At 42.6% G+C, this 72,089-nt stretch overlaps 1 protein-coding gene across 2 annotated transcripts; it reads right to left on the bottom strand.

Annotated features, from left to right (window-relative positions):
• Window positions 1–43,784: 43,784 nt before the first annotated feature.
• TBR1 (T-box brain transcription factor 1) lies at window positions 43,785–50,685 on the bottom strand. Of its 2 annotated transcripts, XM_030210175.1 has the most exons (7): window positions 49,994–50,685; window positions 49,309–49,463; window positions 48,918–49,039; window positions 47,843–48,001; window positions 46,699–46,760; window positions 44,127–44,631; window positions 43,785–44,048 (listed from the first exon to the last, which is right to left on the bottom strand). In XM_030210175.1, exons 1-7 carry the CDS (start codon window positions 50,683–50,685, stop codon window positions 43,785–43,787), a joined length of 1,959 nt encoding a protein of 652 aa, XP_030066035.1. The 2 variants fall into 2 exon arrangements, with proteins under 2 accessions (XP_030066035.1, XP_030066033.1); XM_030210173.1 differs by having other exon boundaries at window positions 43,785–44,631.
• Window positions 50,686–72,089: the final 21,404 nt, after the last annotated feature.

Genomic DNA, 72,089 nt, shown 5'->3' on the forward strand with positions numbered 1-72,089 from the left:
GCGGGGGTTGGGGCCCCCCGCCAGCAAAAGTAAGCAGCGGGGGAAGGTTGACGGCGGGGAGGGGGGCCAGGGCGAAATCTGCGGGGGCCCAGGCCCCTGTGGCCCCACGCAGATACGCCCCTGGTACAAATGTAACAACAAAAAAAAAAACTGCTGTGCCAAGGTTATATAGCAGCAACAAGTCCTGTCCCTGGAGCAGTTTTAGTGGGTAATGCAGTGCACTTCAGGCAGGCGGACCCAGGCCCATCCCCACCTACCTGTACCACTTGTGGTGGTAAATGGGAGCCCTCTAACCCCCCCCCCCAAAACCCACTGTACCCACATATAGGTGCGCCCTTCACCATTAAGTGCTTTGGTAATGGTGTTGAGTTGTGGGGAGTGGGTTTTGGGGGGGATTTGGGGGTCTCAGCACCCAAGATAAAGGAGCTATGCTCCTGGGAGGTAATTTAATGTTTTTTCCTATTTTTTAAAAGTGCCCCCTAGGGTGCCCGGTTGGTGTCCTGGCATGTGAGGGGGACCAGTGCACTACGAATCCTGGCCCCTCCCATGACCCAAAGCCTTGGATTTGGTCGTTTTTGAGCTGGGACGCTTCGGTTTCGATTATCGCTGAAAAACAAAAACGCCCAGCTCAAACAAACGACCACATCTCAAAATCACCCACATCCAATGCATTTGCCTGGCACAAACCATATTTTCGAAACTAAAGATAAACGTCCATCTTTTTCGAAAATACGATTCGGCCCACCCCTTCATGGACCCGTTCTCGGAGATGGACATTCTTACACATGGGCGTTTGCGTTCGATTATGCCCCTCTATGTGTTTTTGCCTCCAACGCAATCTTTTTTTCGAAGTCCCTCTTAGCCTTCCTTATCAGCGCTTTGCATATGACTTGACATTCCTTATGCTGTTTCTTATTATTTTTAGTCGGTTCCTTCTTCCATTTTCTGAAAGATTTTCTTTTAGCTCTAATAGCTTCCTTCACCTCACTTTTTAACCATGCCGGCTGTCGTTTGGTCTTCCGTCCTCCTTTTTTAACACGTGGAATATATTTGGCCTGGGCTTCCAGGATGGTGTTTTGAAAAGCATCCACGCCTGATGTAAATTTTTGACCCTCGCAGTCGCTCCTCTAAGTTTTTTTTTTTCACCGTTCTTCTCATTTTATCATAGTCTCCTTTTTTAAAGTTAAACACTAACGTATTTGATTTCCTATGCATACTTACTTCAAAGCTAATATCAAATCCAATCATATTATGATCACTGTTATCAAGTGGCCCCAGCACCATTACCTCCCGCACCAGATCATGCGCTCCACTAAGGACTAGGTCTAGAAATTTTCCTTCTCTCGTCGGCTCCTGTACCAGCTGCTCCATAAAGCTGTCCTTGATTTCATCAAGGAATTTTACCTCCCTAGCATGCCCCGATGTTACATTTATGCAGTCAATATCGGGGTAATTGAAATCACCCATTATTATTGTGTTGCCCAGTTTGTTTGCGTCCCTAATTTCTTTTAATATTTATGCATCCGTCTGTTCTTCCTGGCCAATCAGATGGTAGTACACTCCTATCACTATCCTTTTCCCCCTTTACACATGGGATTTCAATCCACAGTAATTCCAAGAAGTGTTTTGTTTTCTGCAGAATTTTCAATCTATTTGATTCAAGGCTCTCCTTAATATGCAATGCTACCCCTCCACCAATTCGATCCACCCTATCACTATGATATAATTTGTACCCCGGTATGACAGTGTCCCACAGGTTATCCTCCTTCCACCAGGTCTCAGAGATACCTATTATATCTAATTTTTCATTTAGTGCAAGATATTCTAACTCTCCCATCTTATTTCTTAGGCTCCTGGAATTCGCATATAGACATTTCAAAGCATGTTTGTTGTTCCTATTTACATCATGCTTAGTACTTGACAGTATTAATTTGCAATCTTTTGTCTGATTTTTATTTTTATTTAAGGACACCTGATCTACTACGGTCTCTTTTGCAACCTCACTAGCAGGATACCCTATCTTCCCTGTTGAAAAATACCTTATCCCGAACCATGCGCTTTTGAGGGACTGTCTGCCTTCCCCCCCCCCCCCCCCCTTTCTAGTTTAAAAGCTGCTCTATCTCCTATTTAAATGCTGACGCCAGCAGCTTGGTCCCACCCTGGTTAAGTTGGAGCCCATCCTTTCGGAATAGGCTCCCCCTTCCCCAGAATGTTGCTCAGTTCCTAACAAATCTAAAACCCTCCTCCCTGCACCATCGGCTCATCCACGCATTGAGACTCCGGAGCTCTGCGCGTGGATCGGGTAGCATTTCAGAACATGCTACCCTAGAGGATCTGGATTTCAGCTTTCTACCTAAGAGCCTAAATTTGGCTTCCAGAACCTCTCTCCCACATTTTCCTGTCATTGGTATCTACATGTACCAAGACAGCCAGCTCCTCCCCAGCACTATCTAAAATCCTATCTAGGTCACGCATGAGGTCCGCTGCCTTCGCACCAGGCAGGCAAGTCACCAGGCAATCCTCATGTCCACCAGCCACCCAGCTATCTATATGCCTAATGATCGAATCACCAACTACAACAGCTGTCCTAACCTTTCCCTCCCCAGCAGCACTTGGAAACATATCCTCGGTGCGAGAGGATAGTGCATCCCCTGTTGGGCAGGTCCTGGCTACAGGAGTACTTCCTACTTCACCAGGGTGATGCTCTCCTTCTAGGAGACCTCCCTCCTCCAAGGTAGCACAGGGGCTACCAGACTGCAGGTAGGACTTCTCTACAACATCTCTGTAGGTCTCCTCTATGTATCTTTCTGTCTCCCTCAGCTCCACCAAGTCTGCTACTCTAGCCTCAAGAGAATGGACATGTTCTCTGAGAGCTAGGAGCTCTTTGCATCGGGCACACACATATGAAATCTCACCAACTGGGAGATAATCATGCATGTGACACTCAATGCAAAAGACTGGATACCACCCTTCTCGCTGCTGGACTGCTGACTCCATCTTAGTGTTTTTGAATTTTTCAATAATTTAAAACTTGTTACAGTATTAAGGATATTAGCCTAATATAAAAGTGTTATTTAGTTTATATAGTATGATTTATTTAGTGTTTCCTTCTTAGATGGTAATGAAATGTATTTAAAACTCTGTAAGAGCACTCCTTGCTTGTTACCCTAATTACAAGAAAGTTCAGTGGGACCTTCCCTGTTTATATAGTTTTGAATCTAAGGGGTCTTTTTTAAACAGGCTCTTTGAAGCTGACTCAGCAACCAATGCAAGTATTCTTACTTCCCCACACCTTAATTAACACTTAATTGAGGTCACTGGATGAGCTACCTCTCCAGCGGCCAAGGGACAGAAAAAAACTGCCTTTTAGAACTAGAGTTTTTGGCTGTTTAGTTTCTACCTCTAGAAAAGGTTTCAGTTTAAAACTATGGGAAAATGCCTATTTCTAGAGAACATTTCAGTTTAAAACTATGGGGAAAAGGTTTGTACAAAGTTTTTAAACTAAGTGGAAAAGACTATGGAGATTAGTTGATAAAATTGCTTTTTATATTTTTATTTTACCTAACACTAACCTACAATTCCTCCTTTAAACCCCAATCTTTACGTTCCCAAAGCACAAAGCAAAATAGCGTTCACTTACCAGAGAAATGTCCTCTTCTCTCGGAAGAGGACTCCCCCCGACTGCTGTGGGGGGAGTGAACTATATCTTTAGAGAAGAGAGAATTTACACGAAAACATTATAATGAATGTCACTTGATGTCCTTTTAAACAAAGTTTATTTCCCCTGGCCCGAAATCAGAGAAAGACCTTATGGATGAGAACCCTGTGACAAAAATGCTTTGGCGCTTAACTGAGCAAACAAGATTTCAGTCACACAGTGTACAAACAGGAATTCAGATACAAAGCAGATGCAACATACATAGGTGCTTCTTTACTCTGGAGACATCCTCTTGCATGCCAAAAAGAAAACAGTTCATTGTTGTCTGTCTCCTGTTCCAAATTTAATTTTAATATATTTCTTTTTCAATGTTTATGCCCCTGTCTCCTTACCCTCTCACTGCCTCCTCTCCCTTAAACTTCCTTCTAAAACTTTCTTAAGCTGGCAGATATGCATGCAGTCTGTTGTCTGCCTTTAAGCCTTCTAAAAATCTACTTATAAGTTTGACTGGCACCCCTGGATGATTCTGAGGGTGTCAGAACTTGGCTCAGCCACCCACCAACCTCCTATGTAAAGTGTGCCAGGCTAGTAATGGCATTTGGGAAGGGATCCCCAGAAGCTTAGCCGAGATTGGGAGGCAGAGCCGGTGGTGGGAGGCGGGGCTGGTGGTTGGGGGTGGGGCTAGTACTGGGCAGACTTATACGGTCTGTGCCCTGACAATGACAGATATAAATCAAGGTAAGGTATACACAAAAAGTAGCACACATGAAATTATCTTCTTGGGATGGACCGTGCAGGTCTTTTTCTGCCATCATCTACTAGGTTACTATGTTTTTCCTGATTGGGAATGGGAGTGAAACCTGTGCACTGATCAGGAATGGGTTTCAGAAGGTGTGGGAAAGCAGTTTTGGTGGTGTTAGAAGGGGGAATGGAATAGTAGTGTATGAGTTGCCTTCCCCTGATACAAGGTAACATTTTGGGTTCTGAATGAGTGGAAGAATATGGTTGATTAAATATTGGGAAGGGCTCATGTGCTGTACCACGATGGATCTGGGGTAAAAGAGTTTGGGTTGGCATTACAAAGGACCATGCCGGTGGGATTGTGAACATTCTGTTTGTGTTAGGATTAGTTCGTCACTAAATGATCTTGAAATTGTTATGAGTTGAGGGTGTCTGGCTGTATGGGAAATGGGAAAAAATGTTAAATACAAGTTATTTGGATGTTATGTAGTTCAATAAACCTGTAATTGCTTGTGTCACAAGTTTGGTTGTCAGTTCCTTTTGTGTTTTTACAGTGTAAGGTATGAAAGGGAGTGGGGGTGCAAATGGCAATGTTAGGAAAACTCAAAATCCATAAACAAGAGCTAAAGAGCAAAAAATATAGAAACTACACAAAACAATTGCTCTCACTGCTACGTTATAGACAAAGGACGTCAAACATAGTCAATTAAATCAATTTAAACAAAGGAAACCTCAAGAGTCTAGGGTGCCTACAGAGATACATTACCCTTTAACAGACTCATTGTCATAGGTTTCGAGATAACCTCCAAAAACCAACCACAGTGTAAAAAAAATTCTCTACTGGAGAAAAAACACTGTAGCAAAAAAAAACGGAGGACCTTTTATACTCAATAATGAAGTCCTAAGTCAATAAAAATTCTCTTACAAAAACTGAAATCATTCAATGACAATAAAGAGTGTGTGCACCACCAAAGCATGTAAAAAAATACAGTCACTTAGCTTCTTCCACAGGATAGGAGATTAACTTCATTCATCCAACCAAGAAAAGCACTGACTTCAAATCTGAAACTCGGGCTGTAGCCACACGTCGTTTCCCCAACAGAGGGATCCCTTGTTTCGATACTGCCTCAGGAGGAGTTAACAAAACATATCTACCAGTCTTTAAAACAGATTTATTTGACTATAAGTTGGAAGTCCTTTGTCTATAATGTAGCAATGTTAGGAAAAGGAATATGTTCAGAAAATCTTTCTACCATTCTCATTGCTCAGATACCTTCATATGGGGCATTAAGATCGAGTTAATTCCATAGTAACCAAAACTTTTAGAACTTTATGGAAGCTGAAAAGAATCAGATCTTTCTTCCCGTTTTCTACTTTTTGTTCCCTTGTACAAACGTTAGCCATTTCACAATTGGATTACTGCAACTCAATCTATTTAGGGAATAAAGAATACCTCATCAAAAAACTTCAAACTACTCTAATTACTGCTGCTAGACTTGTATGCAAAGCTTCAAAATTTGATAGGTCATCCCCACTATTATCTAAATTACATTGGCTACCAATCAAAGCGAGAATCACCTTTAAAACATGTATATTCATCTAAAAAATTATCTATGGCATGAGCCCAGTTTACATGATAACGATGATAGATTTACCTACCTTCAATACATCTACTAGATCAAGAAACTATCTCATACTACATTTTCCTTGCTATAAAAGCAACAGATATATTTCTCATATACAGGTTCAAAATGGTGGAACACCATCCCTAGTGAGATTAAAAGGATTACCAACTATCTAATATTTCGGAAATTTCTCAAGGCATTCCTTTTTAACAAAGTTTTGCATTGTTAGGCAATGAACTGAGCAGCAAATGTTATGATATCTTTGTTTGCTCTTTTCAAAATCTCACTGTTTATGTTTTCTTCATACTTGTAAAAAAATATATTGTATGCTTTTCTAGTCTTAATTATTGTAAGCCACATAGAACTGAATAATTAACATTTGGATTATATGGGATATAAGCACCAATAAATAAATAAATATGCTTTATTTTTTGCCCTGGTGCCATTTTTTTCTCTACCTAGATCAGTTGCAATCATGCCACGTTGCATACTAACTGATAGAGTTACTACCATGCATTGTCACGTTAATGCATGTTAATAGTAAATGGGTCCCTTTGAATAAATAAGTAACAGTAAATAGCATGAGTTTTGCAGACACACCTATTTGTAAATCTGGCCCTAATAAGACTGTACAAAATGGCTGTCATCCATCCATACAGTTCCATAGCCTTTTTATCCCTCTGGATAAATGGAGAAGGTGAGTGTTGGTTCTCCATTTGGTCTGAGAGAGCATGCCTAAAGCAAAGGACAAAAAAAGTGGACAGGAATGGGTAAGCTGCTGGAAAGGAAAAGGCAAACTGAAGATAGGACTTACAAATCTGATGTTCAACAAGAAAGATGACAATGTTCCACAATGGAGGAGCTCCTCACTGAATATGACGACTTTGAGCAGAGAAGAAGCACAGGTCAGTTCAGTAGTAGAAAAAAAAAGTGATAAACTTTGGCAGGTAGGGGGAAATGGGACTTGATATACCACCTTTCTGAGGTTTTTGCAACCACATTCAAAGTGGTTTACATATATTCAGGTACTTATTTTGTACTAGGGGTAATGGAGGGTTAAGTGACTTGCCCAGCGTCACAAGGAGCTGCAGTGGGAATCAAACTCAGTTCCCCAGGCTCAAAGTCCACTGCACTAACCACTAGGCTACTTCTCCACTAGGGAGGGACATGCACAGAAAATATTTTTGGTTCGTTTTCAGATTTTGTTTTTGGCAGCTTTGACAGATATGTTTTGTAGTTCATTTCAGAAACTAGCACTCATTTTCAGTAAGATTGCACCCACTTTCAAAAGAGTAAACCCATTTTCAGTAAGAATGCACCCAACTTGACATTTTGTCCTTTAGATTGTAAGCTCCTTTGAGCAGGGACTGTCCTTCTTTGTTAAACTGTACAGCGCTGTGTAACCCTAGTAGCGCTCTAGAAATGTTAAGTAGTAGTAGTAGTAATTTTAGGGGAGTGTCTAAGATGACGGCGTAAGGCTGCCAGCTGGAAGAACTCCATTTATCTCTGCTGGTGAACTTTCTGTCTACTTACAATGCTGCACACTAAGTGCAAAGGTACTGTTTGCCTGGTTCCCCCACCGGTCAGAACTTCCTCACCTATCCAGCAGACAATGGAGCGCTTTGCCGTTAGAACCCTGACACAGAAAGCTGGAAAGGTTTGTACTGCTGTGATGCCGGAGGAAGGAGCATCCCGCATTCTGGGATGGATTACCATTCTTTCACCTCCAGCGATTTGTTCACCTCTGTCTCCAACAGCAGCTGCAACAGCAGCAAATAAGTGGGTTCCCTCTCCAGAAGAAGGTTGGTTTTCCCATGGAGAGGGTGCAGCTTTTAGCAAAGCTGCCTCTGTGGTAGAGATCCAGGGAGCATTTGGGAATGACACCCACTCGGAGATAACTCTGGAGAGTATTTGGAAAGTACTGCAGAGCCTGGAAGCAATGGTTTCAAAATCCAGGGGTGAAGTCTCTACGTTTGTGAGCAAGATGGATTTGCTTGTGGCAAATATAGGAGTCAACAATATCTGTTCTGTTCAAATTAAGCAAGTACAGGATGAGGTTAAATCACTTCAGGCACTTATCTGTTAACCTGGTGAAGGATAAACTTGTAACTCAGAGAAAGACTGAGTAAATGGAAAATCAATTTAGAAGGCTCAATCTTTGAATTTTCCTAAAACCCCTGAAGTGACTCCTGGCGACACGATTAAAAACTATCTTCTAGATGTTTTGAAATTTTCATTTATTATATTTCCCCAAAAAAGAGCCAGGTATCGAAACAGTGGAGCAGGAGGAAAACCGGATTTAAATAATCTTACAACTTTATTAGAACAATCAATGACAGAGTGTTCTACTCTACCTGTTTCTATTATATTTGAACAGGACTTAAATGCGGTGTTGAGAGTGTATTTTCGTTGTTCTCAAGCACTGTTTCATGGTCAAAGAATATGTTACCAAGCTTTTTTTGACCATGAGGCAAGAGACTAAAAATCTTGCTGCAACTTATTTATTGAGTTACCCATATAAATGTATTGATAGATATGCTGGAACCAAATATGTTTTCCTTACTCCAGAACAACTCAGAGCTTTCTTGGACTTAAAAAAAAGTTAGTATAGAGGTCTAACTTCGTAGGAATTGGTTGGGAGATTTTCACATGAAGCCTATACATTTTTGTTCTTTTTTTTCTTCTATATGATATCCTTATCTTTTTGTTCTGCTCCCCCCTAGTATTGTGGTCTAAGGAAGAGGTTTATGTTGGTTTTTATTATTATTTATGCTACGTGCATTTATTCCTTATCTAATTATTCCTAATTCTGTTTTGCTGTAACAAGTTATTGCTTGTGATTATGATTACTAAATCTATAAATGTTTTTAAAAAGAGTGCATCCACTTTCAGAAAGAATTAACCCACTTTCAAAAACAATGCACCATGCACCCACTTTCAGAAATAATGCACCTACTTTCAAAAGAATGCACCTCTGATGCAGCCTTTGAGTTTTGGGGCAGTGTTTTGAGCAACCACTAACAATCAGGCATTTAGCATGTGACAATATACATGCATACACATACACACACATATATATATATATATGTATATATTTCATATTTTTCATTTGTTTTTCTGAGATCCATTCCTATGAATTAACTATAAAAGTATACTCTTTGGAACTTTTAATACCATAACATTGGTTCCATTTTTTATGCTATAAGCATCACATTATTTCTTTTGCTTACATATATGCATTTCTTCATTGTTCCATATAGGGTATGATACATACCTGTAGCAGTTGTTCTCCGAGGACAGCAGGCTGATTGTTCTCACGACTGGGTTGACGTCCGCGGCAGCCCCCACCAACCGGAAGAAGCTTCGCGGGACGGTCGGCACGCAGGGCACGCCCACCGCGCATGCGCGGCCGTCTTCCCGCCCGTGCGCGACCGCTCCCGCCAGTTGAATGACTAGCAAAAGATGAAACACACAACTCCAAAGGGGAGGAGGGAGGGTAGGTGAGAACAATCAGCCTGCTGTCCTCGGAGAACAACTGCTACAGGTATGTATCATACCCTTTCTCCGAGGACAAGCAGGCTGCTTGTTCTCACGACTGGGGTATCCCTAGCTCTCAGGCTCACTCAAAACAAAAACCCAGGTCAATTGAACCTCGCAACGGCGAGGGAACAACAGAAATTGACCTACGAAGAACAACTAACTGAGAGTGCAGCCTGACCAGAATAAATTCGGGTCCTGGAGGGTGGAGTTGGATTTACACCCCAAACAGATTCTGCAGCACCGACTGCCCGAACCGACTGTCGCGTCGGGTATCCTGCTGGAGGCAGTAATGAGATGTGAATGTGTGGACAGATGACCACGTCGCAGCCTTGCAGATCTCTTCAATAGTGGCTGACTTCAAGTGGGCCACCGACGCTGCCATGGCTCTGACACTATGAGCCGTGACATGACCCTCAAGAGTCAGCCCAGCCTGGGCGTAAGTGAAGGAAATGCAGTCTGCTAGCCAATTGGAGATGGTGCGTTTCCCGACAGCGACCCCTAGCCTGTTAGGGTCGAAAGAAATAAACAATTGGGCGGACTGTCTGTTGGGCTGTGTCCGCTCCAAGTAGAAGGCCAATGCTCTCTTGCAGTCCAATGTGTGCAACTGACGTTCAGCAGGGCGGGTATGCGGCCTGGGGAAGAATGTTGGCAAGACAATTGACTGGTTAAGATGGAACTCCGACACCACCTTCGGCAGGAACTTTGGGTGGGTGCGGAGCACTACTCTGTTGTGATGAAATTTGGTATATGGAGCATGAGCTACCAGGGCTTGAAGCTCACTGACCCTACGAGCTGAAGTAACTGCCACCAAGAAAATGACCTTCCAGGTCAAGTACTTCAGATGGCAGGTATTCAGTGGCTCAAAAGGAGGTTTCATCAGCTGGGTGAGGACGACGTTGAGATCCCATGACACAGTAGGAGGCTTGATAGGGGGCTTTGACAAAAGCAAACCTCTCATGAATCGAACGACTAAAGGCTCTCCAGAGATGGCTTTACCTTCCACACGGTAATGGTAAGCACTAATCGCACTAAGGTGATTCCTTACTGAGTTGGTCTTGAGGCCAGACTCTGATAAGTGCAGAAGGTATTCAAGCAGGTTCTGTGCAGGGCAAGAACGAGGTTCTAGGGCCTTGCTCTCACACCAAACGACAAACCTCCTCCACTTGAAAAAGTAACTCTTTTTAGTGGAATCCTTCCTAGAGGCAAGCAAGACCCGGGAGACGCCCTCAGACAGACCCAACGCAGCGAAGTCTACGCCCTCAACATCCAGGCCGTGAGAGCCAGGGATTGAAGGTTGGGGTGCAGCAACGCTCCGTCGTTCTGCGAAATGAGAGTCGGAAAACACTCCAATCTCCACGGTTCTTCGGAGGACAACTCCAGAAGAAGAGGGAACCAGATCTGACGGGGCCAAAAGGGCGCTATCAGAATCATGGTGCCGCGGTCTTGCTTGAGCTTCAGTAAGGTCTTCCCCACCAAAGGTATGGGAGGATAAGCTTACAGGAGGCCGGTCCCCCAATGAAGGAGAAAGGCATCTGACGCTAGCCTGCCGTGTGTCTGAAGCCTGGAACAGAACAGAGGCAGCTTGTGGTTGGTCTGAGAGGCGAAAAGATCCACCGAGGGGGTGCCCCACTCTCGGAAGATCTTGCGTACCACTCTGGAATGGAGCGACCACTCGTGCGGTTGCATGACTCTGCTCAGTCTGTCGGCCAGACTGTTGTTTACCGCCTGCCAGGTACGTGGCTTGGAGAAGCATGCCGAACCGACACGCCCAACGCCACATACCGACGGCTTCCTGACACAGGGGGCGAGATCCGGTGCCCCCCTGCTTGTTGACGTAATACATTGCAACCTGATTGTCTGTCCGAATTTGGATAATTTGGCAGGACAGCCGATCTCTGAAAGCCTTCAGTGCGTTCCAGATCGCTCGGAGCTCCAGGAGGTTGATCTGCAGATCCTTTTCCTGGAGGGACCACAGACCCTGGGTGTGAAGCCCATCGACATGAGCTCCCCACCCCAGGCGAGATGCATCCGTCGTCAGCACTTTCGTGGGCTGCGGAATTTGGAATGGACGTCCCAGGGTCAAATTGGTCCGTATGGTCCACCAGAGCAGTGAAGTGCGGCAACTGGTGGAGAGGCGGATGACATCCTCTAGATTCCCGGTGGCTTGGAACCACTGGGAAGCTAGGGTCCATTGAGCAGATCTCATGTGAAGACGAGCCATGGGAGTCACATGAACTGTGGAGGCCATATGACCCAGAAGTCTCAACATCTGCCGAGCTGTGATCTGCTGAGACGCTCTGGTCTGCGAAGCCAGGGCCAAGAGATTGGTGGCCCTCGCTTCGGGAAGGTAGGCCTGAACCGTCTGGGAATTCAGCAGCGCTCCTATGAATTCCAGAGACTGAGTTGGCTGGAGATGGGACTTTGGGTAATTTATCACAAACCCCAGCAGCTCCAGAAGTTGAATAGTGCACTGCATGGACCGGAGGGCTCCTGCCTCCGAGGTGTTCTTGACCAGCCAATCGTCGAGATATGGGAACACGTGCACTCCCAGCTTGCGTAGGTAGGCCGCTACCACCACGAGGCACTTTGTAAACACTCGTGGGGCAGAGGCGAGCCCAAAGGGCAGCACACAATACTGAAAGTGCCGTGCGCCCAGGCGGAATCTGAGATACTGTCTGTGAGCTGGCAGTATCGGGATGTGAGTGTATGCGTCCTTTAAATCCAGGGAACATAGCCAATCGTTTTTCTGAATCATTGGCAGAAGGGTGCCCAAGGAAAGCATCCTGAACTTTTCTTTGACCAGGAATTTGTTCAGGCCTCTCAGGTCTAGGATGGGACGCATCCCCCCTGTTTCTTTTCCACAAGGAAGTACCTGGAATAGAATCCCTGCCCTTCCTGCCCGGGTGGTACGGGCTCGACCGCATTGGCGCTGAGAAGGGCGGAGAGTTCCTCTGCAAGTACCTGCTTGTGATGGGAGCTGAAAGACTGAGCTCCCGGAGGACAATTTGGAGGCAGGGAGGTCAAATTCAGGGCGTATCCGCACCGCACTATTTGGAGAACCCACTGGTCGGAGGTTATGAGAGGCCACCTTTGGTGAAAGAATTTTAACCTCCCTCCGACCGGCAGGTCGTCCGGTACGGACACTTGTAGGGCGGCTATGTTCCCGTGGATCCAGTCAAAAGCCCGTCCCCGGCTTTTGCTGTGGAGGCGCAGGGGGCTGCTTAGGCGCACGCTGTTGATGGGAACGAGCGCGCTGGGGCTGTCCCTGTGCCTGACGAGGCCTTCGGGCCGGCTGGTTGTACCTACGCTTTGCAAAAGAATAGGGTGCAGCCTGCCGAGCCCGGGAAAAACGCCCGCCCGCGGGGGCGGGTGCTGAAGGCGCCCGGTGGGAGAGCTTGTCGAGAGCGGTTTCCCGCTGATGCAGTTGGTCAACCATCTGCTCGACCTTCTCGCCAAAAATATTATCCCCCCGGCAAGGGACGTCAGCCAGTCTCTGCTGGGTGCGGTTGTCCAGGTCAGAGGCACGCAGCCATGAGAGCCTGCGCATCACTATACCTTGGGCCGCAGCACGAGATGCCACGTCACAGGTGTCAAAAATCCCCCTGGACAGGAACTTTCTGCACGCCTTCAGCTGCCTGACCACCTCCTGATATGGCCTGGACTGCTCCGGCGGGAGCTTATCGACCAGGTCCGCCAGCTGTTGCACATTGGTCCGCATGTGGATGCTCATATAGAGCAGGTAAGATTGGATGCGGGTCACGAGCATGGAGGATTGGTAGGCCTTCCTCCCAAATGAGTCCAGAGTGCGAGACTCCCGCCCCGGGGGCGCCGAGGCGGTATCCCTCGAACTCCGTGCCCTCTTGAGAGCAGAATCCACGACCGCTGAGTCATGGGGCAACAGGGGGCCGCATGAGCTCTGGGTCAGAGTGGATCCTGTACTGGGACTCTGCTTTCTTGGGAATGGTGGGGTTAGTTAGTGGTCGCACCCAGTTCCGAAGCAGCGTCTCCTTCAGGACATTGTGCAGCGGTACCGTGGAGGACTCTCTAGGTGGTGATGGATAGTCGAGGACCTCGAGCATCTCGGCCCTCGGCTCTTCCACAGAGACCACGGGAAAGGGAATGCTTATAGACATATCCCGCACAAAGGAGGCAAAGGAGAGACTCTCAGGAGGTGAGAGCTTCCTCTCCGGTGACGGCGTGGGGTCCGAGGGAAGGCCCGTAGACTCCTCTGAGGAGAAATATCTCGGGTCCTCCTCTTCCCCCCACGAGTCCTCATCCTCGGTATCGGACATTAGCTCATGTAGCTGAATCCGGTACCGGGCCCGGCTCGACGTCGAGGCACCGAGGTCTCGGTGTCGTCGAGCGGTGGACTCCCGCGCCGGCGGGGACGGAGCTCCCTCCATCGACGTCGACGGGGACTCCACCTGCGTGGCGGTCGAGACCGGCACCGCAAGCGGCGGCGGTGTCGACAGCCCCGGCGCCGGGCTAGAGCTCGCCGGCGCCACAGTCATCGGCGCCGGGGGCGCAAGCACCCCCGACGCCGGCACAGCCTGGCGCATCAGCCCTTCCAGGATCCCCGGAAGGATGGCTCTGAGGCACTCGTCCAGGCCCACTGCCGGGAAAGGCGGTGGGGCCGGTAAGGGTGTCGGTGCCAGAAGCTGCTGGGGGCCAGGAGACGGCACCGAGGTGCCGGAACCCCGACGCGTCGGTACCTCCACCACCGACGGAGATCTCTCCTCTCTGCGATGACGCTTCGGCGTCGACTCCTCTTCAGGGTGCACCGAGGGCTCCCGGTGACGGCGCTTCTTATCTTTTTTCCGGTGCACGTCACCGGCGCCGGAGGGCATGGAGGAGGAGGAGGTCGATCCCCCTCGGTCTCGAGGTACCGGGTCCGACAGGGTTCGGTCCCGTGGCTCACGAGCTGAGGGAGTGACCGGGGCCGACTGCCCACGCGGCCTCTCAACCCCACTCTCACCGGCGGACCGGCGGGCCGACGAGACCTGTTCTCCTGGGGTCGCTGCCATCGGTGCCGATGTCTCGGGCATCGATACCGGTACCGAAGACCCGGCCTTCGATACCGATGCCGTCGAGGTCGACGTCGAGGGGCCGGCGCAAGTTCCAAAAAGACGGTCCCGCAGAACTTGCCTCGCAACCTGAGTCCGTTTCCGGAGACCGAGACACAGCGCGCACGACTTGAGATTGTGCTCCGGCCCGAGGCACTGGAGGCACCAAGCGTGGGTGTCGGTCTGCGAGATCGGCCGGCCGCAGCGACCACACTTTTTAAATCCACTCGGGACCTTCGAGGACATCGACGGAAAAATCGCGTCGGCGAAGTCAAAGTCGGCAATGGTGGCTAAAATCACACCACGCAAAAATTAGCCGACCGAGCGGCCACTGGGCCGCAATGAGGCGTCCCCGCTGGAAGCGAGGGAAAAAGGGGAGCGCGTGCTCCACACGCGCGAAAATCTTTTTTTTTTTTTTTTTTTGTTAACAATACAAAGAAAGAAAAGAAAGAGGAACCGAACGGGAATCCAAAGCAACGATCCGCGTAAACGCGGTCGAAAAATCCGGCGGCTGAACGGAGAGAGAGGCAATTGCACAACTCTCTCCAGTCGCGGAAAAAAAGTAACTGGCGGGAGCGGTCGCGCACGGGCGGGAAGACGGCCGCGCATGCGCGGTGGGCGTGCCCTGCGTGCCGACCGTCCCGCGAAGCTTCTTCCGGTTGGTGGGGGCTGCCGCGGACGTCAACCCAGTCGTGAGAACAAGCAGCCTGCTTGTCCTCGGAGAACATGAGGTACATGTATACTGCCTACAGTGGATAATGTTTGTACTATTCTCTTGTTCCTTTTTTACAAATGTGTTAACCATGTCACTGTGTTCATTTATAGTTTTCCCATTTAAAATGTGTTTAGATGTGTTTAGAGTTCATATATGATATTGATGTGTCATCAATTCTTATCTCTTGGCACATTTTAGGATTTTAAGCTTTCATCTGCAACACCACATCTTGTTTGGTTTTATCCATGTTTTTAATTTTGCTGATTTGCATTTGCTTTTGTGAAAACATTTCATGCATTTTTGTATTTATAACTTTATTTGATATTTTTTTCTCAGTTATAATCAATGCTTTTATAGATGTCTTTTATACTAATATGTCTATAATATTCTTTTACGATTGTTGTTGTTCACAACTTATAGTTAGATTTATTTATGTTTTATATTTGGTTTTGTAGACTCCTGAAGAAGGCGCTACAGCACCGAAACACGGCTGTGTTGAGTCAACCTGTTATACTTTTTTTAAATATACGTCTCCCCTATTGATTGGAAAGAGCCTATCTTCCCCCACTCTTCTCTTTTTCTCCTTATATTGTTTCGTGCGGATTAAATGCACCTCCACACTTCATGTGGCTTCCTTTTTTAGACCAACTCAAGAGACTCCTGATGCAGGCCTTGTTGGCTGAAACACAGCTGTGTCAATCTCGTTTGCTTCACAGTAAACAATTTGACCATCTGCAACATCGTCTGTTCATTTTTTGAGTCATCTTCATTGTTGTGTCACTGATTTTTGTTCTGCAAAGTTTTACTTCTTCTGTGTACATTGGCATGCTTTAGTAGGAAAGAATTTGTCTCAACACATGAAACTTACAGAAGTGGTCTGTGTCTCAAATTTGTTTGTGAATTCACAACAGGCTTTAGACCAGGCCAAAGTAATGTTTGAGTTTTAGACTGCTCACTTCCATTCTGAGCGTGGAGGAATAGCATAATGATTAATGCAGGATGATTGGGTTTGATTCCTTATGACCCTGGGCAAGTCACTAGACCCTCCATTACCCCAGGTACAAAAAAATTAGACTGTGAGCCTACTAGAGACAAAGAAAGTATCTGCATATAATATAGGTTGTACCACAGAAAGGTGGTATCAAATGCTTGACCCTTACCAATACCATAAGAGCACACTAATCAGATCACACAATGACCCCTGGATTCTATAAATGGAGCTGAAAGATAGGCACTGAAATTTAGGTGCAGTGTCAAGATCCGTGAGCAACTACATAAGAACATAAGAGTAGCCTTACTGGGTCAGACCAATGGACCATCTAGCCCAGTATCCTGTTTTCCAAATAGTGGCCAAGCCAGGTCACAAGTACCTGGCAGAAACCCAAATCGTGGCAACATTCCAACTACAAAACCCATGTCTGTCTCAATAGCAGACTATGGACTTTTCATCCAGGAATTTGTCCAAACTTTTTTTTAAAACCTAGATATGCTAACCACTATTACCACATGCTCCAGCAAAGAGCTCCAGAGCTTAACTATTCATTGAGTGAAAAAATATTTCCTCCTATTTGTTTTAAATGTATTTCCATGTAACTTCCTTGAGTGTCCCCTAGTCTTTGTACTTTTGGAACAAGTAAAAAATTGATTTACTTCTTCTCATTCTACACCACTCAGGATTTTGTAGACCTCCATCTCTTTTCCAAGCTGAAGAGCTCTAACCTCTTTAGCGTTTCCTCATACAAGAGGAGTTCCATCCCCTTTATCATTTTGGTCGCTCTTATTTGAACCTTTTCTAATTCCGCTATATCTTTTTTTGAGATATGACAACCAGAACTGAACACAATACTCAAGGTGCGGACACATCATGGAGCAATACAAAGGCATTAAAGTATTTTCAGTCTTATTCACCATCCTTTTCCTAATAATTCCTAGCATCCTGTTAGCTTTTTGGCCACCACCACACACTGAACAGATAATTTCAGCATATTATCTACAACAACCCCCAAGGTGCTGCCCCCCCCCCCCCCCCCAAGCTGGAATCCTAGCATCAGGTAACTATGATTCGGATTATTCTTTACAATGTGCATCACTTTGCATTTGTCCACATTAAATTTCATCTGCCATTTGGATGCTCAGTCTTCCAATTCCCTAAGGTCTTCCTGCAAATTTTCACAGTCTGTACATGTTTTAACAACCTTGAATGGTTTTGTAATGATAGTAGATGACAGCAGAAAAAGAACTGCACGGTTCATCCAGTCTGCCCAACAAGATAAACTCATAAGTGCTACTTTTGTGTATACCTTACCTTGATTTGTATCTGCCATTTTCAGGGCACAGACCGTAGAAGTCTTGCCCAGCACTAGCCCTGCCTCCCAAACCCCAGCCCCGCCTCCCAATCTCATCGTTCCAATTTCCATATCGTTTATAAATATGTTAAATAGCACCAGTCCCAGAATAGATCCCTGTGGCACTCCACCTTCCTTCATTGAGAGAAATGACCATTTAACCCTACCCTCTGTTTTCTGTCCAATAACCAATTCCTAATCCACACCAGAAGCTTGCCTCCTATTCCACAACTCTTTAATTTTCACAGGAGTCTCTCATGAGGAACTTTATCAAAAGCTTTCTGAAGATCTAGATACACTACATCAACCGACTCACTTTTATTCAAAGAAATGAAACAAATTGGTGAGGCAAGACTTCCCTCGGCTGAACCCATGCTGACTCTGTCCCATTGTTTGTCTATGTGTTCTATAATTTTATTCTTTATAATAGTCGCCACTATTTTGCCCAGCACCGATGTCAGGCTTACCGGTTTATAATGTCCCGGATCACCCCAAGAACCTTTTTTAAAAATGGGCGTCAGATTGGCCATCCTCCAATTTTCTGGTACTATGGATGATTTTAATGACAGGATACATATTAGTAAAAGCAAATCAGCAATTTCATGTTTAAGTTCTTTCGGTACCCTTAGATGTATGCCATCAGGTCCAGGTGATTTATTACTCTTTAATTTGTCAATTTGGTTCAGTACATCTTCCAGGTTCACAGAGATTTCTTTCAGTTCCTCCACATCATCACCCTTGAAAACCATTTCCGGCAGATCTCTTACTCTTCTTCCGTAAAGACAGAAGCAAAGAATTCATTCAGTTTCTCCACTATGGCGTTGTCCTCCCTGAGCACCCCTTATGCTCCCTCATGACCTAAGATTCGCACGGATTCTCTCACAGGCTTTCTGCTTCTGATGTACCTGAAAACGTTGTTACTGTGAGTTTTAGCCTCTGCAGCAAATTTCTCTTTATATTCTCTTTTAGCCTTCTTCATTAATGCTTTGCATCTGACTTGCCAGTGCTTATGTTGCTTCTTATTTTCTTCATTGGGGTCCATTTTTCCATTCTTTGAAGGACAATTTCTTGGCTGTAATGGCCTCTTTTACTTCACCTTTTAACAATGCTGGCTGACGTTTTCTCATCTTTCCACCTTTGCAAATACGTGGAATGCATCTGGACTGGGCTTCCAAGATGGTATTTTTGAATAACGTCCACACCTGATTTAATGTCCTAACCTTTGCAGCCGATCCTTTTAGTTTCTTTTTAACCATTTTCCTCATTTTATTATAGTCGCTCTTTAAAAAATTAAATGCAGTTACAGTAGATTTCCTTTGCGGATTCATCCCAAATAGTAGCTCAAACTTGATCATGTTTTGATCACTGTTTCCCAGAAGACCCAACACTGCCACCTCTTGCACTATGCCCTGCATGCCACCAACGACCAAATCCAAAATGGTTCCCCCTCTTGTCGGTTCCTGGACCAGTTGCTCCAAGAAGCAGTCATTTAATATATATAGAAATGTTATCTCTCTGGCACATTTATCCAGTCAATATCAGGGTAATTAAAATCACCCATTATTATAGCATTGCCCAATTTGCAGCTTTCCTAATCTCTGTAAACATTTCTTCATCTGTCTGTTCGTTCTGTTCCAGCGGACAGTAGTACAGCCCTACAAGAATATTCCTTCCCTTCACACATGGAATTTCTATTCATAATGATTCCACGCTGCTATCTGTGTCATGTGAAATGTTTATTTGCCTCAATTCCCTCTTTAACATATAGCGCACCCCCCCCCCCCTCCAATTTGATCCTCTCTATCATTGGTAAATAATCTGTCAAGTATGAATTAATTAGCCTTAACCATCAATAATTGAACTTAGTTGGCACTAATTGGAATTTGTGCATGCATCTTCTTGCACACTAATCTATGCTGTCAAATTTAGTTAAACTAAAACTCAAGCAGGCTGCTGTGTTTTGTATTGTTTGTAGTCTTCTAATAAAGCCCCTATTGCAACCCAAATATAGAAAGTTACAATAATCCAACTGAGAAAGTACCTGTACAAGAAGCTCAAACTGATCTGTTTCAAATAATTATAGATGCACGGCATCTTCCACATTAAAAGAAAACATTTCTTAACCAAAGTCTTGACTTGTGCCTCCTTGAAATTTACTTGATTGGTACAAATACTCCCCCATCCCCCCGCCCTTTTACAAAGCCATGCTAGTGGCTGCCGGTGCGGAAATGCCGACACAGCCCTTTCATACTGAATGGGCTGTGTCGGCATTACTGTGCGGCTTTGTAAAAGGGCGGGGGGGGGGACTGTTAGGAATATTCTCAACTTTGATGTCAAAACATAAGAATTTTATTTTTTCAGCACGGAGTTTTAATTTATGGCAAAACATCCAGTTAACTAATAAAATAATGCATTGTAGAATTCTGAGAGGGTCCATTTCAGATAAAGAATTAAATGGATTACGACGGAAATACCATAAATGTAATGTAAAAAGTTGTTTTCTAATAAAAGAAAAACCCAAAGAATGTTGAAACACATTAAAAAGTAATGAGGAAAGGGGGGATCCATGCGAGACCTCACATGAATTCTGCCATATCAGAGATAGGGTATCTTTCATCTTAACCCTATAAGCGTGAGTTAAAAAGCGTGGAACCAGTTCAGTACAGTGGGGGAAATAAGTATTTGATCCCTTGCTGATTTTGTAAGTTTGCCCACTGACAAAGACATGAGCAGCCCATAATTGAAGGGTAGGTTATTGGTAACAGTGAGAGATAGCACATCACAAATTAAATCCGGAAAATCACATTGTGGAAAGTATATGAATTTATTTGCATTCTGCAGAGGGAAATAAGTATTTAATCCCTCTGGCAAACAAGACCTAATACTTGGTGGCAAAACCCTTGTTGGCAAGCACAGCGGTCAGACGTCTTCTGTAGTTGATGATGAGGTTTGCACACATGTCAGGAGGAATTTTGGTCCACTCCTCTTTGCAGATCATCTCTAAATCATTAAGAGTTCTGGGCTGTCGCTTGGCAACTCGCAGCTTCAGCTCCCTCCATAAGTTTTCAATGGGATTAAGGTCTGGTGACTGGCTAGGCCACTCCATGACCCTAATGTGCTTCTTCCTGAGCCACTCCTTTGTTGCCTTGGCTGTATGTTTTGGGTCATTGTCGTGCTGGAAGACCCAGCCACGACCCATTTTTAAGGCCCTGGCGGAGGGAAGGAGGTTGTCACTCAGAATTGTACGGTACATGGCCCCATCCATTCTCCCATTGATGCGGTGAAGTAGTCCTGTGCCCTTAGCAGAGAAACACCCCCAAAACATAACATTTCCACCTCCATGCTTGACAGTGGGGACAGTGTTCTTTGGGTCATAGGCAGCATTTCTCTCCCTCCAAACACGGCGAGTTGAGTTCATGCCAAAGAGCTCAATTTTTGTCTCATCTGACCACAGCACCTTCTCCCAATCACTCTCGGCATCATCCAGGTGTTCACTGGCAAACTTCAGACGGGCCGTCACATGTGCCTTCCAGAGCAGGGGGACCTTGCGGGCACTGCAGGATTGCAATCCGTTATGTCGTAATGTGTTACCAATGGTTTTCGTGGTGACAGTGGTCCCAGCTGCCTTGAGATCATTGACAAGTTCCCCCCTTGTAGTTGTAGGCTGATTTCTAACCTTCCTCATGATCAAGGATACCCCACGAGGTGAGATTTTGCGTGGAGCCCCAGATCTTTGTCGATTGACAGTCATTTTGTACTTCTTCCATTTTCTTACTATGGCACCAACAGTTGTCTCCTTCTCGCCCAGCGTCTTACTGATGGTTTTGTAGCCCATTCCAGCCTTGTGCAGGTGTATGATCTTGTCCCTGACATCCTTAGACAGCTCCTTGCTCTTGGCCATTTTGTAGAGGTTAGAGTCTGACTGATTCACTGAGTCTGTGGACAGGTGTCTTTCATACAGGTGACCATTGCCGACAGCTGTCTGTCATGCAGGTAATGAGTTGATTTGGAGCATCTACCTGGTCTGTAGGGGCCAGATCTCTTACTGGTTGGTGGGGGATCAAATACTTATTTCCCTCTGCAGAATGCAAATAAATTCATATACTTTCCACAATGTGATTTTCCGGATTTAATTTGTGATGTGCTATCTCTCACTGTTACCAATAACCTACCCTTCAATTATGGGCTGCTCATGTCTTTGTCAGTGGGCAAACTTACAAAATCAGCAAGGGATCAAATACTTATTTCCCCCACTGTACATTCACTGTGACATCTATTTCCTCAAGGGTCTGTAATAGGATGACACGGTCCACTAGGTCAAATGCCACAGAAAGATCAAACTGAAGCAGCACTGTACTCTTCCTTTCACTTAAGAAGCATCTAGCATGATCTAATAAGAAACTAATAATTGTTTTGGTAGGGATGAAACCCTGTTTGGGGAAAATGGAAAGCTTATTTAAGTATTGTTCTAGTTGGAAAGTCACCAAGCCCTCAGTCAATTTAGTAGAGAGTGGAATCAAGTTAGATATGAGAGAGATAGGTTGTTTTGGATCTTTCAATATAGTTGTAATAATTATTTCTCCTACATTGCAAGAAAATTTATCCAGGGATAGTTGTTTGTGAGACCCCAAGCGAGGGTTGGGAGTGGGCCAGAGAAATAGTACAGCCAAACAAAAGATATGAACACAAAATAAGTATTTATTTAAAGAACTCCTTCAGGCCTGTTCCTTCACAGTGCCCGAGACCTAGTATGGATAAACCTCTGCGGTTTAGGAAACATAATCATTAAGCAAGACTCTAGCGACAGGCCTAACACAACTTGTGACTGCTGTGGTTGCCACGCCCCAAATGCAGTCTATATTTCTTGTTTTCCCTCAGAGGTCCAGGTCTGGCTCCACCCAGATCTCAGAAATGCATGTGAGTCTTAACAAAAGCACAAGGTTGGCTTATCTCTGCCAGGTCACAGCAGCTAGATGTATTCAGTCAGGACATAGACTGGGGCTTCTGTTCTTCCATCCCTGGACCTCCTTAACCTCAGCCTGGCCCTGTCTTTTATGCTCCCTGGTATGGACTCTGTTCCTCCCAGCTCACCTCCTCCCGGGGTGGGTCCCGCACTCTTAAGGTGGTCCAGGCTGTTGGAGGGACTGTTCTTATGGTGGCCCAGGCTATCGGAGGGACTTTTCTTAAGAGTCAGGAGCAGTGTTCTGTAGACCTCCTCACATTATTCCTGAAACCAGTCATATCAGATAACACCAAAAAAAAAAAGAGAGAGCTGCTTGCATCAAATAAGAAGAACAAATATCCAACATGCAATAAGATGTACTATACTTTTTAAATAGATCAATAAAATTGTTACAAACTTGGGGCTCTTTTTCTGCTGGTGCCTGTCCCGAGGCTGTTCTGCTCATTAGCGCCTTCCTCCCATGGTTGACCCGGCCTAGCAGCTCTTGCAGCAAACAGAGGAAGCAGTGTGCTCCATGGCATCTCTCTTCACAAGCCACCTTGTTCCCCCATTTGCATTTCCTGCGGCGGGCCTGCGACACGAGACGTCACACAGTGCACTGCTTCCTCTATTCACTGCAAGAGCTGGCAGGCCAAGCCGACCTTGGGGAAAGGTGCTAATGATCAGAAAAGCCTCGGGGATGCCATGGAACACACTGCTTGTTGCTGCTCTGAACAAGTTTAAGGAAAGTTGGCAAGCCTGGCTGTCTGCAGGTGAAAAGGTGCAAATAGGGGAAGGGAGGGGAGGGGAACAGATGATGGAATGTAAAATAAGGGAATGAGAAAGAGAATATAAAAGACAAGAGATGAGGGAGGAAGAGAGTAGAAGAATAAGAAAGAAGGTTGGGTGTGTATATGAGGGAGGAGATAAGTAGAGAGAGCTGATGGGAGCAAGCTGCATGAAGTGAAGTATCTGTGTAATGGAGGAGGGGAGGAGGATGGATGTGTGAAGTTAATATCACAAAGGAGGGTAAAGAGAAACAAAGGTTAAAAACACAAATACACATACAGGTTGGGGTAGAGAGCAGCATAGACAGGTGGACTAAAGTGTACAGAGCTGCGTACGTCTAGTAGCGCTATAGAAATTATAAGTAGTAGTAGTAGAGGACGGGATTGGTGCAATTGAGAGAGCAAAAAAAAGATCAGGGATTTGGTGAGTGGGTGAAGTAGCAGAGATAAGGGATAGAGCGAGACAGGGGACAATGGGAGCACTGTTGAAGAGGTGAGAGTGAGAGATGGAAAACTGGTAGGTAAGTGAAAAATGAAAAGGAGACAGGAGGCTGAAAAAAGAAGAAAAATGAGTGGTAAAATAGATTCGAGTGAATAGAGAGGCAGCGAAGAGAAAATGGAGAAAAGATGAAAAGGAAACATCAACAGCAGAGATATATAGGGGAGGAATGGAAGATGACAGAAGAAATGGAAAGGAGACCCTGGAAAAGAATCTAAAAGACTGACAAGAAAAATAGAAAACAGAGACTTTGACTAATCCAGTTAGAGAAATAAGATGGCAAGACAACAAAGGTAGAAAAGAAAGCATTATTTTCCATTTTTAGGGACTAAACTCTTATGGTGCAAAGTACAGGAAGAAATGCATTTGAGTTTTTCTTTTTCTTGCACTGCACTTCACAGCCTAGCTTTTTGAAGAGTTTCTGTTTCATTTTTTTCTCTGCATGCTTCTGTTTCTAATTTTTTGATCCCTTATTCTATATCAGAAAATGGCACAGGGCTGGGGACCTGTGGTAACCATGGAACCAGAGACCCATGGTAACTGCAGGGATGGGGACAGAGCCTGCTGGGATGCAGCAAGGATGGGGCAGGGACAGAGCCTGAGAGGGAAAGGGAACTTGATATACCACCATTCTGAGGTTTTTGCAACTACATTCAAAGCAGTTTACATATATTCAGGTACTTTTTTTGTACCAGGGACAATGGAAGGTTAAGTGACTTGCCCAGAGTCACAAGGAGCTGCAGTGGGAATCGAACTCAGCTCCCCAGGATCAAAGTCCACTGCACTAACCACTAGGCTACTCCTCCACTCAGGGATGGGGACAGATTCCACGGGGATGGAGCAGGTATAGAGATGAAGACAAACTTTGTCCCTGTGTCATTTTCTACTTTGAAGCCTGTTAATTAACTGGACTGTTATTTATGTTTGAGTGATGCAGACAATGATATATTGATTTTTTGGAAAAACAAGTAAACATGCTGGCCACAACTAACAAAATTTGCGTGGAGGATCCTTTACATCCTGCTACCAGCATATCTTCTAAGAAGACATCTTCTATTGCAGAAGGACTGTGGAAGACAGGACAGCTAGACTGAATCCTGAGATTGTTGATGACATTCATTCACAGCTTAAAAAATCATGACAGTGTTTAATAGGGCATATTTCTCCCCCACTAGGGCACATAGAACAGGTTGTATTTTGTACCCCTGGACATTTTAACAGGGTGGATTAGGATTCCTTGGGGTAGTAGAAGTCAGCTATTGTTGGGGTTGGAAGGGTATCCATGGAGACGCACCAGCTTACATGTCTAACCTAATAGACTTACCACCTAGGAATGCCAGAAGATCATCCCGCACATTCCTCGATCTGCACTTCCCCAGTTGTAAAGGAATGAAATACAAACTAATGCACGCGTCAAACTTCACCTACTTGAGCACACAGTTATGGAACGCACTGCCGCGCAACTTGAAATCGACCTACGAAAGAACGAACTTCCGCATACTACTGAAGACCCATCTCTTTGAAAGAGCCTACCAAAAAGACCAACCCAAGTGAACCTACACTACACAACTCGCCTATTTAATCTCAGAACTGTTTCTTAAAATCTGCTTGTATACTACTACTTTGTTTTTATCATCATACTAACAAGATCATGCAATACTAAATGTTTATGATACTAACACTTTTCCACTACTCATGATGTATTGTAAGCCACTTTGAGCCTGCAAAGAGGTGGGATAAGGTGGGATACAAATGCAATAAATAAATAAATAAATAGAGGGTGGTGATGGATGGGGGTGAGGTTATTATAATTGCTCATTGTTTTTATTGTTTTCTATTTGTGATTTATAAACAACAGTTGCACAGCATATTGTTCCTTTTTATATTTTAATAGAAAGATTTAAATATAAAATCGTAAGTGTTTGAGGCTTCTGCAGATGAGGACAGAGCCCACAGAGATTGGGTGGGAATGAGGACAGAACCTGTAGGAATGGGATGGAGACAGAGACAGGGCCTGCAGGGACAGGCTGGGGAAGGAGACAGAACCCGTGGGGTTGGGACTTGGACAGAGACAGAACCTGCGGGGATGGGGTGGGGACGGAGACAGAACCCACAGGGATAGGGACAAACTTTGTCCCCCGTGTCATTCTCTATTCTGTATTAGATGAGGGTATATCCACATTCTGCAAGTGTGACTGAGATGCAGCATTAAGCTAGTGTGTAGTTCCTGGTATCTCTAGCAATTTGATGCATTTCCCTCAAGGCAATTTCTCCAAATGAGTTAGTTGTGGGCAAACTGTGACAGGAATGAACCTCACTCCTAAACCAGGACGCGTGGATTAAGCATTTATTTATTTGCTTATTTATTGGGATTTATTAACTGCCATTATGAAGTGATTTACCCAAGGCCATGAATGATCTCAGTCTCTCAAATTTACAGCTAATGCTTGCCATAAAACCTGCAATGTGCCAAAGAAAGCTTCCCTCTGGAGTTTTTAAAATATGGAGGGGCATTTTTGATATGATGTTTAAATCCGACTTTGGACATTTTGAGGAAAATGTCCAAAAATACAGTAGCGAACATAGCCATTTTCAAATCAGAAAAATGTCTATTTTTTTTTCACAAATGGCTATTTGCTAGACATTGTTGTGCTCAGTGTGTCTATCTTTTTGGTCCATATTCAAAAACAAAAAGTCCAAGTGAAAAATGCACAAAATCAAGCCATTGGGATATAGGAAGAGACAGCATTCTTAGTAGACTGGCCACACAGACATCCCAGGAGAACAATGGGGCTGATCTGCAAGGCTTCTGTTTCTGTGAGTCTGTTGTCCTGCATGTTGTATGTACAAGACGTCAGACTCACAGAAACTCAAGCCTTGCAGATCAGCAACGCGGCCGCGCCGGAGAAGAGGACTTCGGCTGGCAGGGGTTGGGGACCCCCACCAGCAAAGGTACCCGATGGCGATGGCGGGGGAGGGTTGGTGGTGGGAGGGGGGGTCGAAGGGGTTGGCGATGGGGGGGCCAGGGCCAAATCTACAGAGGCCCATGCCCCCGTGGCCCCACATAGCTACGCCCCTGCCTCAGATGAACTGCATAGAACAAGTCTTTAAATGGTTTTCAAAAATAGCGATTTGGACATTTTAGGGAAAGAAACATCCAAGTGCTGCTTCATGCCACTTCGTGGATGTTTTTCTGTTTTGAAAATGAGCCCCATAACACGTAAGGAGCCTATCCATGAGGTGTGCTGAATGTTTTAGGGCCTGGTGCAATATTTGCAGTGTTGCCTGTTCACACTTAGAGTTTATTTATTTATTTATTTATTTATTTATTAGGATTTATTTACCGCCTTTTTGAAGGCATTCACTCAAGGCGGTGTACAGTAAGCATAGATCAAACATGAGCAATAGGCAATTACAGCAGTAAAAATATTCAACTAACAATACAAAGTATGGCATGGTATACTACTTGCAACATCAGCACAATATGTAATGGAACATTATAACTGACTAGTAAAAAAGCCCCGTTTCTGATGCAAATGAAACGGGGGCTAGCAATGTTTTCTTCTGTGTGCATGTGGGAGTGTGTGTGTCCCTGCCCTCTCTCCCTTCCCCCCTCTGAGTCCTTCAGTAAAAAAGCCCTGTTTCTGATGCAAATGAAACGGGGGGGGGTAGCAAGGTTTTCTTCTGTGTGCATGTGGGAGTGTGTGTGTCCCTGCCCTCTGGCCTCTCTCCCCTCCCCCCTCTGAGTCCTTCACTGTTACAGAGCCAGTGATTTGATTTCCTGCTCTGCTGTTTTCCTTCACTGACTGCTTGTGTTACAGAGAGGGCGGGGCAGACACTCATGGGGAAACCGGATATCTCTCCCCCTTCACACTTCCTTCTGGAGGCTTCATAGAATGTTGGTCTTGCCTTTTATATAGAGAGATAGTGAAGGGTAAGGCAAAGTTGTAACATATAGATGGGTAAGAAAGTTGGAAGAGTTAGAGAGTAAGGTAATTGATTTGAAGAAGTTGTTGCCATTTGAATTGTGGGAGTTAGTGCTATTTTGGTATGGTAGGTTCCAAGTGTCATTTTGTGTTACTTTGCAAATGTTTGAACTGAAAGATGAGTGTGTTCCCAAGGTGACACTACAGTTGTAACATATATTTTTGTATGCTGAATTATAAAGGTAATCATCCTAGCTTCATTATTGAGAATGTGGAGTGTGTAACAGAACTGGAAGTGATGGGTTTACACTGAAATTCAGTCCCATTCTCTAAAGTCTCCAAACTTCACTTCCATATGGAAGAATTCATTAAACGATGCTATCAAATAATACTTGTTTTATTGGATGGTTGAAACTGGATAAAGGCATTTCTAAGGCCTTAGAGACTTCTTATAATATATTTTATAGACAATTTGATGGTGGGGGAGGGGAGGGCTGTAATGTGCAGAAATGCCATTTTGGCTTGCCTCCCCAATACTTGGGTTGCCTCCCTTGTGCCCCCCAAATAGTTTTGTTTAGTTATGCCACTGCTTCTCCCTCCCACCATTTCTCTTCTTTCCCTTCCCTGCAAAGATCATACTATAAAACTAAAATAGGGACAGACTACAAAGACACAAAGAAATTATACCAACTGGTGAACAAACTCCTAGACACCAACTCGGTCACTACAATGAATACAGACGTCCCACATGCAGATAAACTGGCGAAGCATTTCAATGGAAAAAATTGTAAACCTACGCAACACACTACCTCAGGACACCACTGACATCGAAAACTTCCTCAATGAACTGGACCCTACCACTGGAGAATACCCAGCTGACCGGACTTGGTCAAACTCAGTGGCGTTCCTAGGGGGGCTGACACCCGGGGCAGATCGCCAATGCGCCCCGCCCCCCGGGTGCAGTGCTCCCCCAGATGCAGTGCGACCCCCCCCCCCCCCGGCGAAAGGACACCCCCGCAAAAGAACCCACCCCGGGTGCACGCCGCTGGGGGGGTGCCACGCACGCCTGTCCTTCGTTCGTTCCATGCTCCCTCTGCCTCCCCAGCGGCGTGCACCCGGGGCAGACCGCACCCACTGCCCCCCCTAGGAACGCCACTGGTCAAACTTCACCCTCCTTACCATCAAAACAGTTACCCAGGCGATAAGCAGGTTCTCCAACACTCACTGTAAACTAGATACCTGTCCCAGCTACCTAATGAAGTCCGCCCCAGACCTCACATCCCACCTAAACTACATGCTTCAGCAAGGTCTCTTCCCTAAGGAAAAAGGCAATATCCTACTCACTCCGATACCAAAAGATACCAAGAAGAAAACAAACGAAATCACTAACTACCATCCAGTAGCATCAATTCCATTGGCAGTCAAACTGATGGAAAGCATGGTAACCAAACAATTTACAGATTACATAAACAAATTCTCAACATTACACGAATCACAGTCAGGTTTTTGTCCCCTCCACAGCACTGAAACAGTTCTAATCACTCTCTTAGCCAAATTCAAGCAGGAAATAGCAATAGGCAAAAACATCATTCTCCTCCAATTCAACATGTCTAGTGCAGTCGACATGGTAAACCATAATATATTAATAAGACTATTAGATAAATTCTGGATTGGTGGAAACATACTTAGCTGGATTAAGGGCTTTCTAACCACAAGAACACACCAAGTAAAATCAAACTCAAACATATCACCACCATGGAAGGCAGACTGTGGAGTACCACAAGGATCACCACTATCACCGATACTCTTCAACCTTATGATGACCCCGCTAGCCAAGTCCTTATCCAACCAAGGCCTTAACCATAGGCGGTCGGTGGCCCAACTGTTTGGGGAGGCTAAAGGGGGTGGGGTTAGGGGTGGGGCCAGGGGTGGAGCTTTTTCTGTGTCTGATAACACACAGAAAAAAATAAATAAATAAAAATAAAAGTCACAATTAATACCTTTTATTAAATTTAGATATTAGATATGTATCATATGTCAAAGAATAAAGTGGTTGCTCAAAGGATATTCTAAGCACAATCACTCAACTGCAAAACACTATGCACAACTTTGTGCAAAAACACACTCAGAACCTTACTGTACCATAAATATTACACTAGGCAGAACCTAATACACCAATATACCACCCATACAGAAAATGCAGACCGTCAACAATATGAAACAAGGGATCATATCATCACAATTCTCATGTAGAGCCACAAAACACCCTAATTCATGTTTAATGTGGGATAAAATGCCATAAATAAGTAAATAAATATAAACTTTTAATGTTGAGCACCTGATTCTCAAAGTGGACATATTCCAAACACTATAATGAAAATAAAATGATCTTTTCTACCTTTGTTGTCTGGTTGTCCGATTCTGCTGCTATCTGTTCTCAGTGCAGGTCAGGAAGTCATCCTCCTTAAATATCTCCCTGGCAACCCAGCCAACCCCCCTCCCCCTGCTCTCCCAGCAGTAAGGTAAACAAACCATAAACCAATTTCTACAATCGGTTACACAAGGCTAGAGGGCTTTCACTGCAGCTCCTGCTGTGAGGATGGAGGTAAATCAACAATTTAAACCTCTCAGAGCACAGCAGGGGAGGCTTAGCCTGTCCAAGCCTCTTATACCGGGCGGGCGCCTATGGCCTTAACCCTTCCATATATGCAGACGATGTCATAATATACATTCCATACAATACCAAACTAACAGAAATCACCAATGAAATCAAGCTCAGCTTGAACATCATGGACTCTTGGGCAAATGCATTTCAACTAAAACTCAATAAAGAAAAAACTCATTGTCTCATCTTCTCATCCCAACACAGCGCCGACAACCCACAAGTATCAACACCCCAGAACATACCTTTCTATTTCAGACAGCCTGAAAATCCTCGGCATTACATTAAACCGCAACCTAACACTTGAGAGCCAAGTGGCATCCACAACAAAGAAAAAGTTCCACTCAATGTGGAAACTCAAACGCTTGAAACAATTCTTCCCGAGGGAAACATTTCACAGCCTAATACAATCAATGGTACTAAGCCACGTAGACTACTGCAACGGAATGTATGCAGGATGCAAAGAACAAACCTTAAAGAAACTCCAGACTGCTCAAAATATGGCAGCTAGGCTGATATTTGGAAAAACACGATTTGAAAGCGCAAAACCCCTTCGTGAAAAACTACATTGGCTGCAATCAAAGAACACATTGCCTTCAAAATCTGCACCCTGGTTCACAAAATTATCTACGGTGAAGCCCCAGGATACATGGCAGACCTAATCAACTTACCAACTAGAAACACATCAGAATCAACACGAATTTATCTAAACCTACATTACCCAAGCTGCAAAGGACTTAAATACAAATCAACTTACACATCCAGCTTTTCCTACATAAGCACACAACCGTGGAACGCATTACCAAAAGCCTTAAAAACGACATACGACCACCTAAACTTCCGGAAATCACTAAAAACTCACCTGTTCAAAAAGGCATACCCCATTGATCCAATTTAAATGCCTGATCCCTGCAACACAACATAACTAAAGTACATAATGGACAAACCCCAACTCTTCCGTTAGACAATTCTCTAATGTGGCTGTGCCACATGAACTTTATCATATCACAACATCACTTTGTATTTGTTCTCACCGGAGTCTGCAAACGCCTCTCCGGAACTATGTAAGCCACATTGAGCCTACAAATAGGTGGGAAAATGTGGGATACAAATGTAACAAATAACTAAAATAAGGAGCTATAAGATATTCTGTTATGTTCTTTGAATCCAGTTCTGAAATAAAGCTGCACCCTCTTTTATTCCTGTCTTCAGTTGCACTTGCCTATTGGAAGAGACAGGCAAGATCTTCAGGAACATGGCCATGTTATGGATGTTAAAGATTCCATGATGTTTTTCAAACAAGGGAAAATAATCCTAAACTTCCTGACTACATTCCACTTTAGCAGTACAATGTAGTCTTCAGAAATTTCTCAAGCAACTGAAATCAGTTCAGAAAAGGAACAATTTTCAAGAGGTTTATCTCTTTCCTAATCTCACAGACTCATTGGTATCAATCTATCAATCTAAATAATGAGGGGCAGAGGTTGATGTTCACACAGAGTATGAATCTATTTCTATTTCCTAGTTATTATTAACTTAATAAGCATTGAAGATGACCGTTTCCCAGTAGCAGATCAGTTTCAAGACTCCAGAGGAAATTGGAAAGTCATGGGATAGGAGGCAGTGTTCTATTGTGGACTAAAAACTGGTTAAAAGATAGAAAACAGAGAGTAGGGTTAAATGGTCAGTATTCTCAATGGAGAAGGGTAGTTAGTGGGGTTCCCCAGGGCTCTGTGCTGGGGCCGCTGCTTTTTAACATATTCATAAATGGCCTAGAGATGGGAGTAACTAGTGAGGTGATTAAATTTGCTGATGACACAAAGTTATTCAACGTCATTAAATCATGGGAGGATTGCGAAAAATTACAAGTGGACCTTACGAGACTGGGAGACTGGTCGTCTAAATGGCAGATGACGTTTAATGTGAGCAAGTGCAAAGTGATACATGTGGGAAAGAGGAACCCGAATTATAGCTACGTCATGCAAGGTTCCACATTAGGAGTCACGGACCAAGAAAGGGATTTAGGTGTCATCATTGATGATACGTTGAAACCTTCTGCTCAGTGTGCTGCTGCTGCTGCGGCTAAGAAAGCAAATAGAATGTTAGGTATTATTAGGAAAGGAATGGAAAACAAAAACGAGGATGTTATAATGCCTTTGTATCACTCCATGGTGCCACCGCACCTCAAATATTGTGTTCAATTCTGGTCGTCGCATCTCAAAAAAGATAAAGTGGAATTAGAAAAGGTGCAGAGAAGAGCAATGAAAATGATAAAGAGGATGAGACGACTTCCCTATGAGGAAGGCTAAAGCAGCTAGGGCTCTTCAGCTTGGAGAAAAGGCGGCTGAGGGGAGATATGATAGAGGTCTATAAAATAATGAGTGGAGTTGAACGGGTAGATGTGAAGCGTCTGTTTATGCTTTCCAAAATACTAGGACTAGGGGACATGTGATGAAGCTACAATGTAGTAAATTTAAAACAAATCTGAGAAAATTGTTCTTCACTCAACGTGTAATTAAACTCTGGAATTCGTTGCCAGAGAATGTGGTAAAGGTGGTTAGCTTAGCAGAGTTTTAAAAAGGTTTGGACGGCTTCCTAAAGGAAAAGTCCATAGACCGTTATTAAATGGACTTTGGTAAAATCCACTATTTCTGGGATAAGCAGTATAAAATGTTTTGTACTTTTTTGGGATCTTGCCAGGTATTTGTGACCTGGATTGGCCACTGTTGGAAACAGGATGCTTGGCTTGATGGACCTTTGGTCTTTCCCAGTATGGCAATACTTATGTACTTATTACAGTTTAGCCAAAAGAAAAATAAATAGTGTATTTATATTACCATACTTGTTTCCCCAAGAATGGCTCCTGGCTGGTTAAATAGCACTAAATTGGCTATCCATGAATATTGAAAGGGAGATAACTGGTTAATACCCAATTATATCTGCCATCAGCACTTAGCGGCTAACCAGTTATATCACACGATATAACCAGCTAACCATAAATATTCAGTGCATCGCTGGCTAAGGGGGTCTTTTACTAAAGCTTAGCTTGAGTTATCTGCAGCAGGGTCCACTTTATTCCTATGGGAATTATCCAAACCTTTTTTAAATCCTACTAAGCTAACTGCTTTTACCACATTCTCTGGCAACAAATTCCAGCGTTTAATTACACATTAAGAAATGTTTTCTCCAGTTTGTTTTAAATTTACTACTTAGTAGCATCATTGCATACACCCTAGTCCTAGTATTTTTGGAAAGAGTAAACAAGTAATTCAAGTCTACCCATTGCACTCCACTCAGAATTTTATAGACCTCTATCATCTCTCCCCTCAGCTGTCTCTTCTCCAAGCTGAACAACCCTAGCTGCTTTAGCCTTTCTTCATGGGGAATGTGTCCCATCCCCTTTATCATTTTCGTCACCCTTCTCTGTACCTTTTCTAATTCCGCTATATCTTTTTTGAGATGTGGTGACCAGAATTGCACACTGTACTCAAGGTGCGGTTGCACCATGCAGCAATACAAAGGCATTATAACCTTCTCATTTTTGCTTCCAATTCCTTTCTTAATTATTCCTAACATTGTATTTGCTTTCTTAGCTACTGCTGCACACTGAGCAGAGGCTTTCAATGTGTCATCAACGATGACACTTAGATCCTTTTCCTAGTTGATGACTCCTAATGTGGAACTTTGCATCATGTAGCTATAGTTTGGGACTTCTTTCCCACATGCATCACTTTGCACTTGCACGCATTAAACATCATCTGCCATTTGGATGCCCAATCTCACAGTTTCATAAGATTCTCTTGCAATTTTTCACAATATTCTTGTGATTTAACAATTTTCTCTAGATCATTTATAATATGTTAAAAAGCAGCAGTCCCAGCACAGATCCTTGGTGAACTCCTTCTCCATTCAGGATACTCTGTTTTCTTTCATTTTCTAGTTTTTAATTCACAGTAGGACTTTACCTCCTATCCCATGATTTTCTAATTTCCTCAGGAGTCTTTCATGAGGTACTTTGTCAAATGCCATCTGAAAATCCAGATACAGCTCACCTTTATCCACATGTTTCTTCATCCCTTCAAAGAAATGGGGTAGATTGGTGAAGCAAGATTGCCCTTGACTAAATCCTTGTTGGCTTTGTCTCATTAATCCGTGCTTATGTTTACACGCTGAAATTTTTTCTTTATAATAATCTCTACCATTTTGTATGGCACCATCAGGCTCATTGGTCTATAATTTCCTGGATCACCTCTGTAAACCCTTTTTAAAAATTAGCACTACCATAAGCCACCCTCCAATCTTCCAGTACCATGCTTGATTTTAAAGATAAATTGCATATTACTAACAGCTCTCATTTTTCAATTCTATCATTACTGTGGGATGTATACCATCCAGTCCAGGCAATTTACTACTGTTCAATTTGTCAAATTACCCCATTACATCTTCCAGGTTTACAGAGATTTGCTTCAGTTTCTCTGACTCGTCAACATTGACTACTATTTCTGGCACTGATATCACTCCCATATCTTCCTCGGTGAAAACCAAGCAAAGAGTTCATTTAATCTCTCCACTATGGCCTTGTCTTCTCTGATCGCCCCTTTTACCCAGAGGCATAGCTAGGAGGGGCACCAGGGAGAGACTTCCCTACCAAATGGACTTCCAATTGCACTGCCATCTATTTTTCAGGCGGTCTGTCACACCTACACAGTGCATGTGCGAACATAGTCCACTCTCTGCTCCCCCTGGTGTCACAACCTGGCTATGCTCTGCTTTTACTCCTCAATCATCTAGGAGTCCAACTGATTCTGTTACTGGTTGCTTGCTTCTAATATACCTAAGAAAGTTTTTACTATCCCCCAAATTCTAATTGTGTGCACAACTTAATTGAACATGCCAATCAGTGCTGATAATTGGCAATGACCAACCAATTATCAGCACTAATTGGCAATAATTAGGATTTACATGCATATGCCTAAATCCTATTGCACCTAACAATTGGGTGTGTTTAGGGGTGTTCCTGGGGGCATTCCCAGATTTTATGCGTGTTTATACAGAATCAAGCCTAAGTGCACCTAACTTAGGCACGAGTATTTAATCCTGCTTATAACAGGCCTAATTGCAGCCACATACAGTTAGGCACAGCTTAATGCTAAGCACGATTCTATAAAGGATGCATACTCTTTATACAATCGCACTAAGCGTGTTTCATTTTTTGCGCCAATTTTTAGATTCAACTTATAGAATTTACCACACCTCCTTGTGACTCTGGGCAAGTTACTTAACCCTCCATTGCCCCAGATACAAATAGGTCCCTGTATATACTATGTAAACTGCTTTGAATGTAGTTGCAAAAACCAAAGAAAGGCAGTATATCAAGTCCCATTCCCCTTTCCCTTTATGTTTTTCTCTCCAATGCAATGTTTTTTTCAAAGTCTCTCTTTGCCTTCCATATCAGCTCTTTGCATTTGAAGGATTTTCTTTAGCCCTAATAGCTTTCTTCCCCTTTTAACCATGCTGGTTGTCATATGGCCTTCCTTCCTCCTTTTTTAATGTATAGAACGCATCTGGTCTGGCCTTTCAGGATGGTATTTTTGAATAGTATCCACGTCTGATGTAAATTTTTGATCTTTGCAGCTGCTCCGCTAAGTTTTTTGTTTGTTTGGTGAACATTCTTCTCATTTTATCATAGTCTCCTTTTTTGAAAGTTAAATGCTAATATACTGGATTTCCTTTGTTTACTTACTCCAGAGATTATATCGAATCTGATCATATTATGATCACTGTTATCAAGTGGCACCATTACCTCCTGCACCAGATCATGCACTCCACTAAGGACTAGGTCTAGAATTGTTGGCTCCTGTATCAGCTGCTCCATAAAGCAGTCCTTGATTTCATCAAGGAATTTTACCGCTGTAGTATGCCCTGATGTTACATTTACCCAGTCAGTATCGTGGTAATTGAAATCACCCATTATTATTGTGTTCCCCAGTTTGTTAGCCTCTCTAATTTCTGATAACATTTCTGCATTTGTGTGTTCATCCTGGCCAGGCGGACGATAGTTCACTCCTATCACTATCCTTTTCCCCTTTACACATAGAATTTCTATCCATAGGGATTCCAAGATGTGTTTTGTGTCCTGCATAATTTTTAGTCTATTCGATTCAAGGACATCCTTAACGTATAATGTTACCCTTCCACCAATTTGATCCACCCTATCACTGTGATATAATTTGTAACCTGGTATGGCAGTGTCCCATCAGTTATCTTCCTTCTTCCAGGTCTCAGAGATGCCTATTATATCTGTTTTTTTTTTTTCATTTAGTGCAATACATTCTAACTAGTCTTCCATCTAATTTCTTAGGCTTCTGGCATTTGCATACAGACATGTCAAACAATGTATGTTGTTCCTATTTACAACTTGCTTAGCAGTTGACAGTGATAATTTGCAATCTTGAAAACCTGTCTAATCTTTCTTTAAAGGCACCTGGTCTACTATGGTCTCTATTGCAACCTCACTATTAGGATGCCCTATCTTTCCTGTTTTGGTGATATCTTTTAATAATACATTGTTCTGAACATGCACTTTTGAGCAACTGTTGACCTTCCCTCAGTTTCTAGTTTAAAAGATGCTCTATCTCCTGTTTAAGGTGGAGTCCATCTTTCCAGAATATGCTTCCCCTTCTCCCAAATATTTCCCAGTTCCTAACAAATCTAAAAACCTCCCCCCTGTACCATTGCCTCATCCATACATTGAGACTCCAGAACTCTGCCTGTCTCTTGGGTCCTGTGCATGGAACAGGGAGCATTTCTGAAAATGCTACCCTGGAGGTTCTAGATTTATCTACATAAGATCCTAAATTTGGTTTCTAGAACCTCCTTTCCATATTTTCCTATGTCATTGGTACCCACATGCACCAAGACAGCAGACTTCTCCCCAGCAGTGTCTAAAATCTTATCTAGGTGCTGGATGAGGTCTGCTACCTTTGCACCAGGCAGACAAGTGACCAAGCAATCCTTACATCCACCAGCCACCCAGCTATCTACATGCTTAATGATCAAATCTCCAACTATAACGGCCATCCTAACCCTTCCTTCCTGGGCAAAAGCTCTTGGAACCGCAAAACCAAATGGGATTCACAATTTCCACAGACGTTCAACAGCTCAAAAGGAAGTGGAAAAGAGACCAACTTCAAGAGATCAATCAAAATACCAGGGTAAGATGCTCCAAAACCCAAACTTTATTCGGATCCTACACGGTCCGTGTTTTGGCTTTTAAAAAAGCCTTCGTCAGGGGTTGATCAGTGAGTGCACAGTTATATACTGATTGACAGTGGAGCACATGAATTGATGTCTCTAAATACAGGGAGGTGTACTGTCTCGCACAATTCATGTGCTCCACTGTCAATGAGTATACAACTGTGCACTCACTGATCAACCCCTGACGAAGGCTTTTTTAAAAGCCAAAACCCGGACCGTGTAGGGTACGAATAAAGTTTGGGTTTTGGAGCATCTTACCCTGGTATTTGGATTGATCTCTTGAAGTTGGTCTCTTTTCCACTTCCTTTTGTGCTGTCAAAAGCTCTTGGAGACACATCCTCGGTGCGAGAGGATATTGCATCCCCTGGAGGACAGGTCCTGGCTACAGGATCACTTCCTGCCACTCCACAGTGATGCTCTCCCTTCAGGAGATTTTCTTCTCTGTGGCAGCATAGAGGTTGCCAGACTGGAGGTAGGACTTCTCAACTATGTCCCTGTAGGCCTCCTCTATAAACCTCTCTGTCTGCCTCAGTTCCTCCCAAGTCTGCTATTCTAGACTCCAGAGAATGGACCAATTCCCTAAGTGCTGGGAGCTCTTTGCAACGAGTATATACATGCAACTTCCCACCAACTGGGAGATAATCAAATGTGACACTCGGTACAGAAGACTGGATAGCCCCCATCACGCTGCTGGACTGCTGCCTGCGTCTTATTATTGGTGATATTTTTGCTAATGGTGTGGAGATATGTAAACTAAAGTCCCCTAAGATGGCTAGTTTTATGCTAGGCTATGCTAATATTTAGTTTATATTATTATTATTTTAAAGTTATTAGTAGGTTCCCCTCTATGGATCTAAGTAGTTGTTTTTGCTTTATAGAAAGTAAGTTGTAAGTCTCCCATTTCAACTGGGGTTTAAAAAGTTTCTGGGTCCCAGTGAAGGCATGTGGAATAGTGATAACTCTCCCCTCCACTCCCCAATCCATCACCATCCACTGACATGCATAGGGTCAGCATTAGGGGGGGGGGTGCAAGCAAGACAGTTGTCCTGGGCCCCCCCTTGCTATAGCGGACCCCAAACTTGCCTATATTTAAAAGAGATGCAGCCAGCTGTTGATCTTTGGAACTCCCCTTTTAAATTTCTGCCCTAGGCCCCCCCTTTAATACCTATATTTACAAGTACTCACTTTCAGCCAAAAAGCCTGGAAGAGATTGCCCTGGACTTCTGCCTCAGAGCCTCCATTTGATTTGTGTTATAAAAGATCCATGCTAACTCAGAAGACATTTCACTTTTAATATATCCTAGAAATGATGATATATGCTGGATTGTTTATAAGTGTCTTCTAGCTGAAGACGTGACAAATTAAATCTTTGTCAGCCAAACTGTCAGTATTTTTGCTAATTTACTTTGTAAGACCGATTTCTGTAATTTGGTCTTTTTCCAGCACTAGAGTACAAAATTAAAGCATTTTTGTCCAATTTAAATATATTTGCTACTATTTCTGTAATTGTCCCTAGTAATTCCTTGGCAATACTTCCAAAGGTGTTTAATTTTCCTTAGGTTTCTGCCTTACACTGATCCTCATGACCTGATCCTACAGTGGTATGGCTGCAGACAGTATGGTATTTAAAAAATATATATGTGCATCCTACTGTATGTACTAAAGTTGTTTCTACAAATCTATGCTTGTCGCAAAATGTTTATGTTATGACTGAAGACAGTATGGTATTTTTTTTAATATGTGCATCCTATTGTAATAATTTATTTGTACTTTCTCTACAAATGTGTACTTGACATATAAAATATTTATGTGTTCTTCCTAGGTCAGATATGAAATTCGGTTATTTCAATTTAGACCCACATCGACTGATTTGATTCCACTCCAGCCTGTGCCTAAGTAGTCGATGCCCCGTAATTCTGAATACTTTCGAAGGTTCGTCACATGCAAATGAAAACTAGTCGGTTCTGAGAATCGTTTGCTCGAGGTTTTCGGCAAATTGATATTATTTTCCTTCAACTCCTGAGCGATCAGAGGCATTTCTTAACAGTCTGAAGTGTAATCCGGGGCAGACAGAGGAAGCAAATCAGTGGGGTACGAGAGGGAGAAAGAACTTGCCAATTAGGAAGTGAATAGCCAGACACCCCAAAAAAAACACTTGTGGGGACTCCGGCACTCACCCACCCCACCCTGCAGCACCAGTGCCGCTGTCCCTTTCTTCCCACTGTTGCCTCCTTCAGCCCATGTGGGTCGGCAGATCCAGAAGATGCTTCATCGCAGTATTAGCAGGAAAGGGACGTTGGCACCAAAGTTGTAGGTTGGAAATCCGCCTCAGTGTTTAGGGGTGAGCAGGAGCCTCTTCATCCTAGTGCCACGGGGACAGTTTTGCGATGGGCGTTGCATGTACATCTCTCTACTTCTCCTCAGACACACACTATTTCTGGCTAAAGTTCATTAAATAAATACCATGTGTTTGCAATTAGAATCCATACCTGTGAGGTGATGCTAATTGCAAACGGATGAAGTATTGTGGAAACCCTGTTGGTCCATTTGACTGCATGGGACTAAAAGTCAACAAGCAGAATAGAATAAAGGGACATCTATTATATAGCCCAATAAAAATGTCGACTTATATTCTTTTTGTTTGCTAACCTTTATCACCACGCTATGGCGAGAATTTCATGCATTCAGTAAAAGCCCAGTCACAACTATGGCAGTGTACCACATTTAATTTAAAAAATAATAATAATAAGATACAGATGAGACAGACTCATTTTGAAAACATGCATTTTTTCAAAATCATAATTTCCCGTGATTGTAAGACATGAATGCCGTGTTCATTACATAGTTGCGCTATTTTAAAAGTCTGCAGTTGTCCTCTTTAAATCTAGGTAATAATGTATTAATTTATAAACTGCTTTTGGAGAAAAGGAACCATCAAAACTATCCAGATAAAATATAAACTATTAAATGAAACGTAGCATTGTGAATCTTATTCAGCAAATATCTTCTCATATGGCACAGCATGGGTGAATTATCCCGTAAATTCAGAAATGTGGAATATTTGCCTTTTACTAACGTAATGTCTAATGTTTAGAGCGCTATTTTTTTTACCCAAAAACCAAAGCTAAAAAAAAAAAGTGTAGCTAGAAAACAGTACTCTTTTATTTCGGTTACACATAACTGGAATTTTCGACGTTTGGGGTCAGCTTTGTCTTCTACAGAAAGAAAATGGTGCCAGAACTTTACAGTACATTGTATTTTGTACGCAACAAGTCGCCGATAAGACCTCATTTTGGAACTTTAAATGTCCCTCGTCTAACATTAAAAAACAAAAATCCATATGCAAAACCTGCACGAATGCGCAAAATTCTGACACAGATAAAAGTAGCAGTTTACCTGCTGCCCCCTAGTGGCTAGTCTTTCTCTCTCCCCAGGCTCTGGAAAGTTCTTCCCTGGCTAGAGCCCTCATTCCCAGGGTTCTGATGCACGAGGGGGCAAGGGTAATGTAAGTGTGTTTTTGTCTGCAGATGTCTGTGTGCACCCCCAAAGGATGTTCAGCTCCCTCTGACGCCACATTATGAACCTTTGAATGTCAATCCGGACCCCCAGTCCGGCTAGCCTCTCTTCCCTCTCCCTGGGAGATGGCAGCATTGTCCTGAGGAAGGTCGGAGGAGTCTTCTCCCGCAATGTTGGTCTGTGGACATTAACAAAGGACAAAAGAAATCCTGATCTGAAATTATTTGACTGATACGCCACCAACGTAAATACATAAATAGTTCAGTACATCAAGGTCTATGGTCAATGACTTGTCTCACGTATGTGGGGTACTTGGCTTGGGTGTGCTCGATTAAAAGGCAAGGTTTTAAAAGCTTTCTTAAACTATGGGTTTATGATAATATATTTGGAGTAGAGAGATTGGGGTTTTTGGTTTTTGTTTTGTTGTGTTGTCGTTATTGTTTTTAAATTTAGCTCGCAGTAGCCAAGCCCTGAAATAAATACTTACAGGCAAGATAATGAGGAGGATACCGGAAAGAGGTGTTACTGATTAATAAGCCCTCTTCATTTGTAACCTGATTGCTCGCACTACATACAAATGAAATCTCCAGAGCTCAGTTTCTCGTAACTTTCTAATTTAATCTTTGTTTTTTCATGTTTTTATTTTTTTTATTATTTTTTTACAAAACGACAAAAGCAAGACAATATCAAACAGGATTTAGTACAAAAAAAGCACATTAAAATAAAAGAATATTACTTTGCTGTTCCTGCCTTGCGGAAACTGGACAGTTATAGGAAATGTTGGGGAATCCAGAGCGATTATAGATGACAGAAAACGATTTCAGTGAAGGGCTGCTATTATGGGCGCTACTTTTAGAGAGACTCCGTGAATTTAAAAGTGTTGGTAGACGGGGGGGGGGGGGGGGGGGGGAAAGAGGAAATTATTTCCCCAACAAATATTTTTTTCTTTAAACGTTGAATTGCCTTCAGCACCATATGTAAAAGTTTTATCAGGTTTATTTTACTTGTAATTCACAGACAATACAAACAAGCACAAAACGAAAACATTTCTCTAGGGAGCTTGGTACTTGCCCTATAAATAATTGAGTTCACAGACATAAAACAAAAAAAAATCACAATCGTTGTACATAAGAGGCAAAAATATACACAGGTTTATACCCAAAATTTCTTATTAGGATTTGTTTCTCATCTGGCTGAATGCTAGACTGAATATTGTGTATGATGCATTTTCACAAGTTATATAAGTTATAATATCCAAGGAAATAAAGTTTTAAAAAAAGATTATAACGTGTGTACACAAAGTATGAAATCTTACTATTCTACTTCTGGGGAATTCCGTTTGTTACCAAAATTAAGAAGACTTACAGCAAATAGGATTCGCAGTCGCAGCAATATAAGCGCATTTCCGACGCAATAGTGTTTCAGAGGTTTGCTAGCCTAACGGGAAAAAATGGCATTTCAAAACTAAAATCCAACCAAACGTACAACTCACACATTTCCATTTCATTTTCACTGGACTACACTAAAGGTCACCAAGCAGTTCAAGTTGCAAATTTTCAACAGAACTGGGAAAAACCGCAAACAAATTCGGAAACCGGTTGTTGCATATTTGGCACCTGTACTGACCAGTAATGGATTTGGCACTTACATAATAATTTGTGCTGAAAATAGCTTTTAAATTTGCAGAATTTACATTTCGTTCATTGTGTTTATCATTATTATTATTAAGGATATCCTGCAGCTTAATTATATTGACCGGGGAAGTAGATCCGTTATGGCATTAACTGGATGAGAGTCTCAAAGGCTGCCTCGCTGTGTCAGAGCGAAAGAATCAATTGATTACATGGCAGGGATTTAACAGAAGTGAGAAACCCATTACCCATTGCTATATGCATGGGTTATTTTACATTTTCAGAGACACGGGGAAGCAATCAGTCTTAAGAAAACAATAAAATAGGTCATCCTGATCTGGTTTGGTGACTTCACACAGATAGTGAAAAAAAAGTTACCATTCATTATGATAAATTAACAGTATTTACAAGCGCTTCACAGACTCTGTTCCATTAAGTATATTAACATTCCTACCATCCCACCATTAATACGTGTTGTAATGGTTATGGAAGGAAGCGCTGTATGGTTTCAAGTTCTCAATCAACATTTTGATTGAGAACTTGAAATACCACTGTGTTGGTATTAAAATACGAAGAAATTGCTGTTTTGCAGCAGACAGGAAAAAACACTGGCATTTATGCCTGAATATCCATGCCAGAAGGATGAGAGTGAATCAAAGGAACGACTGCCATAATAAAGTATTCATTACATTTCAATGAAGGTGTACAAACTGATCTCTTTAGAGGAGACCACAACTCCAAAGCTGAAGTCCGTGCTGAGAGTACAGAGGTCATTGTGCAAAAGTTAAAAAAAAAAATACACTGGCTTTGCTCTCCCTTAAATAAGGATGGAAAGGAGAAGGGAAAGAGCCGGGCCCGGACGGGGTAGCCCGCACTTTAGGCATGAGTGTAAAAGCCGTAGTACCCTATGTCCTTGGCGCAGTTCTTCTCGCAGTCTCTAGGGGGCAGCCCTTCGCTCTTGAGAGGAGAAGTGCTCTCCGAGACCGGCGTATCGGCCGGGGAAAGCCGCCGCCTCTTGGCTTGCTCGTAAATCCCAGAGTCGGTGGAGTCGATGGACTTAATGGACGAGGGGGTTTCGATCCAGCTTGAGTCGGAGAGATCTTTGGGCTTGGAGTCCTCAGAGCCGGGCAAGGGAGATCTCTCGGTGGCCAGGCTGTCCGCTTCCTCCCCCTGCAGGTAGGGGTTGGCAGTGGCGGCGGTGCTGGTCATTCGGCCCGCGCTGTTGGGCCAGCAGGGCAGCATGGCGGCACCGGACTTGGTGCAGTACTGGGGCGGGCTGCGGGCGCCCCAGCCCGCCGGATCAGTGTAGTAGCCCAGGGGGCGAGTGGCGCAGCCGGCCGCCTGCAGGGGCAGCGCCTTGACCCCGGCCGCCGCGTAGGAGAGCAGGGTGGCAGCGTTGCCCGCAAAGTCCGTGGCCGCGTCGTAGGCGGAGGCAGCGAAGTCGAGACGATTGTTGGCCGGCGTGACGAACCAGCGCTGCGGCGACGGCGCCCCGGGCTCCTCGCCTTGTTGGGGGGACAGTAGCCCGTTGGTGTGCGGCACGCTGCGGTCCGTGCCCGGCCCCGCACCAGCAGGATGGAAGCGTGACTTGGTGTAATTGCTGACGAACTGGTCCTGCAGGAAGGAGCTGGCCATGGAGTAGCGCGCCCCAGGCACGATCTGCGAGCGGGGCGAGTCGTTGGGGGAGGGCGTGAGGCGATCCAGGTCGCAGCCTGTGTAAATCCTGTCAAAGAAACAGGAGAATACTTTTTACATCACTTTACCACATACTTTACTGACAGCCTCCCTTTTTTTTTATGGGCACACTTTTTACTGCTAGCAGTTTAGGTATATGGTTGGACTTACTGGTCCCTATGTGAAGCACGAGAACTAATTTGTGGATTGCTAGCATATCAATCATATTAAACGAAATGAAGCCTCCAGACTTAATGTCCGTCTCCTCCGTACTACAGCCCCACAGAGCACGAGGTCAGTGTACAGGAGACAATCTGTATGACACATATACAATTATTTATACCCTTCCCCCTCTCTAGTCAGTAAGATAGCAACCACTCTCTCCTTACCCCATAACCAGTAGTTCTGGAAATACTTCAATACTTTACGCTGCCATTTTTCCAGGATCAATTTATAAGAGAAAAAATATATAGCAACTTCAGATTGGGCAGCACGACATTTGCAAGATGAGCAACCACTAAAGTAAAAGCTTGTTCTGATTTGTGGATCTGAACAACCCTTTGCCAGGCTGCCTAGCTTGTGCCCCTTTGTAAGTGGTACTGATGAGGGAGGGAGAAGGGAGCCTGGTGCTGCTTCCTGAGCTTCAATGCCACTGCACACCTGCTGCAGGTCCTCAACCAGCATGAAAGAAGAAAAGGAAGTTTGGCCAGGGGAACTAATGGTATCATCTGAGGATGGCAAAGGCAGGCCATTTTACAGCAGATTTGCCTCCATTAACCTTTGCCAGCAATTACATGGAGTAGTAACAGTACTCACTAGCTGGCACTAGTTTTATGGCATTTTCAATATTAAAAACACGTTTTAAAAATAACCACTACTCCAGCATAAGGGACTAGAATGTTGAAGCAAATTCATGTTTTGTTTTGTTTTTAACATGCATGGACCATTTAACGGTGCAACCATAAGCCTGACTTTCAGAGATGCTCTTGGAACCAGGTAGAAAATGAGAAGTCAACAGATTAAATATAAGTAAAATGAGAATTGAATACAAGGTCACCAGCTATGCTAACATTTTCAGAATAACCATGTTTTTTTTTTCTATCCTATGTGGAGCAATTATTATCCACCATGGCTGGTATTATGACATCTTCAAGCTCCCAGTGGTCAGAAAATAAGCTTTAAGAGGTTGGGTAATAATTAGTAGATTAATAAAATAATGGTATCTCTGTGTCACCCCTGCTTTTTGACATTGTCATCCATTCTTTTACCTACATTGAGGGCTTAGGGGCGATTTTGAGTTTAGTCTTTCTAAAGGTCTATCTTGAAGTTACATTTTTGGAATTATCTTTGCATGGCTTTCTGAAAAATCAAACAAGTAATAAGAACAGGAACTGAACTATCCCTGAACAGGAATTCAGAAGCTAATCGTTTGGTCTTTTAAGGTAAAATTGTTTGCAGGTAGCTTTTTTGTGTATGGTGTACAGCGCTGCGTATGCCTTGTAGCGCTATAGAAATGATAAATAGTAGTAGTAATATCTTTTCATAATTTTAATGTATTCCAATAAAAGTTGAAATAGTTTAACCTGATACAAAATTCCAAGTAAACTTAGAGAATTTTCTGTGCCGCCTTTTTTATGAATAAGTGATGGGCTCCAATTAATTTTCTTGGACTGATTTCTAGCCTAGGACTTTTTTAAAATGGGAATGCAGTTTGTGCTGGCTTTGTGAAGCTAATAAGATAATATAGAATTTGAATTTCTTAGCGCCATTTTTGTGCTATAGAAAAGACACATATACAATGATACCCTACGAAAAGGGCAAGATTGACCTCAGTTGCAGGAATATATGCTTTAAAAGCTTTCCAAACACGAACTGAATAGGTATCTTTCAATTTTAAATTCCGTGTTTATTAAGTTTAAGATTAAGGCGTGGGGGGGAAATGGTATTCGACAGTATTGACAAAATCCAATAAAATAGTCTAAAACTTGTAAGATTTAATTCTTTTTTTCAGGAATTGTGTTTAAAAAAACATGCTGCCAAAATAAAAGTGAAACAGATATATAGCTTATGTTTTTGCAAAAAGGCACAGCGATGTGAAAAAGTTTATTTTACTTACGTGTCGTAATTATCTCGAAATCCTTTGGCAAATGGATTGTGATCGATTTTTAATTGTGTGATCTGAAAGAAACACAGGGAGACTGAGGTTCAGCTCTTTTTCGATAAATGCACATTTTTTAAGTCAAAGCAATGCGGCTAGAATTATATTGTAATAAGCCTGATAGGAAACGTTCAAAACTGTATCTGTATCATTAAACAAAGAGAAGAAAATAATATAGTCCGTAAAAATATTTACCAAGTTTTGTCCTACTTTGAACAAATATTGACTCATAAATAGCATTTTCTGTGCTATATCGTTTGCTGTATATTAAATGTGCGCTCAAATAAATTTGTGCATATGGATAAAGAAAAGAAAGGGAGTCCCAAGAAATAAATATGAGGATGTGCAGGTAAAGAATGGGTTTGTTTTTTGCAACAAAACGTAACTCTTGTCTTAAAACGAATTACGTTTGGTAAATGCACCACTACATTATTTAACAAAAAAAGAATGTACTTTTGCATTAATGTTTACGCAGTATAAAATATGCCCCTTTGAATAAACAGATATTCTGTATTTGAAAAAACAGACAGGTTAAAAAACAAAAAAAAAATCACTGTTTTGATGTCATCCTGACTTCTAGATCAAAGGCAGTAACCAAAAGTGTGGCAGCAAGTTATTTTCCAAACCAATAAGTTCAGAAATGTAAGTTTGGTTTAATGCAGATTTATACGAATATTTATGTATCTGTGCTAGATACGGTATAACAAATTTTGCCACCCCTCACACATCCGCAATTCTTAGAAATGCTGCTTTCAGGTATGATACCAGGAGTGGGTTTTATTTTTTTTTTAATATATATATATATATATATTTTTTTTCTAAGGATGAAACCAAAGCAAAAGAGAAGGCACTGGAAAAATACAATGAAAGAGGGCAATTGAAAGTCAGCAAGCAACAAGTAGTCGTGGAATTGTGTATTCAGGTTCCCCAAACTGACCCCCGAGTTAAAATGATCGGTGCGGGCTGGTACCTCTCCAATCCCCTAGTACATGTTTTCACTAATCTAGGGAACCTCGGGGGCCGGGGTCAGAGGTAAGACAGGGGCTGGGTTGGTTCTAATGTAAAGACCCGGATATAAAGAGGGAGGTCAGGTGTGCCTTACATCGGTGTTCTGGTAGGCGGTGACGGCGATGAACTGGGTCTCCGGGAAAGTAAAGGTCTGCACCCGTCCAGGCTGATTAGTGTCTTCGGTGCCGTCTTCGTTCACCTCCACCACATGCAGTCGAGGCTGGTACTTATGCAAGGATTGTAAAACTACCATCTGGCAGAGAAAGAAAAACAGAAAAGAACAGACAGCCACAGTTAAACGGAATGCAGGCAGAAGGAGAAATTCACAGACATATTTCTCGGCTGGTTAATTTTCTCCAGCGATAAGGCAAAGGCATATACTCCCCCCCCCCCCCTTCCCCAATACAATGATAGTGAAATTTTCATGTGCATGCTGTACTTATACACTGTGCTGAAGGTAAAGTGTCCCCTATGGATTTACACTCTAGCATCTCTCTAAATCTTTTTGAAATATTTTAATAAATGGGAAAAATTCAAACTATTATCACTTACAACGCTCAATGTATCAGAATGTGAAGCGAAAACAAATTGTAACGTCTTCCCCCAATATTTCTAATCGTGCACCATTGCTGAAAAATCATACCTCAGTGAAATAAGAGATATTATATAAATACGCACACACACACACACACACACAAAAAGTACTATGTAAATAAAACACATTGGCATTGTTAGATGCATAAAAATATTTATATGTATTTTCGCATATCACAGCAATGTTTTATACACCCGAGTATTGTCTTTATGTATAATCTTACACATTTAAACTGCACATTATAGTCAGAATATTTTTGCACACAGCACTCTAGAATCACTAACTATAATCTGTGTCATTTCTCGGTGTATTGTGTATATTTCACGGATACTTCATTTAATCACGATGCACAGTTAGAAATATATTCTAAATTGCTTGCTTTAATCCTGAAAAAAAAACATCCACATTCCCGCGCTTTGATGATCTTCGGTTAACCCCGGGTGCATTAAATACGAGCTTTCTAACAAAGCATATTATTAGAGGAAACTTGTCTTTAGAATGTAAAAAAAAAAAAAAAGAATTCGTAATAGGAATTCTTGTTTTGATTCCGGAGGGAGTGGCCGCTGTCACTCACCTGCCCGTTGTTGTTCGAGGCTCCTTTGTTGTTAGTTAATTTCAATTTTCCGAAAGAGATTTCTTGTCGCATCCAGTGAGCTCCCGTGTTGGGGGAATCAGGATGCATGTACACGCGGTTTCCTAGGGTATCAGAGAACAAAATATGCTCCTTACACATACATATCTCCTGGAAACCCTGCAGTTAATGTTATTTAAAATTATACATTTTCAGGCAGCTCATGGCTTACACTTTCTTCCCATTTATTGCAAGCTCGTTTTGCAAGCATGGGCCAGATCTCGTTTATTATAAGAAAAAAAAAATCACAGAAGACCGAGCACAAAGGCTTTAATTAATCTTTCTCACCTAAATACGTGTCAGGGAACAAAACGTGTTAATTGGAAGTACTTGCCTTGTACATTGGTGTCCGCTTTGCCGCAAGGAACCCATTTGCCTCCTTGAAATCTCCAGTGATTGGGATCAGCCAGAATCACATCGACAAAAATGTTGTAATGGGCCGTAGGATCCAGACCAGAAATATTGAAACTTAAAAAAGGAAACATACGCCTACGGGAAAAGAAATATATATATGTAGACTCAAAAGAAAGGATCCTTTCTTATAATAAAGTTAGCGTCCCGCGGTACCACAAATCACCCTTCACCCTGCTTTAAGAAACAATATGAGACTATCTGCTTTAAAACCCAGGAAAATCTCCTTCCTGGTTTCCGGATGCGATTAGACATTTTAGAACGCTTTGTAGGCTGTCGCGAGCTCTTCGGGGAGAGCTGCCACAGCACGACTGGCATCAGGGCAGCAAGCATGGCACAGAAGCAGACCCTCTGTTCCCATTCAATGCTCAGCTTTTATCCCCAACTTCTCAGCTCTCATCAGCTAAATCTGTCACCACCAAAAACCTAAACAACAATCCCTATGTTTCCTCCTAGCAATAGGATCCCCTCTGCCCCTGTCTGGATGGGCGATGCCATCGTATGCCCAGACTGGCACTTTCTGGTCAGATATCTGACTGCTTTGTCCTCTAGCACAGCGGTTTATCGGGGAACATCGCCACCCCGAGATGCTCCGGCATTCTCCTTACCTGCCCTGTTTGGTGATAATCATCTCGGTCTGGTGCCGATGGAATTTGAGCCACAGTGGCCTGTTGCACAGATAGACCTGAGCCTTGCCAGGTACCAACCCTGGCTGGCTGGTGGAGAACTGGTAGAAAGGTGCCCCTTGGTAGGAATGGCCATACTGCTGGGCGTAAGGGTAGCCGGTTGCAGGGTAACCTTGTGGCGAGGAATTGCCCAGGAGGCTATTGTAAGGTCCATTGGTGATCACGGGGTGATGAGCCATATAGCGACCGGGACTGCCGAGGGAGAAGGCTGGGTGTGCAGGTCCATGCTGGCTCGGATAAGGGAACATGGTAGTGGGAGCAGAGGAAGCTGGCTGGGGCTGGCTACTCTGAGACAAGAGATAGCGATCTGCAGCAGATCCATCGAAACTGTGACGAATCTCAGAGACCCCGTCCAAGACAGGAGACAGTTTACTTCTCTGGACGTCCCCTGGTGTGTCCTTGGAGTCAGGAAAATTGCCTGGATCAGACTGATTCGTCATCCCCCTGGTAATTTTTTTCAAAGGTGAACTTCTTTCCAGGTTGTCAGTGGTCGAGATAATGGGATGATCATGCAAGGCAAGCTCAGATCCGCCTGAAAGGGGGTAACTGCTACTCACATTTAGAAATTTCTTGGAGAGCATGATAGATGGAGAAAGACAATGCTCCAGCTGCATAGCTCTAGAGTAGCAACCTAACCCTTCTACCCCCCCTCGTTTCCAAAGCTCTCTTTAACATGAACTACAAATCCAGAAAACCTAAAAAGGAAAGCGCTTCTTCCCGCAAATGCTTCCCAAAGGTTTGATCTACTTTTTCCTGGGAGAAGAGATTGGCCAATTGACACTATGCAGCAATCAGAAAACACTCACTTTTGATCTTGCTGCCTAAAAGAGCGAATGAAACGACTCTTGCCATTGGTTAACTGCTGACAGTAATTTAATTAGATAGACATTAATTAGGATAATCACCTGGCTCCCGGTCACGGGGATGGCAAATTGAAGGATATAATTTTATTGTGATTTAGGGAGGAAATATATATGTGGGTTTCCATGGCGTTGTCATTACTGTCACCTTTGCCTTCATGGCCAGTTTCATGAAGGGATGCCCCAAATGTGCAATTTCGATCATTTTTGATTGTTTTATAATTACATCTGTAAGCTTTGTCTTAAGAATCCAAAAATATTGTACGCCTCACTCACTCGGATTTTTGGGTGTGAATTATTAGTGTGTTCACCATGACAAGCAAGTCAAATGATACTTGCTTGGAAAAAATTGTCAGTAGTTTGTCCTTCCCCTTTGATACCTGCAACTGTCAGCTGTAAGCAAAGCTTTAAAAAAAAAAAAAAAAAAAACTTTCGGAATCAGGTAGCGCCTGGATTTGCTGTCTCCTGCTGGAATGTAGCTAAGAGAGAAAAATAACAGTGTATCATCTCCTTTGACTTCTGAAATAATTATAAGCTGTTGAACTGAAGTGGCTTACTGTGCTTACAAAGATGTTTACGGATTCTTTGGTAAATAAATATTTTATCTGGATGCTTTAATACCTGAGCTTATTTTAGGAAAGAATAGAACGGCTTGCATCTGGACAGCTGTGTTTCTGATATTTTCAGAAAGGGTACTAAAAACCAAAGTGGAGATAGTCTTTTGTTTGATTTCCTGTAAACATTTACCTTGAGAAATACAAAATCTGGTGTGTTAAAAATGTGAGTGTGTGTGTCTTTGCATAGGGGCGAGAGAGAAAGTGGTTGATAGGAAAAGCTAAGCTTTACAACAGGATTCCTAAACACAACCTGCAGATTTTTTTTCCAACACATTACGTAGCAATTTAATACACACCTAGGTTTTCAATATAAAATCTTGAACAGCCATTTTATGTTTTCCTGTAAAATAATGGGAAATAATCCATTACCATAACTGAACAAAAATGTTGTTGGATTTTTTTTTTTCACAGACCCTGCTCCTTGCAGGCTTCATTCAGTTCGCCCACTTGCCCTTTAGTTAACGTGAGATTTTATATTCCTCTGCATTCACGTTTCTTACTTTCAGCATTGCTCGCTTTTGAAGACCATAAAAGATAAGATCAACCTAATTGTAGGAAAATCAACTTTATGATAATTTCGGAGGTTTAGGAAAATAGGTTTGGTTTAGAAGCAGCGTTCACATTGATAAGTATTACCCCCCCCCCCCCAGCAGCCGTACCCTCGCTTCTTTATCTCTCCCATCGCTCTGAAAGGGCTACACTGAGCCTGGGACCTGGGCAGGGGCAAAAACTGAACCCATAGTCGGGACGAAAGCGGATGCAGCTAGTGCCCTGGGCCTCCCTTTACCGCAGGAGGAGGAGGAGGAGGGAGAGCTGCAAGTCCCAAGCGCCTGTTTCTAACAGATTTCATTTTATTTACAGAAGGAAAGAAAATACTGTGCACAGCGTGGAGTGGTTTCCAGCTTTCAGATGATCGGAAATACTGAGCAGGTGCGTGGAGTTAGACATTTGCACGTGACACAGAACAGAGCTGGACAGCTTCCCTGCTACCAGCCCTTCGCTTATTGCTTTTGAAATATGTTGATGCTTTTTTGCCCAGAAGCCTTTAAGGCCAACTAAGCCTGGCAGCCACAGGCAGTGGCTTGCGATTTCCAGCTGAACTGAAAATCGTTCTAGATTCTAGTAGTTACATTATGTTGTTTTAAAAGCGTTTGCTGTGTAGCAGAGATAGGAGCCACTGTATGCAAAATATTTTTTTTTCCTTTACAGATTAGGCAATAAAAGAAAACTGTATTCTAATCGCCTTGTACTGCTTTAGAGTACCCATGGCAAAGTGTCATTCTCATGTTCAAGCAATTACACATTTAAAAAAATCATTAGATATTTACCATTTTTAAGGAGTAACCCACCCAATCTTCTGATATATTTAAAAAAAAGAACAAATTACATCACTCCCCCCTTACTGTAGTGAATAGATCAGAAGTGTGGTTCCACAAATGACCTCACACACTCTGCTGAACTAATGAGATCCTATTTCAACTGAACTAATTGAGACTCTGAAAAATAGCTGTTTCCATGATAAAACTTAAGAGGGGGAGGGTAGTCTTTTGTAACAAAAATGAAAGAAGCAGGTGCCACCTTATAGATTAACCAATCTAGTGAGGCATACGATTTCTAGGACTAATTGATCAGATGCCATTTCCAAGGCTTCAGAGAAACAGAAAGTTAACAATCAGATGATTTATCAGTACATTAATATGTACATTTAGTAAATATTATAGACACTGGGTACAATTAATTTTCAATGAAAATTATTTAACTATAAACTCTGTAACATAATGATGACGGCAGATAAAGACCTGTATGGTCCATCCAGTCTGCCCAACAAGATGACTGTAGTAGGAAAGTTTTATTGAACAGATTATTTTGCAAAACTAGAAACACAGTCAACCACTTGGATTAGAGGTACACTTTACATCCTTTCACAATTTCTTCTGCCTGAAGTCAAAGTACAGAATTAATTTATTTATTTAAATTTCTTATATACTACTTTAAACTGGTATGCATTCAGGTACAATAAGCATAGGAGCCAGCTCTGTGGGGGCAAAGCATTCCCAATATTTAGCAAACTCATTCACTGAGTCCAGGGAGGGGTCATTTGTATTTTATCTGGCAGTCCCAATCATTTTGAAATGTTGGCCCTCCCGCGAGTGCTCATGATCAAGATTTTGTACCTGAAGTGATGAAGGATTAAGGGGTCTGTTTCTAAAGGTGTGCTGTTTTTAGCATGTGCTAAATGCTAGAGATGCCCAAATATTCCTATGCAATGCATACAGTGTCCCAAACAATACCCTTTAGAATAGTATTATGAAATTCTTTAACTATAGATAATGTTTAGCATATCAATATAGATGAGTGCAATCAATTTTTTGAAGGGGATCTTCAGAGTCTGCTGCAGCACACACCATACAGTTATTAAACTACAAGGAACAAAGTTGGATTTTTCAATTACAATCATTGCAACCTTTGGGACTTAATTCTGAAATCGATTGATGGTCTCTGATTTGATTGGCTGCTACTGAAGTAATGCAGTCCAATCATGTTGTGTGGTTTCATTACCAGCTGAAGGCTATTTAAACTGCAAGTCTGCGCTTAGACGCTGCGGCTATTTTTCTCCCTATCTAGGAGCGCGATTGCTATGCAGTTGAGTGCTTTCGGATTTCGAATATTGCTGCGGGGGATGAAAGTGAATATGAAGTTATAATATCTTTATGATCTTTCTGTTCCTTTAGAGAACCTCTTCCCTGAGGAAGTCTTCGAAACCTGGCCAAGTTGGCAGAGGTTCTCCTTTGATGAAATTTTGCTGCCAGCTAAAGCTAAGTGATGTCATACGTTACATGTGATATGCTAACGTTATACGTTTGGAATGATGCTAGAAATGAAGTTAAAATTTACAAAAATAAATTAAAAAAGTAAAAATAGGTGGATCAAAGACGATTTGCGCCACAACCATTGTCTCAAAGGAACTCAATGTTCGTATGGTGTGTGCTGCAGCAGACTCTGAAGATCCCCTTCAAAAAATTGATTGCACTCATCTATATTGATATGAAGAAGTTTTGATATGCTAAACATTATCTGTAGTTAAAGAATTTCATAATACTATTCTAAAGGGTATTGTTTGGGACACTGTATGCATTGTGTTGATATTGGGTCCCCACATATTTATTTATTTATTTATTATTACATTTATATCCCACAGTCTGTAGAATTGGAGTTTCTCATATATCCTATGGGCATCGCTACTGATTAGCGTGCACTAAACACTAGCATGCCTTTGTAAAACACCCCCTAAGTGAGTTACCCAAGATCAGAAGGAGTTGGAGTGGGATTTGAACAGGCTCTCTAGTTCTCAGCCCACTGCTCTAACCATTAAATTACTAATGAGTTCTATAACTTATTACTAAGGCGTGTAGGCACCTACACACTTAAAATGCATGTCATATTAGAACTACTGCCCAAATACTGCGTGCCCCAGGTGGTAATTCTAATTTTTAAATGCATCTTACACGTTGCAGCAGAAAATATTTTTTTATCTCTACCGTGTGTGCTAACCGGACGGTAATCAGCAGTGTATGCACACTGATGATTACCACCCAGTTAATGCATGAGACCTTGCTAAGTCAATGGGTGGCAGTAAGGTCTTAGGCCCAAAATGGACACGCGCCAATTTTAATTTTGGCGCCTGTCCATATTCAGCCATAAAAAGGACATTTTTGCAGGCGCACTGAAAAATGGACCTGCACGCGTCCAATACATACGCCTACACCAGCGCAGGCCATTCTTCGGCATGCCTTAGTAAAAGGACCCCTATGTGAGGAATAGGAACTTTCCTGAGGATTCTTGTGCCTTAATTCTGGAGGGATTAGGAATACCAGTTTGTCATTTTACAAAATTAGGAGATATTTCATGGCCCACATATGCTAAACCTATTTTTACTGCAGCCGTAAAAATGGCTATTTTGTAGGGTTTTTTTTGTTTGTTTGTTTGTTTTTTTGTATTAATGGCCGTTCGCTAATGTTAAGAACAGAAGAGAAACAGATCATCTTTATTTGCCACTTGTAACTCCAAGGTCTAAACAAGGTCACACAATGTGGCCATGTTTCACCAAATACTGCCTCGGGGGAAGATGAATACCAGCTGGTGTGAAATCTCAAGCCTCAACAAACTGATGAAAACAGTAACACCAACCTGGGTTAGCTTGTAGCAATGTAACCCTTGTAGCATGGGACCTTGGTGTTCTTTCCACTCCTGTGGTTTTCCTCCATGTGTTGGTTCTTCTACATTTCATATTTATCCACACATCTTGTTCCTGGTACAAGATCTAGGCATTAGTCATTTCTATAAGGCAGATAATGTTCTCTTGTTTTTTTTTTTTTATAGGTCTTCTTTCTTGCGAGTCCCATGAATGCCTGCCTTGATGCTGCTGCCTCTTGGCTCAATGGCAACCACCTCAAGCTCTGTCCATCTAAGGTTTTGGCCTCATGGATTATAGGAAGACCATCTCATTCCTCACTCTCTCTCCTTCTGGGTTGTCCCATGACATTGGTAGATTCTTTTAAATAGTTAGGTGTGATCATTGATTTTAAATTGACCTCTGAAGAACAGGTGTTTGTCACAGTCAATACCTTTTCTAGTCCCTAGAACTGCTTTGCTTTATCACCTGTTACCTTGATCCCTTTCTGGTTCATGCAGTGGCCACCTCATGCCTTGATTATTATAACACAGTCTACTCTGGAATGAGGGTTGTTGACCTGAAATGGCTTCAGACTCTCCAAAATTCAGCCATCAAGTTCTTGTCTAACTCTCACAAGTATGGTCATATTACACTAACAGGGGACACAAAACTAAGCACCCTTTTTCTCCCTCACAATGAAAGAAAACATAATTGTAACACAACAGGATGATACCATATATTGATAAGTAAATAATTTTGAGCAGAGAAACTTGCTTGGTATAAAACAGGCCACAACTATGTTTATTGGTGATAACTGTAGAACCAAGACAAAATGGGCCAGAGTACTTAAAGAATAAGTTAGCCCTTTACACATCTTTAAGACCTTTAAGGTCCTCTCATGGATCATCACTATCTGTACCCTCATCTAAAGAAATTGTATGATGTGATACCCGCCAGCGAGCCTTAGCCCCCACACTCTGGAATTTACTCTCAGAGGGGCTACATATAACTCAAGACTAGCTTTACTTCAGGAAGCAGGTGAAAGCCTAGCTCTTCTCCTTTAGTACATAGGGTAAATGACTATACACTCATTCTGCACCTGGACTAGCTTGCTACACACACTGTAACTTAGATTAGTTCCTTATCTCTTGCTTAACTATACAAAAAAACTTGCCTTGAGCTTAGCTAACCACCAAATTATCCCAACAGAGTCTGCACCACACATCTTGCTCCCATCTGCTCTTGGTCCCTCAGCTATATGGTAAGCCATATTGTAGAAAATCTCTAGCATCATATCTATGTTAGTTGAATGTTCTAATGCATGCTTATTAGGTGTATCATTAGTATTATCCTAACATTGTATTATATCTGTGGTATTTGAATTCCAGTGCTGTTAAATGTGTATAGTTTTGATACTGTTTCACGGTACTTCTATTATTAGGTTTCAATTTACTGTTTTCAAGTTTACCTCTTTTATTGCATTTATGTTTATTCTTGGTTATTTTACTATTGTTATTCTGCTAACAAAATTGTAAGTTTTATGTTAAACTGTACCTGCTGTACATCGTCTTGGGTGAATCTCTTCATAAAGTCGGTTAATAAATCCCAATAAATAAATAAACCTGAACTAGAAAACAAGTGACATTTATTTATTTAGAACCAACAAACTGACTACCCGCCATTTCATAGCAAGGAGTTATAACCAAATAATGTAAACACAATTTTTTGCCTGCTATAGTAGCAAGCTAAAGTTTCTAGATGTAGACCTCCACATGCCTATATTGAGCTAGAGCCCAATATTTACCTCCTGGTGAACACTGAGGCCCTCTCCAGAAGGACCTCCTTCTGCACAGGCTCTAGCTTGGGTACCCCCTACTAGAGGGAACACCCAAAGGGCAGTTGCCCCCCCCCCCACACACACCACATATGAAAGAGTACACCAGAATCCAAACCGAATATGGGTTGCCCACAACATCTGCAACAGGAAAGAAAAACAAAGAGGAAGCAAGCAGCAGAAGGATAAGGAACCTGAGTAGGCAAGGCACCAGCTGAAGAGGATGGTCCAAACTGGATGGCAGGTCTTCTGGGCCACCAACTATCCACCTCATAGTCTGAGTCCTCCTGAGAGGAATGACAAGAAGCAGGAGCAGCATCTCTATACATGGGAAGACATCCACCATATCTCCAATCCTTCGGGCATCCATGAAAACTGCAGCCCTCCCAATCATATCAACAACCAGTATCTGGGCGGAATGGGCGGTTCATACAAAACAGGAGAGGGAACCCAATGGGGGGGGGGGGCACTACATCTGCAGCCCCAATGAGGTGGAGGCAGCCATTCTGAATAAACCTCTCCCCTTACCTCCCAAGTTTGCCTCCCAAAGGGTTTCTTAGAACTCCTAGGAGAAGCAATAGTAATGTGACCAGGAGGCACAGGTCTATGGGATTGAGATATCCCTGTAGCATACCCAGAAGAACCTAGTAGCTCAGATTGAGATATATCAGCATTAGAATCCCTTGTCCTCAGAGGCCAGAACAGCAGAGGCAGACAAGCTGGAGCCCAGGGCAGAGAGAGTTGTAGGGTCAGAAGCAACAATGGGGATAGCAGCTGCAGGAGCATGCAAGGAGGGAGAAGTGGCAGCACTATCAATTTGAAGGGACACCGCCACCACTTTTTAAAATTTTTTGTAGGCCTGACTGCACTGAATCAGCCATGATTACAGTGTGAGCCATTTCTTTAGATCGCCATGGGGGCACCGGGTTGGGGGGGGGGAGGCAGCTCTGGGTTAAGCTCTGCTGCAACCAAAACCCTTATCCAGTCAAGGGAAGCTTTGGAGAAGAAGGAAAGTTCACGCGTTAGAGACTTCTCTCGGGGATCACCTTCTGTCATTTTTTGGAAATGTTGTTGTAAGTAAGCCACGTGTCCAAGGAGAAGGAAGGATCCTGGTCCTCGGGGGTGGGGGGGGACTGTCCTTATATCAGCACTGCTGCGCCCTCCTTCCATTCCTTGAGAATTGCCCCCATTGGAAGGCAATTCTCACCAGGCTAATTTTAAATAATAGCCCAATCAAAGCTAGCTATCCACTCTCACTCAGGACCCAACCCAAGCAAGGGCCCGCCTTCCCTTTCCACCCACAGTAATGCTCAGATGGAGCTCACCATGCCAATCCTGAACAAGAGGGTTAGCTCATCCTCCCATTAAAGGGCTCCAGACCAGCCATTCACCCTAAGGCATTTCTACTTATGGATAGTCCTGTTTTCATCCAGATATGGTTCAGGATGTTTTTGTTTGCACAGGGTCTTCTCTACTGGTCTGCCACATTATTACTCTTCTCATCCCCTCTGATCCCTCTGCTCCTAATCAGAAAACCCTCTTGTCATCCCATATGTATCTCATGCTAGAATCTAGTCCACCAACTGTACAGCATTTCCCCCTTATCCTTTCCCTATCAAACTGCCAGCCCTATTACCCTTCAGGGGGAGTCCACTTTCTATCAAAAAATTAAAGTAAGACCTCACATACAACCAAAACCATATACATATTGAGCACCTCAACACACACTTGGAAAGATGAGTGAGTCTATACAGAGATAAATGAGTCCATCTTTGCACAGACACATTCCACCCAAACTTTTGTGCATATTCACCACCACCCCCAACAATTACATCTCATCCTCTACAACAGCGCTAACCCACAGACACACCCAGTTCCACCCACTCCTAAAATAATCTCTCGTCCATAGTCTCACATCTGCACGCGGTGCATATTTCTCACTTATACACCTGAAATTTCTAGGTGCACACACAGAACTACACACATTCTTTCCAGACCCTTTCCACACAAGAACCTACTCACACTTCCACTCCACAAACATTCTATTATACAACACTAACACAAACTTCACACCTTGAGTTTATATATGTAAAAGGGGAAAACACAAAAAAATGAAAGGGGAAACATGCCATTGTGTCACATTGCAAGGCTATACCGTAGAATATTTTGTTGCTATCAGAAGCAATTTTATGCAATTATAATGTAAAAGCCACAAACAGCCACACTTAAGTAGTAGAGAAGACACAGCTGAGGGGAGATATGATAGAGGTCTATAAAATAATGGGTGGATTGGAACGGGTAGATATGAATCGTTTGTTTACTCTTTCCAAAAATACTAGGACTAGGGGGCATGCGATGAAGCTACAAAGTAGTAAATTTAAAATGAATTGGAGAAAATTTTTCTTCACTCAACGTGTAATTAAACTCTGGAATTCATTGCCAGAGAATGTGGTAAAAAGGTGGTTAGCTTAGCAGGGTTTAATAAAGGTTTGGACAGCTTCCTAAAGGAAAAGTCCATAGGCCATTATTAAAATGACTTGGTGAAAATCCACTGCTTATTTCTAGGATAAGCAGCATAAAATGTATTGAAAGTTTTTGGGTTCTTGCCAGGTATTTGTGACCTGGATTGGCCACTCTTGGAAACAAGATGCTAGGCTTGATGGACCTTTGGTCTGTCCCAGTGTGGCAATACTTATGTACTTAGGTCTCGGGTGAGATGCTAATAAAAAAAAATAGATTTTCCTTTATACTGGCATGAAAACCCTATTTTGCTACAGCTGGGCACATCAGTCATGTCATCCTGTCTTCTAGCAGCAGGAATATTGATGTTGAGTTATTCAACCTATTTATAAGAGCAAGAATAAGCTAATGCTATAGATGGTAGGGTTAATGAAGGAGGCAAGCAGCGATTGCACAGGATTGGATTGGTCTCTTTTATATTTTTCTTTACTGAACAAACCACTAACCAAGTGTTTAAAGACTAAACATGTAATATTGTCCCCAAAATTACTATCAAAACTAGGGGTCCTGTTTCTAAGGTGTGCATTTTTAGCGCATGCTAAACGCCAGAGACACCCATATATTCCTACGGGTGTCTCTAGTGTTGGTGCGTGCTAATTTTTAGCACACACTAAAAATGCTAGTGCACCTATAGCATGGCTTAGTAAATAGGGCCCTAGAAGTCTACAGGACCAGTGATATTAAAAGACATTCAGGCTTATTTTCGAAAGAGAAGGGCTCCCATCTTTCGACACAAATCGGGAGATGGGCGTCCTTCTCCCAGGGTCGCCAAATCGGCATAATCGAAAGCCGATTTTGGGCGTCCTCAACTACTTTCCGTTGTGGGGACGACCAAAGTTTACAAGGGCGTGTCGGATAGCGAAGGTGGGACTGGGGCGTGCCTAACACATAGGCATCCTCTACCAATAATAGAAAAAAGAAGGGTGTTCCCTGACAAGCACTTGAGCGACTTTACTTGGTCCATTTCTGTTACGACCAAGCCTCAAAAAGGTACCTGAACTGACCATATGACCACCAGAGGGAATCGTGGATGACCTCCCCTTACTCCCCCAGTGGTCACCAATCCCCTCCCACCCTAAGAAAAACTTTTTAAATATTTTTTGCCAGCCTAAAATGTCATACCCAGCTCCATGACAGCAGTATGCAGGTCCCTGGAGCAGTTTTAGTGGGTGCAGTGCACTTCAGGCAGGCGGACCCAGGCCCATCCCCCCTACCTGTTAAACTTGTGGTGGTAAATGTGAGCCCTTCAAAACCCACCAGAAACCCACTGTACCCACATGTAGGTGCCCCCATTCACTCCTTAGGGCTATGGTAGTGGTGTACAGTTGTGGGAAGTGGGTTTTCGGGGGTGTGGGGGGCTAAACAACCAAGGGAAGGGAGCTATGCACCTGGGAGCAATTTGTAAAGACCACTGCAGTGCCCTCTAGGGTGCCCGGTTGGTGTCCTGGCATGTGAGGGGACCAGTGCCCTACAAATGCTGGCTCCTTCCATGACCAAATGGCTTGGATTTGGTTGTCTCTGAGATGGGCGTCCTTGGTTTCCATTATCGCCAAAAATCAGGGATGATCATCTCTAAGGATGACCATCTTTAAGGTCGACCTAAATGTTGAGATTTGGGCATCCCCGACCGTATTATTGAAATGAAAGATGGATGCCCATCTTGTTTCGATAATACGGGGTTCCCCTCCCCTTCGCCAGGACGTCCTGTGAGGACATCCTGAGGAAAACTTGGATGCCCCTTTCGATTATGCCCCTCATTATGTAACAGGCTCTAAAGAGGAATTCCCCAATAAGCACCATATCATCAGTATAGGTTACCCATGTTCTAGATGGGGGTTTGTTTTATATTTGATTCCATTTACCCTGACAAGCTACCCATTCTGTATTCCTCAAAAACCTATCTTTTAAGCTCCAAGGTTTTATATAAGTCAGAGAAATAACTGAATGTAGTATATGAAAAATGCTTATATATATATATATACACACACACACAATCTAAGTTTTGTGTTATGAAGAGATCAGTCAAACAGAGTCTGGAGCCTTGTTGGTTTAAGCAGCGACTCTCCTATCATCACAAGTCTTCTTAAAATTTTTTTGTTTAAAATTTTTTTTATATCGCTTACATTTTTTTAATTCCCAAATATTATTACTAGATAGTTTTGAGGCTTAAATCATTACAAATAACTTTAACTTAGCTTAAACATATCAACTCCATGGGGCATCTTCTGTCCAACATGACATCATGATTCACCACTTGGCTGTGTCAAGGATCCATCCCCCGAGGAAAAAAACATATAGAAGGTCAGTTCCATTTTATAAACATTGTGACTAAAATCTTCAAGTTTTTCATTTACCAAAGAGATATGTCCATCATCCATGCTGGTAATGTATATTTTTCATCCATCAAAGATGGCAGCGGTGTTTTTGAACAGCTGATTTATAACAATGAATTAGGAAAGTCCGCCAGTCAGGGCACCTGGTTAGATCAACGTCATCCATTCCAACTCAGCATTTAATCCATACGGTGTAACCGTATTCAATGTAAAAATCCAAAACTATTGCAGAAATTAGAGTCGCCTCACAAAGAAAACAATGAAAAACGAAAAGAAATAATCAAAAAGTATAATCGTGACATGGCAGTTAATCAAAAATTAGCACCCATCTTAACCATTGTCATTTACAACATGAGATTGAGTGGAAGTTCCTGGATTAAGACATCTTTTAGCGTCAAGAAAAAACCTTAATTGCCCTGGGACAGGGGTGCATAACCCAGTCCTTTAGATATACCTAGCCAGTCAGGTTTTCAGAATATCCACAATGAATATGCATGAGATAAATCCACATTCACTATTTCCATTTTATGCAAATCTGTCTCATGCATATTGTAAATGGGGTTTAAATATTAAAAAGTACCTGTATGAGACCCACTCCTGGTCCATCAGGAACATAGGTGGTCCATGTTGGAACCTTTCCAGAGGTCTGAGGAGTGTCCAGGGTCCCAAGACTGGAACCACGGTGGCTGCGACCTGCTGTGACACAATTCCAGTGAGGAATGAGAGCTCTCAGGCAAGTGCAGCTAACTGACTGCTGGCGCTCCAGCACATGTACGATTGAGCTCTGGAGCCAGGACTAGACCACAGTTGAAGCCAGGGTCATGATTTTTAGGCCTACCTGCTGGATCTCTGTGGCTGGTTGTGGCCATACACCGCTGCTGCGGAGAGTCCATTTGGATCCCAATGGACAAGAGTCATCTGAGGAGTCCACAGGGGTCTGGTGGTCTGGGAATTTTATTATTTTAATTTCAAAAGGCTGTTTTTGGGTCCATGGTGCTGGGGCTCCAGGACTAATTTTTAAAAAATAATAATTTTGGTTTCTGGAAGGGTCTTGGAGTCTCCCTAAGGTGGACTGGGTAGCTAAGAAAAAAAACAAAAATAATTTAAATTGTTTTTCCTGCCTATGTTGCATATGGGCTGCTCGCAGACTTCTGAGTGCATGGTTTGGGCTCTGCTTGTTTATGCCAAAAGACGAGGTATTATTTTAATTTTTGAGATTGTTATTTAATTTTTGTACAATTTTGCAAGAAAATTTGGTAGCATCTTGTAGTTTGGGTTATTTTAAATTTGGAAACATGGTAAAGTGGGATTTTGAAGTGATTCTGCTGGAGTCTTGCGAGGCCGTCCTTGTAAGTCTCGGCAGCCATTTTAAAGAGCGATGCGGCAGTGGGAGGGTCAGCGCCGACAGCGGGCAGGAAAGATGGGGGATATTTCCTGCCCCGAAGAATCCACTAGACCACCAAGGTGGCTGCCTTCAGGTATGTGCTGGGACCCTGCGGCTCGGGGGACCAGGAAAGAGGTCTGGAATAGGGGGGTGGGGTGGGGAACGTGGGGTTGATACAGTAAAAAAAAAGTTGTATTTTCAAACATGCTGGCTTGTGCATATGGATGTACACAGTGGAAGAACTGAGGAACTGAGTTCGATTCCCACTTCAGGCACAGGCAGCTCCTTGTGACTCTGGGCAAGTCACTTAACCCTCCATTGCCCCATGTAAGCCGCATTGAGCCTGCCATGAGTGGGAAAGTGCGGGGTACAAATGTAAAAAAAAATAAGGGAATAACCTTTCATAGGTAGAGTAGTAATTTGTTATAAATCGTAATCAGTGTGTCATTTGGAGGGGCTGGATATAGGGACACCCTAACCCTGTTATTTTGGTGCAGAGATTTTTTTTTTTCTCCTGATAAAGGGCTTCTGAAACAGACATCATGCTATGAGAATCAGGTGCTCAACATCAGAGTTTCTATCTACTTATTTACTTATTTATGGCATTTTATCCCACATTAAACATGAGTTAGATTGGAACCTGGGAGCATTTAAAATCTTTTCTTTTTTTTTCCTGGAGAGAGTAATGCATTGCCATCCCGGGCTCTCTCCCTGGATATAGCCAGCTCTGCAATTTGGGTGGGGGGGGGGTGCAGAGGTGGACTGGGGCCCCCAGTCCACATCTGCACACACACCCCAAATTGCAAGGCTGGCTATAGCTAGGGAGAGAGCCTGTTGTTAAAAATTTACCAGCACGCCACGGCTCAGACCCCATGATTGTTTCCTGTTGTTTTGCTGCTGAGACCAGCAGCAGTAGTAGGGGTAGGAATGAGAGAGAGGTAGGGAAATGTCATGGCTGGGGCAACAAGGTGGGGCTGTTAAAATTGTGCTGCTCTAGGTTCTTTAACTTCAGGTACGACTGAAAAATGCTAAATCAACAACAAGCTTAATGACAGCCTATAGTTTGAATTTCCTATGTAAGATAATACCTTTTATGGGAAAACATTTTAATAAATATGGCACAGTGTTTACTGGGGATGTGCATTTACTTGGAAACAACATGAGAAAAGTTTTTATAACATATACAGCCATACAACAAAAAGTCACCACTTTCAGATTTGGCCTGAACCATTTTGCAAATAGGACTCAGTGGGGTGGGAACTACTGGGGATCATTCCCGCCCCATTTTAGTGCTAGGTCAGAGGTTCTCAACCCAGTCCTTGGAGCACGTCTAGCTGAACAGGTTTGCAGGAAATCCACATTGAATATGCATAAGCTAAATTTAATTAGAATGTCCCTTCCTTCCTTCTCACCCAGTACTTCCCTCACCCGTAACTGTCTTGTCTGTCTGTATTTTTAGATTGTAAGCTCTTTTGAGCAGGGACTGTCTCTTTATGTCAGGTGTTCAGCGCTGCGTGCGTCTGGTAGCGCTATACAAATGCTAATAATAATAATAATAAGGTAGAGCATGCAAATTTATCTTATGCATATTCATTGTGGATATCCTGAAAACCTGACTGGCTAGGTGTGTCCCGAAGACTGGGTTGAGAACCCCTGTGCCTGGATGACCTGATCCAGCAGGCCAGAGGTGACTCAGGATTGCTCCTGCCCTTTTCCAAGCAGAACAGTGAAATGGTCTGGATCCAATGTGGCAGAAGTGACTTGGGATTGATTCCGCCACTTAAAAAAGAAAACTATGATGATGGTAAGTGGGGTCTGGGGGAGGGCAGGAATATAGGGAAGTGGAGGGCCTTGCTTTATTTTTATCTTAAAAGAAATTGAACTGAAATAATTGATTTTGAGGTTTAACATTTAGTAACCTCCTTTATGGCTTGATATAGGTAACTTGGATAAGAATAGTATAGCTATAGTACAATGAAGAAATACCACCACGATACACAATTAGAACAGTGAGGTAAACTTGGAAGTAGCCAAATTAAAGTAACAATAATGATATTCAGACAACATAAATATATCAGCACAGGAGGATTAAATATCTTAATAGACAGGGAGGGGATGTGCAGGTGGTATATAGGCATAGATAATATGAGCAAGAGAAAGGAAACAGCAACAGAAAAGGTGAAATAAAATGAAAAAAATATTTAAAAAATGAAACAAAAATATTTACAGTTCAGATTTGTAATATTTACTCATTGACTCACCTGGGCTAACATGGTAGCTGGCTTGCAACTTGTGCTAAAAGCTATAAAAAATAAAAGTTAATATTGGATGAAGCCTAACAGGAGAGTATGTCCACTTTTGACTGGGTGAAGAAACAAGATCAGAATAATGGTATTTAAAGAAAAAACTAACTTCATCTATGTCTAAATGTCAAGTAGCTTCTCTGGTAATGTTGAAATACCTTATATTCAAACCCACAAAATTCACCCCAATTTAGAGGATAAATATATGGAGTTGGAGTCATAAACACATGGAAATAACATTTTAGGGATAAACAGTGCAACAGTAGTAATCCATCACCGCCTTAATACTAAAGGGGTCAGCCACACGTTTCCATAAGATAAATAGGATATAGCTCCTCTGAAGTGAAACAGTGAATAATGTTAAGGTATGCCTCAGCTTATCAGGTTAGGAAGGATGAAGGGCATCACCATGGAAGCCTCCTCCTCCTAGCTGGAGAGAGCTATATTATGCAATGCTATTTCCTTAAATGTAATCGAATGGGAGAACAGAAGTTCATATTTGTGCTGACAATATTCTAGGGACTACCTATCATTGACAAGTGAATTATTCAAACAGTAGTATAGGAAAGATAGAGCTGGGGTGTCAGGGTTGCCTACATTGATATTGTCCCCAATACAATTGCAATGAATACAAAAAAAAAAAAGGCATAGTGCATAAGCTTTTAATGAAGGGCTTGAGAAACATTCAGACTTCTAGCTCAAAGTCACTCTTTTCTTTGATATTAAGCCCTTAAATCCTGGATCTCTCTTTACTTACAGAACTCTGCACCTTAGGCTTCTTAGGTTGTTACACAAGTGTTAAAAGTCACTGTGGTTTGAATTCCTGTATGTAATTTCTGGTGAGTTACAACTGGAAAATGCTAGAAAAATCTCTTCTAACCTGTCTTAAAACTCACTGTTGTATATGACCAGACCTATGTAATTTATTTGGATTTATGTTTATTAATATGCAACCTTTCAACAAAAGCGTCAAAGCAGCTTACAAGCTAATAGCACTATACAGAAAAAGACTCCATCAGTCAAGACAGGAAAGCTGAAAAGAAAAAATAACAAATAATAGTTCAAGGTAATTTTACATTCAGATACGTGTTCCTGTAGGGGTGACCCCAATGCCACATTCTGCCTTTCAGAGTGCAAGACTGATTGAGTTCCATGTTTTTTTTCACGGTGTATTGTGAGCAGGGTAATCTATACACTTCTTAAGTCTCCTCCTCTGGAGCAATAATAAGACCCATACTAGTTGTTGTACCCCAAACCAATTTCATCTTTATTGAGATATTTAGCAAATCAATTGATGGAACATAACAGCTGAAGTAGCTTTTAAAGGCAAAGTCACCCTAACCACTAGGAGGAGTGGCCTAGTGGTTAGGGTGGTCGACTTTGGTCCTGGGGAACTGAGTTCAATTCCCACTCCAGGCACAGGCAGCTCCTTGTGACTCAGGCAAGTCACTTAACCCTCCATTGCCCCATGTAAGCCGCATTGAGCCTGCCATAAGTGGGAAAGCACCGGGGACAAATGTACAAAAAATAAATAAAAATAACAATATGTATACAATCTCCATTATCATGTTTATGCCATAGTGAGAACAGTGGTGTTCTATTTCCACATCATACAAATGTTACACGCGGCAGTGTTTAACAACAGACACATAGACTTAGAGATCTCTCTGCTGCAAGAATTGTGGTCCTAAGTCTCCAGACATGTTGTAGTGGAATTTCACTCTGGACATTGCTGGTACCAGGAAACTGCTTCTCTCCTCAGTCTGAATGGTGTGCTTTAGAACCAGTGTAAAATGGATTAGATCAGGGTTTGCCCACTGGAATTACAAGGTTAAAACAGCTTACTCTTTCAGAGGGATGAAGGGGTTTCCTGGTCCCCTAATAGAACATGGCAGAGCCTTTTCAGCTTCTACCACATGCCTAGCTTCTGAACACACTTGTTAGCTGTATTGTGACCACTGGGTTAGCAGGCACAGCTAAACATAGCTGCTGTGTCATACTGGCTAGGGCATAAGGCATGAGGGCTCTCCTTCATATAAAGGTTAGACTGGGAGGCAGGAACCAAAGACAAGATTTGAATTTGTGCTCCCAATCAAAGAACGCATTGCTTTCAAACTGCACTATGGTTCACAAATAATCTACAGTGAAGCCCCGGGATACATGACGGACTTGATCGACCTACCAACTAGAAAACACATTTGAATCGGCACGAACGTACTTAAACCTGCACTACCCAAGCTGCAAAGGACTCAAATACAAATCAACTTACGCATCCAGTTTTTCCTACATAAGCACACAACTGTGGAACGCATTATCAAAAGCCTTGAAAACTACGTACGACCACCTACACTTCCGGAGAACACTAACAATTTACCTGTTTAAAAAGGCATACCCTATCAATACAACATAAATGCCTGATCTCTGCAACAAACAAACAAACAAGAAAAACCCACAACCCTTCTGTGTACGACTCCCTTATGTGGCTATACCACATGAACGTTATCTTACCACAACTTCACCATGTATTTGTTTACACCGGAGTCTGCAATCGCCTCTCCGGTACTATGTAAGCCACATTGAGCCTGCAAATAGGTGGGAAAATGTGGGATACAAATGTAACAAATAAATAAATAAAGATCTCTTTCACTATTCTTAAAAAGAAAACAACATGTTACCAATGAGGTTTAATTACCAAAAACAATAAAGTACCTGTAAATCTTCTTAAGCACGGAGTAGAGTCTGCCATGAGATCAAAATGGCTTTTTTATGCATCTTACAGCAATCAGTGCTTCACTACGTTAGTCTCTGTTCCCCCAAACTGTACCATTAGCAGTACCACTAGTTACTTCCAATGAGGCACAATGCAGTAGTAAAAAAAAAAAACAAAAGAAGGGATGATATATGAGTGGTGGAGGCTAGAACAGTAACAGAATTCAAGAAAATAGGGATGAGTACAGAGGATTCTTATATACTGGCTGTCTGGCTTAGCCTTTCCAACGAGATAATTCTTGGGGGTTTAGACTGGCCAAGACAGATTTTTTAAAGAGTTTTTTAAACAGTGAACCTGGTTCAACTACTATGGGGAATGAGCTGGTCATGCTGTATTTTATATATGGATAGTTTGTAACTTATTTCTGGCTTTATTGGTGAGGTGTGTATCCAAATTATGGCAAATAAATTGAGATGTATGGGAAAAGTCAGAGACTGGAAAGACTTTGCAGTATGACATGAAAAATCATCAGACTAGATGGGTCATGTGGTTCTTAACCCCCATCATTACTATGTTACATTTTAGTATCTATTTAAACTTTTAATCACAGTTAATTCTAGACCCACATGGTATATTTGAGTAAGGACCCAATTTGTACCTGTTTACTCTGGACACTTAGCTCTTTGCCTCCTGTCCCTGAGAGGCCAAGAGGAGTAAAACATGTAACACAGTGAATGCCTTTTCAGAGGCAAAAGCTTTTGGGGAGAGACTCATTATATTCACCCTTATTACTGAAGTTCACCTGAGCTCTCCAACCCCCTTTATTTTGAAATCTCTTTGACACTTGTGCCACTGCAGTTCAGCAGCTATTGTTCTGTGAGGTAATCAAGCAATAACAGGAAACAGATACTGACAGAGAAACAGATACCAATTACCTATACATTATTTCAGTAGTTCAAGGATAAGCAAAGCTATATGGTTTCAACTTTGCTCCATGTTCTTGTCCCTGACATCTGCACAGGATATGTTTATCATATACATAAGTCACAAGTTGCTTTGTTCATTCTTTTTTATTTTCTGCTTATATCCCTAAACTCCAATACTCTTCCTGGGGGGGGGGGGGGGTGGTAGTGGGATCCTATTCTCAAATGCTTTCATGCCCATCATACTAGATAATCTTCTCTCATAATGGAATTCTATTCTACATTCCAAAAATATTGCCCTTAACCATCTGAACACAAAAGAAGGTAGTAGGGATTTACAATCTTATTGGAAAATTATATGTACTTGAAGAATGCACACAAAATTACCATATTATACACTTTAATCAAACTTTCCACACATTCATTTTTTATCAAAAAATTACAAATCAATACAGAAAATTCATAGTACCAAAAATTAGCCCAATATTTTTAACTCAGAAAATAATACCAGTAGTCCACATATGAGAGGGTCCACACAACACCAGAGGAAGTTGGACCTAAAGAACAAAGTTTGAAGAAATAGTAGGAAAATCCTGCATATAAATTTATTCCCAGAAACTTTCAACCCTAGGTCAAGCATGAAGCTCTTCTACTATCTAAAAATGAACATAACTGAACTGGAAAACATAGTTGAAACCTGGCCCCAGCAGAGACTACCGATGTAAAGCTAGAAATTTCTTCCTATGTTCCTGAGTCCATTGTTATAACTCAGTGAAGATCTGAATCCTCCTTCCTAAAAAAGAGGCATCAGGTAAATGAAAGTAAAAACAAAACAATGCCTCTTAATATTGAAGAAATATAAAAGACACTAGGAGCTTGGTTCTTCCAACTATTTCCTTTTCAGATTTCTCCAACATAGCTGTCAAACCCAAACTGTCCGCAGAAACCTCGGTCTCCGCAATACCCCCTATTCTCTGCACCAATCTTTCTGGCTGAGGCATAATAGTTTTTGAATCAGGGGTAATTCATTCAGGATACTCCAGGACCTTCTTCAAAGACCTATAAAAGAGGTCCTGGGTGGAAATTACCTAGAGTAAGAAAAATTCAAGAGTTTCAAGTTTAGCTTCCTAATGGAATTCTCCAGATTTTCAATCTTCCTATGAATAACCAATCTGTTTTGGGACACTTGAATTCGACAGTCTTTAACCTGAACTAAGGTTCTGCCATCTTGAAGGCTTGAGTCCCAATCTGTTCCGATAAAGTCTTTGTAAAAGAAGAATTATTCAGGAAAATGGTCACAAATATACAGCATATTTTATGGAAAGACTCCAAGACTGACCAGATTAAATCCAACATGATTTCAGTTGGGAGAGCCAGAGCTGGCAAGGTGTCAGTTTCTAGGTTTAGTTCTCCAATCTGAGGCAAAGCTACTCCTACTTCTCAATCTTTAGGAACCAGGCTGCCTTCTATAAGATTTCTAACATCAAACTGCAACTGTCATGCCAGACCTCTCCACAGATGGTAACCCCAGCCCATAACTTAATACACCAGGCTGAATTCTCGTGGGAACTGGTATTGAACACTCCTCTGCAACAGGAATGGGAGAAAGCTCACCGGCACCTTCAACCTGCATGATCTCCACTGTACTCTGCAGATCTGGTGGAGTCTCTGGGTCTTTGGAGCTGAGCGATGCCTTGCTCTCTAGCACAGCACTCTTCCCCACCTAGGCAGAAGAAACACACAAAATTTGCAGGGGTTGCACATAGGATGTAAGGACATCCTGCTTGAGGATAAGGGTTCCCTTCAGCAAGCTCAAAAAGTGAAGAGGGATAGAAAAAAAGAATGTAGTATTCAGATAAGGATTCCTTAGCTATAGATCTTACAGTGTGAGATGAATGGAATTTTGTCAGAGGAATGGATGGTGCACATTGGAGTGCCACAGGGATCCTCCCTCTCCCTGATAGTATTTAATGCTCCAATGGCCACATTAGGTTTCTTTATGGAAAGGGTGTGGGGGGGGGGGGGGTAAATTGCTTCTCTTATGCAGATGACATTACCTTATACGTTCCTTTTTTTTTTTTAAGGATAAGGATGATGCTAGTAACTTGATATCTCGTGGTCTCACGTTAGTGGAGAAATAGGCGAGTCTCTGCCTTAAACTGTGAAGAAACCAAGTGCTTAATTGTCTCAAGACCTAACACTGATATGTCAGATATACAGCTGAGCCTCAATGGAGTCCCCCTGAAAATTGAACTAGAATTGAGAGTATTAAGGATTCTGGTGGACAGACATCTGAACTTGGAATACCACTGTCAAAAGGTAATCAAAAAAGCATTTACTGTCCTTAGAAAGCGCAGGCG

Source organism: Microcaecilia unicolor, chromosome 7 (genome assembly GCF_901765095.1).
Source record: "Microcaecilia unicolor chromosome 7, aMicUni1.1, whole genome shotgun sequence".
NCBI classification, from domain to species: Eukaryota; Metazoa; Chordata; class Amphibia; order Gymnophiona; family Siphonopidae; genus Microcaecilia; species Microcaecilia unicolor.

What these genes read in the sequence shown, in the direction of transcription:
- TBR1 (XM_030210173.1), bottom strand. Translation starts at nt 50,685, where the DNA reads ATGCAGCTGGAGCATTGTCTTTCTCCATCTATCATGCTCTCCAAGAAA. An exon ending in ATTATCACCAAACAGGGCAG is followed by an intron (nt 49,464 to 49,993) that starts GTAAGGAGAATG and finishes CTTTTCCCGTAG; the next exon opens with GCGTATGTTTCCTTTTTTAA. An exon ending in AGCGGACACCAATGTACAAG is followed by an intron (nt 49,040 to 49,308) that starts GCAAGTACTTCC and finishes CTGATACCCTAG; the next exon opens with GAAACCGCGTGTACATGCAT.